At 45.0% G+C, this 72,089-nt stretch overlaps 2 protein-coding genes across 4 annotated transcripts in view; one reads left to right on the forward strand and one right to left on the reverse strand.

Moving 5' to 3' along the window:
* Window positions 1-7,491: 7,491 nt before the first annotated feature.
* On the reverse strand, window positions 7,492-55,856 carry LOC109886408 (dual specificity protein phosphatase 16). Of its 2 annotated transcripts, none has more exons than XM_031815281.1 (7): window positions 55,528-55,856; window positions 35,380-35,480; window positions 34,272-34,893; window positions 23,367-23,505; window positions 15,810-15,988; window positions 13,979-14,262; window positions 7,492-11,661 (listed from the first exon to the last, which is right to left on the reverse strand). In XM_031815281.1, the coding sequence occupies exons 3-7, from the start codon at window positions 34,737-34,739 to the stop codon at window positions 10,437-10,439; spliced, it is 2,295 nt and encodes a 764-aa protein (XP_031671141.1). In that variant the 5' UTR covers window positions 34,740-34,893; window positions 35,380-35,480; window positions 55,528-55,856; the 3' UTR covers window positions 7,492-10,436. The 2 variants fall into 2 exon arrangements, with proteins under 2 accessions (XP_031671141.1, XP_031671140.1); XM_031815280.1 differs by having other exon boundaries at window positions 34,272-34,902.
* Window positions 55,857-71,842: 15,986 nt separating this feature from the next.
* The window catches only part of LOC109866470 (cAMP-responsive element-binding protein-like 2), a 3,037-nt gene continuing 2,790 nt past the window's right edge, over window positions 71,843-72,089 (forward strand). Inside the window, exon 1 of one of the 2 annotated variants that reach the window (XM_031815473.1) lies at window positions 71,843-72,089. This exon is cut by the window's right edge and continues 8 nt beyond it. In XM_031815473.1, coding sequence (XP_031671333.1) covers window positions 72,083-72,089 — 7 coding nt within the window. In that variant the 5' untranslated portion in view covers window positions 71,843-72,082. The other variant, XR_004207027.1, reaches the window with a different exon arrangement.

The following is a 72,089-nucleotide window of genomic DNA, read 5'->3' on the forward strand; positions in this document are numbered from 1 at the left end:
TAGGTACATACAGCAGACAACCCTTTAGTAATGAGTTCCCCAGCCCTAGTTACATACTGCAGACAACCCTTTAGTAATGAGTTCCCCAGCCCTAGGTACATACAGCAGACCCCCCTTTAGTAATGAGTTCCCCAGCCCTAGTTACATACAGCAGACAACCCTTTAGTAATGAGTTCCCCAGCCCTAGTTACATACAGCAGACAACCCTTTAATGAGTTTCCCCAGCCCTTTTACATACAGCAGACAACCCTTTAGTAATGAGTTCCCCAGCCCTAGGTACATACAGCAGACAACCCTTTAGTAAGTTTTTCCCCCCTAGGTACATACAGCAGACAACCCTTTAGTAATGAGTTCCCCAGCCCTAGTTACATACAGCAGACAACCCTTTAGTAATGAGTTCCCCAGCCCTAGTTACATACAGCAGACAACCCTTTAGTAATGAGTTCCCCAGCCCTAGGTACATACAGCAGACAACCCTTTAGTAATGAGTTCCCAGCCCTAGTTACATACAGCAGACAACCCTTTAGTAATGAGTTCCTCATTGCTAAGAATAATGAATATGACTGCAGTTTCTACAGGTCATAGTTTTCAGACTGGTTGTATTGGTGCTAGCTAGGTACCAAGCTAAAGCTAGCTAGGCTAGCTTACAAGCTAAAGCTAGCTAGGTACCAAGCTAAAGCTAGCTAGGTACTAAGCTAAAGCTAGCTAGGTACTAAGCTAAAGCTAGCTAGGTACCAAGCTAAAGCTAGCTAGGTACCAAGCTAAAGCTAGCTAGGTACCAAGCTAAAGCTAGCTAGGTACTAAGCTAAAGCTAGCTAGGTACCAAGCTAAAGCTAGCTAGGTACCAAGCTAAGCTAGCTAGGTACCAAGCTAAAGCTAGCTAGGTACCAAGCTAAAGCTAGCTAGGTACTAAGCTAAAGCTAGCTAGGTACTAAGCTAAAGCTAGCGACCCCAGAAGTTGCGGTTGAACAGATGATGCTTTATTACCAACGTGGTATTGTAAACACATCGTTCGTGGCCGGTGTTTGCTTGTACCTGGTGCTACTGTATCTACTATACTGTGTTGTACAGCTTTGACAGAGCTACTGTATCTACTATACTGTGTTGCAGACTTCTTTGTACAGCTTTGACAGAGCTACTGTATCTCTTTGACACGCAAAGACCCAAACGGCGTTCCGTAGTATGTCGTGAAGCTAATAGCAGTGACCGCTATTACTGTGTAGCTCTGGTAGGGCAACATCTGAAAACAGCGCACTGGGTAGTGTGTAACGGTGCCTGTCCGCGAAAGGACAACACCCACGACAGAGGACGGTTGAGTCCATTGGGCAGTGAATTCCATTGTCTTGGCTTTAATGGTTTTCACCTTTGTGTCGTCTCGCTGAAATTCTTATTCTCTTTCAATGACTGCTGGACTTGTTGACTGGTTGATTCACACAGCAGACATTGTGGGCGAGGTTAGGAATGATGTGTTACACTTATAGCGCTACATTTTACGTGGCGTCATTACGTCATCTACCTTCGTTATACAGGTATGCACCTCATCTACATACTTTATACAGGTATGCACCTCATCTACCTTCGTTATACAGGTATGCACCTCATTTACCTTCGTTATACAGGTATGCACCTCATCTACATACTTTATACAGGTATGCACCTCATCTACATACTTTATACAGGTATGCACCTCATCTACCTTCGTTATACAGGTATGCACCTCATCTACCTTCGTTATACAGGTATGTACCTCATCTACCTACGTTATACAGATATGCACCTTATCGACCTACGTTATACAGGTATGCACCTCATCCATCTACCTACGTTATACAGGTATGTACCTCATCTACCTGCGTTATACAGGTATGTACCTCATCTACCTTCGTTATACAGGTATGTACCTCATCTACCTATGTTATACAGATATGCACCTCATCTACCTACGTTATATAGCTATGTACCTCATCTACCCATGTTATACAGGTATGTACCAAATCTACCTATGTTATACAGGTATGTACCTCATCTACCTACATTATACAGGTATGCACGGTAGCTTTTACATCAGTTTTTAACATCGGTCGTTAAACTAGACGTTGGCATTTTTTGCTAATATCGTCCGATTCCGATATGTTCACCGATATATCGTGCATCCCTAGTTATGACATATTATGACATGGTTATAACCGTGTTATAATGACGCGTGGTGTCAAGTAGTGGGACCACTTTTTCTGATGCTTACCCAATAATAACGCAACAAATCGTCACATGATGGCGCATGGTTTCGCTACACATCATGAAATATATTGACCAATTACATACAGCAGCCGACAAGTAGAAAAATAGAACTGAATTGAACATGACATTCATTTAAATATGATTTAAATATTCATTTAGGCCTATAGCCTACTGTTTTATTTTATACAGTCATCTCGGTTTGAATTTGAAGCATCTTTTTATACTTCGCTTGTTTGAATGAATGGCAAAAACCTTGTCAACTTTGTCCTGAAGTTATCTGCGGTTACAGAGAGACAGATAAACCGTGTGGTTCTATGTTCAGCAGGGATCTTCTGTGTTTAAAGTGATGCAGGAGAGGGAAAGCATCTAACGACGCTCTTACAGTAGCTTTTCAATAACGATGGTTTTGGGGAAACAGCTCAGAGATTTACCGATGCTCCTACGGAAGATTCTAACGATGAACTTTAGCCTTAAGATGCTTTTGGAAAAACCGGGCCCAGGTTGCTACGGTGCAACGGTCTAAGGCTACGGTCTATACGGTACGGTGATCGAGTTCAATACAGCGCTTTGAATAATAATAAGTCAACACGGTCAATGGAATATCTTGTCAGCGATGCATTATACAGGCTATGATAGGATTCATATTACCTGGTTTTGTAAATAATCAAAGGTGAATTCACCAATCGAGAGTCAATAGGTTACTGTTTTCATACACAGGTTGGACTATATATATATATATGGTGTTTATTTTGCGGGAAAAAGCGGGAAAAAGCGAGAGAAGTCTGCACTTACCTGCTGAAAATGTCTTCACAGACCCTCTGTATTAGCGCATGCCACAAGCAGACTCCTATTCTTTGTGGGAAGAATACAATAGCCCTGAAGTAGAGTATTAGTTGACTTCTATCACCTTGGACGTCCGAGCAGCGGGTCGCCGTATCCAGACCGCCTCGTCCTCTGCGACGCACCTGGCGTCAAAAGGTCACGCACAGGCTGGCAAAAGTAGAAAGTCGCAGGACCGTAGAAAACAGCGTTTGAACTAAACGGTTACGGTACTTCTATTACAAATGTGTGGTCTGTTTCGTCTAACTAAGATCCGCCTTACCTCCCTCCCTCTTCCCCTCTCTCTCTCCCCTCCCCTCTGGTCTGCAGGCACGGTCGCCGCTATGGCACCGACGCCCTCTACCGCAATCAGGCCGTTTACGCACGAGCCGTACCGTATTCGGATTAATTGTGTGCAGCCCATGGACCTTGCTACAGGTCCTGAACCGGGAATGCGGAACCGTGGACCCACCGGGTGTGCAGGTTTTCCAGTGGAGGACGCTTAGTGGAGGAGGGTTTATAATAATGTCTGGAACGGAGTCGATGGAATGGCATCAAACCACGTGTTTGATGTATTTGATACCATACCACCATCTCCGCTCCAGCCATTACCAGGAGCCCGTCCTTCCCAATTAAGGTGCCACCAACCTCCTGTGGTTCCAACCCAACAACAAACATGTTCCAGCCAATGAAGAACTGACTGGCTGAATCAGGTGTTCAGAAAAATTGAAGGTTTTAGTTGAATCAACGTTGTTTCCACATCATTTCAATTAAATTTCGTTGAACCAACGATGAATAGACGTTGTCTTGACGTCTGTGTCCAGTGGGCTAGATGAAACATGTCTCTATGTCTGCATTTACACAGGCAACTTCCCAATGAACGTTATGGGCCCAATTTCCCAGAAGCAATTTAAGGCTAAATGTACCTTTATAGGAGAATCATTTAATCTCTGCGCTGTTTCCTAAAACCATCTTTATTAATGTTGCACTTGAAAACGCGCATCTGCCTCCAGTTGTAGAACAGCTAAATGCGTCATTAGATAATTTATTGTGCCGTGCCGCGTCACTTTATACACAAAAGCCTCCGATAAACATAGACGTATATGGTTTATCCGTCTCTCTGTGACCCCCGATAACTTCAGAACACAGTTAACTCCAAATACAAGGTGCCATTGTCTTTGAAAGTCATACTACTAACACGTGACATAAACACAATGCTTCAAATTAAAACCGAGATGATTCAAATATAACTACATGTTCAAGCAATTGATTTACCTGGGTTACTCTGTAATTTGTTGCAATTTATTTCGTGTGTAGCAATGAAGTGTCAAATCTGGGATTTTGTGATTTTTTTATTGGGTAGCCTAAAGATTCAAATAAACCACCTCAGTATTTTCGAACGTAGGTGGTAATATCTCTCTAGGCGCAGATCCGTCTTGCAGTTTGTTTTACAATGACTACCTACCGGGGGGAACAGTGGGTTAACTGTCTTGTTCAGTAGCAGAAGGACAGATTTATACCTCGTCAGCTCAGTGATTCGATCCAGAAACCTTTCGGTTACTGACCCTCTAACCACTCGGCTACCTGCTGCCCCAAAATATTGTTAAATAAATATATATAATAATTATATTAAGGAAAGATTTGAATGGAGACGGCTGATCCGAGAGTAGCACTGGCTTTCTTTCGATCCTTTCAGTCTGGACACATGATCCAATGGCGCCCTTAGCAACGGGTAGTTACCCTTAGCGACGGGTAGTCGCCCTTAGCAAATCAAATCAAATCTTATTTTATTTGTCACATACACATGGTTAGCAGATGTTAATGCGAGTGTAGCGAAATGCTTGTGCTTCTAGTTCCGACAATGCAGTAATAACCAACAAGTAATCTAACTAACAATTCCAAAACTACTGTCTTATACACAGTGTAAGGGGATAAAGAATATGTACATAAGGATATATGAATGAGTGATGGTACAGAACGGCATAGGCAAGATGCAGTAGATGGTATCGAGTACAGTATATAAATATGAGATGAGTAATGTAGGGTATGTTAACATTATATTAGGTAGCATTGTTTAAAGTGGCTAGTGATATATTTTACATCATTTCCCATCAATTCCCATTATTAAAGTGGCTGGAGTTGAGTCAGTGTGTTGGCAGCAGCCACTCAATGTTAGTGGTGGCTGTTTAACAGTCTGATGGCCTTGAGATAGAAGCTGTTTTTCAGTCTCTCGGTCCCAGCTTTGATGCACCTGTACTGACCTCGCCTTCTGGATGATAGCGGGGTGAACAGGCAGTGGCTCGGGTGGTTGTTGTCCTTGATGATCTTTATGGCCTTCCTGTGACATCGGGTGGTGTAGGTGTCCTGGAGGGCAAGGTAGTTTGGCCCCGGTGATGCGTTGTGCAGACCTCACTACCTTCTGGAGAGCCTTACCCTTAGCGATGGGTAGTTACCCTTGGCAACAGGTAGTTACCCTTGGCAACAGGTAGTTAGCTCTGCGTGTATAAACCGGGCCCTGGACACACACGTTCCATCTTTTATAGTAACAATATAATACCACTAGAGGTCCTCATCACATCACAGTACGTAGAGGTCCTCATCACATCACAGTAAGTAGAGGTCCTCATCACATCACAGTACGTAGAGGTCCTCATCACATCACAGTACGTAGAGGTCCTCATCACATCACAGTAAGTAGAGGTCCTCATCACATCACAGTAAGTAGAGGTCCTCATCACATCACAGTAAGTAGAGGTCCTCATCACATCACAGTAAGTAGAGGTCCTCATCACATCACAGTAAGTAGAGGTCCTCATCACATCACAGTAAGTAGAGGTCCTCATCACAGTAAGTAGAGGTCCTCATCACAGTAAGTAGAGGTCCTCATCACATCACAGTAAGTAGAGGTCCTCATCACATCACAGTAAGTAGAGGTCCTCATCACAGTAAGTAGAGGTCCTCATCACATCACAGTAAGTAGAGGTCCTCATCACATCACAGTAATTAGAGGTCCTCATCACATCACAGTAAGTAGAGGTCCTCATCACATCACAGTAAGTAGAGGTCCTCATCACATCACAGTAAGTAGAGGTCCTCATCACATCACAGTAAGTAGAGGTCCTCATCACATCACAGTAAGTAGAGGTCCTCATCACATCACAGTAAGTAGAGGTCCTCATCACATCACAGTAAGTAGAGGTCCCCATCACATCACAGTAAGTAGAGGTCCTCATCACATCACAGTAGGTAGAGGTCCTCATCATATCACAGTAAGTAGAGGTCCTCATCACATCACAGTAAGTAGAGGTCCTCATCACATAACAGTACGTAGAGGTCCTCATCACATCACAGTAAGTAGAGGTCCTCATCACATCACAGTAAGTAGAGGTCCTCATCACATCACAGTAAGTAGAGGTCCCCATCACATCACAGTAAGTAGAGGTCCTCATCACATCACAGTAGGTAGAGGTCCTCATCATATCACAGTAAGTAGAGGTCCTCATCACATCACAGTAAGTAGAGGTCCTCATCACATAACAGTACGTAGAGGTCCTCATCACATCACAGTAAGTAGAGGTCCTCATCACATCACAGTAAGTAGAGGTCCTCATCACATCACAGTAAGTAGAGGTCCCCATCACATCACAGTAAGTAGAGGTCCTCATCACATCACAGTAAGTAGAGGTCCTCATCACATCACAGTAAGTAGAGGTCCTCATCACATCACAGTAAGTAGAGGTCCTCATCACATCACAGTAAGTAGAGGTCCTCATCACAGTAAGTAGAGGTCCTCATCACATCACAGTAAGTAGAGGTCCACATCACAGTAAGTAGAGGTCCTCATCACATCACAGTAGAGACCATAGACCTACATAACTGTAGAGGGCTAGAGGCAGGGTTCAACCATAGACCATGTCAACTGTAGAGGGCTAGAGGCAGGGTTCAACCATAGACCATGTCAACTGTAGAGGGCTAGAGGCAGGGTTCAACCATAGACCTATCATAACTGTAGAGGGCTAAGGGCAGGGTTCAACCATCGACCTATCATAACTGTAGAGGGCTAGAGGCAGGGTTCAACCATAGACCTATCATAACTGTAGAGGGCTAGAGGCAGGGTTCAACCATAGACCAGGTCAACTGTAGAGGGCTAGAGGCAGGGTTCAACCATAGACCAGGTCAACTGTAGAGGGCTAGAGGCAGGGTTCAACCATAGACCATGTCAACTGTAGAGGGCTAGAGGCAGGGTTCAACCATAGACCATGTTAACTGTAGAGCCTCAAGAGGTGCTGAATGATTCATACTGTAAAGTGTTGTTCTTTGTTCCAGGCCTGTAGGATGGGGAAGAAAACTCCTCTTCCTGGACATTGATCATGTAAAGGATTACAGAGGTTAAAGTTCAGCGTGACAATGTTAGTAAATGAACCACATGTTGTGTACCGTTTCAGATTTTATTTCAACAGTCAACATACATCTACTGCTTATCAGCTTCATCCAAATGTCCACATTGTCTGTTGTAAAACTAGCTATATTCTGACACAGCAACAACAACCCCATAACAGACCTACTATCTCTCACACACGTCCACACACTGTGGGAGCTGAACCTGTCTCAGGTCTGGGTCAGGACCACTGGTCTCAGGTCAGGGTTCAGGTCTGGGTGAGGACCACTGGTCTCAGGTCAGGGTTAGGACCACTGGTCTCAGGTCAGGGATGGGACCACTGACCTCAGGAGAAGGTTCAGGTCAGGGATGGGACCACTGGTCTCAGGTCAGGGTTCAGGTCTGGGTCAGGACCACTGGTCTCAGGACAAGGTTCAGGTCTGGGATGGGACCACTGTTCTCAGGACAAGGTTCAGGTCAGGGATGGGACCACTGGTCTCAGGTCAGGGTTCAGGTCTGGGTCAGGACCACTGGTCTCAGGTCAGGGATGGGACCACTGACCTCAGGAGAAGATTCAGGTCAGGGATGGGACCACTGGTCTCAGGTCAGGGTTCAGGTCTGGGCCACTGGTCTCAGGTCAGGGATGGGACCACTGGTCTCAGGTCAGGGTTCAGGTCAGGACCACTGTTCTCAGGTCAGGGATGGGACCACAGGGTTCAGGTCAGGGATGGGACCACTGACCTCAGGACAGGGTTCAGGTCAGGGATGGGACCACTGACCTCAGGACAAGGTTCAGGTCAGGGATGGGACCACTGGTCTCAGGACAGGGAAGGGACCACTGGTCTCCAGTCAGAACTTATTCAAAGCCTTTACCACAGGTATCAGTCATTACATCATTCCTTTACCACAGGTATCAGTCATTACATCATTACATCATTCCTTTACCACAGGTTTCAGTCATTACATCATTACATCATTCCTTTACCACAGGTTTCAATCATTCAGTTCAGTTATCCGTTCAGTTATCAACCACAGGTATCAATCATTACATCATTCCTTAACCACAGGTATCAGTCATTACATCATTCCTTAACCACAGGTATCAGTCATTACATCATTCCTTAACCACAGGTATCAGTCATTACATCATTCCTTTACCACAGGTATCAGTCATTACATCATTCCTTAACCACAGGTATCAGACATTACATCATTCCTTTACCACAGGTATCAATCATTACATCATTCCTTTACCACAGGTATCAGTCATTACATCATTCCTTAACCACAGGTATCAGACAAAACCCACAACCACACCGTTAATAATATATCATATTTAGCGCTTTAATCCAAAGTGACTTACAGTCATGCGTGCGTACATTTTACGTCTGGGCGGCCCCGGGAATCGAACCTACAACCCTGGGGTACAAGCGCCATGCTCTACCAACTGAGCTGTTCGGGAACTGTTCGGTAGCTGTTCGGTAGCTGTTCGGGAACTGTTCGGGAGCTGTTCGGTAGCTGTTCGGGAACTGTTCGGGAACTGTTCGGTAGCTGTTCGGGAACTGTTCAGTTGTTCCAGCATCTTTTCTTGCTGCTCAAATAAGACCTGAGATTTGAATTGTCAATCAGAAGAAGACGGAGGACCAGGAGAAGCCTCTAATTTGGATGTGTGAGGTATTGGATGATTTGACACAGGGCTATCAAGGATCTCTGATCGCGTTCTTCATAATGCTTCATAAAGACTTCTTAAGGTTTCATAAAGACTTCTTAAGGCTTCATAAAGACTTCTTAAGGCTTCATAAAGACTTCATAAGGCTTCATAAAGACTTCATAAGGCTTCATAAAGACTTCTTAAGGCTTCATAAAGACTTCTTAAGGCTTCATAAAGACTTCATAACGCTTCATAAAGACTTCATAAGGCTTCATAAAGACTTCTTAAGGCTTCATAAAGACTTCTTAAGGCTTCATAAAGACTTCTTAAGGCTTCATAAAGACTTCTTAAGGCTTCATAAAGACTTCATAAGGCTTCATAAAGACTTCATAAGGCTTCATAAAGACTTCATAAGGCTTCATAAAGACTTCATAAGGCTTCATAAAGACTTCTTAAGGCTTCATAAAGACTTCTTAAGGCTTCATAAAGACTTCATAAGGCTTCATAAAGACTTCATAAGGCTTCATAAAGACTTCATAAGGCTGCATAAAGACTTCATAAGGCTTCATAAAGACTTCATAAGGCTTCATAAAGACTTCTTAAGGCTTCATAAAGACTTCATAAGGCTTCATAAAGACTTCTTAAGGCTTCATAAAGACTTCATAAGGCTTCATAAAGACTTCTTAAGGCTTCATAAAGACTTCATAAGGCTTCATAAAGACTTCTTAGGCTTCATAAAGACTTCATAAGGCTTCATAAAGACTTCATAAGGCTTCATAAAGACTTCATAAGGCTTCATAAAGACTTCTTAAGGCTTCATAAAGACTTCATAAGGCTTCATAAAGACTTCATAAGGCTTCATAAAGACTTCATAAGGCTTCATAAAGACTTCTTAAGGCTTCATAAAGACTTCATAAGGCTTCATAAAGACTTCATAAGGCTTCATAAAAGCTCCATGAATCCAACGTCAGGCAGACATCTACTGCTCCTTGACGACGATCATCAACATTCAGAAATAAATGAAAATGATGAACACTCATCCAAACAAAAGACTCAGTTTGTCTCAGTCCTCTCAGAGTTCACCTCTTCATCACATTCATCATCGTCACACAGCTGATTTCTGCTTCCAGGTCAAAGTTCAACTACATTAATGCCAACTGTCGCGACACAAGTACACATAGAGCCACTTAGATCAACTCAAGGTTCAAGTCCCTAGTGGGATAATAAGATAACAAGTCTTTCCCTCAACATGGGTCTGATCTGAGGAGGTTATACTCCCTAGAACGGACGTTTCCATTCAAATCAATGATTCCGTAAGGGGTTAACTGGAGGCCATATTGAATGTCCCTCTCAGGACACCTCTATGACCTCCATGCTTCCTGAGAAGCTGCTGTGACTCCCCATCTCCTCCCTGGATCTAGTCTCGCCTCCTCCTCTCATCCTGTCTCCGAGTTCCATCTGACAGCTCCGTCTCTTCAGCTGCTTCTCCAAGGTGCTCTCCTCGTGCCAGCTCCTCCGTGAGTCCCCGTGGTCGCCGCTCCTCTGCCGCCTGCGCCGCCGCACCTCCTCCAACCCCTGACTCACGCTGTACGCCGCCACGCTGCCACCCCCCAGAATGTTAGCCCCGCCTCCTAAGATGGCGGAGGTGGAGTAGAAGTGGTGTGACTCGGAGAGGTACCATCCCCCCGACGACACGGTGACGGGACCCAATAGGATGTCAGAGTGCCAGCCCTTCAGGGCGGAGCCTAGGTTAGGGGCGGGCTTGGACAGGTGCTGCTGGGAACGCGATAGGCCGAACAGGAAGCCGGTGGTGTGAGGGGTGTGGTTAGAGTTCTCCTCCATACTGCCACTACGGTGGAGCTGCTGGGAACAGGAGAGGGGAGGTGGAGGAGGCTTAGCCTGGCTGGGCTGCTTCATGCTGGGCTGGTTGGAGGTGGTAGTGGTGCTGGTAGTGGTGGAGACTACAGGAGCAGCAGTGGGAGCTGCAGACGTAGCAGCAGGGTCTGCGGGACCGTCGTCCTGCTCCTTGTCAGGGCTCGGCTCAGGTGTAGACTGCTCTGACATCTCCTTCACAGGAGAGAACTGATACGGTTTCCCTGCAGGCTCCTTGAAGCTCACGGATGGGTTATAATACTCCTGGGCTCCGGGGTGGGATGTAGGGTGGGGATACGGCCTCATGGGGGCGCTGCTGCAGCCTCCTGGCTCCCTGTACGACTTGATGTCCAGAGAGAAGGACCTTTTCAGCCGTGCAGCGCTGTCCTCCGTCCCCTGGTCCAGCTGAAGGCCTTGGAGCCCCTGGAGAGCCTGGGCCAGGAGCCTCTCCTCTGGAGGCCAGGGGGCCAGGACACATGGCAGGGTCAGGGGCTCCAGCAGGGCCAGGGCAGGGTCTGGGAGGCTGGGGGTAGGGTTAGGGGGGTCGTGCTCTAGTGGGGGGTGGAGGAGAGGAGAGGATTTGACCCCGGTGGTTTCTCTGATCTCCGACCTTCCAGGAGTCTTGATCTTCTTTTCAAAGTCCAGCAGCTGACCCAGGAAGTTGAAGTTAGGAGAGATGGTGGGTCTCTTCTCCTTCACGAACCTGGAGAGGAAAGACAGAAACACACAGGACATCAGTACAGACGCTGTAACACACTGGGTTGTTATAGAGTTGGGAAAACCTAGAGGGTCAATACAGGGGACATTTATAACTGTAACACAGGACATCAGTAGAGACGCTGTAACACACTGGGTTGTTATAGAGTTGGGAAAACCTAGAGGGTCAATACAGGGGACATTTATAACTGTAACACAGGACATCAGTAGAGACGCTGTAACACACTGGGTTGTTATAGAGTTGGGAAAACCTAGAGGGTCAATACAGGGGACATTTATAACTGTAACACAGGACATCAGTAGAGACGCTGTAACACACTGGGTTGTTATAGAGTTGGGAAAACCTAGAGGGTCAATACAGGGGACATTTATAACTGTAACACAGGACATCAGTAGAGACGCTGTAACACACTGGGTTGTTATAGAGTTGGGAAAACCTAGAGGGTCAATACAGGGGACATTTATAACTGTAACACAGGACATCAGTACAGACGCTGTAACACACTGGGTTGTTATAGAGTTGGGAAAACCTAGAGGGTCAATACAGGGGACATTTATAACTGTAACACAGGACATCAGTAGAGACGCTGTAACACACTGGGTTGTTATAGAGTTGGGAAAACCTAGAGGGTCAATACAGGGGACATTTATAACTGTAACACAGGACATCAGTACAGACGCTGTAACACACTGGGTTGTTATAGAGTTGGGAAAACCTAGAGGGTCAAGACAGGGGACATTTATAACTGTAACACAGGACATCAGTACAGACGCTGTAACACACTGGGTTGTTATAGAGTTGGGAAAACCTAGAGGGTCAATACAGGGGACATTTATAACTGTAACACAGGACATCAGTAGAGACGCTGTAACACACTGGGTTGTTATAGAGTTGGGAAAACCTAGAGGGTCAAGACAGGGGACATTTATAACTGTAACACAGGACATCAGTAGAGACGCTGTAACACACTGGGTTGTTATAGAGTTGGGAAAACCTAGAGGGTCAATACAGGGGACATTTATAACTGTAACACAGGACATCAGTAGAGACGCTGTAACACACTGGGTTGTTATAGAGTTGGGAAAACCTAGAGGGTCAATACAGGGGACATTTATAACTGTAACACAGGACATCAGTAGAGACGCTGTAACACACTGGGTTGTTATAGAGTTGGGAAAACCTAGAGGGTCAAGACAGGGGACATTTATAACTGTAACACAGGACATCAGTAGAGACGCTGTAACACACTGGGTTGTTATAGAGTTGGGAAAACCTAGAGGGTCAAGACAGGGGACATTTATAACTGTAACACAGGACATCAGTAGAGACGCTGTAACACACTGGGTTGTTATAGAGTTGGGAAAACCTAGAGGGTCAATACAGGGGACATTTATAACTGTAACACAGGACATCAGTAGAGACGCTGTAACACACTGGGTTGTTATAGAGTTGGGAAAACCTAGAGGGTCAATACAGGGGACATTTATAACTGTAACACAGGACATCAGTAGAGATGCTGCTGAGGTTACCATCCCAGCCATCATTACAGCCCCCCACAGTGCAGTGTGTTCATTCAGGAGAACAAGCTGGGCCTTTCATGGAGTCATGTGACACACAGTGTTGTTTAATCAGGGGTCATGTGAGGATGGGTTCATTAAGACAGACAGGAAGAGGGGGTATCCTCTTAGTTACGGAGAACTTGGGAGGAGGGTGGTTGCTGAGTGGTCAAGTCCATAAGCAGGAAGGTGATGTGTACATGAGGCCTTGTGCCTTATTATGGTCCTACCGGGTTCAATCATCTCACCTGTAAATCCTTATTATGGTCCTACAGGGTTCAATCATCTCACCTGTAAATCCTTATTATGGGTTCAATCATCTCACCTGTAAATCCTTATTATGGTCCTACAGGGTTCAATCATCTCACCTGTAAATCCTTATTATGGTCCTACAGGGTTCAATCATCTCACCTGTAAATCCTTATTATGGTCCTACAGGGTTCAATCATCTCACCTGTAAATCCTTATTATGGGTTCAATCATCTCACCTGTAAATCCTTATTATGGTCCTACAGGGTTCAATCATCTCACCTGTAAATCCTTATTATGGTCCTACAGGGTTCAATCATCTCACCTGTAAATCCTTATTATGGTCCTACAGGGTTCAATCATCTCACCTGTAAATCCTTATTATGGTCCTACAGGGTTCAATCATCTCACCTGTAAATCCTTATTATGGTCCTACTGGGTTCAATCATCTCGCCTGTAAATCCTTATTATGGTCCTACAGGGTTCAATCATCTCACCTGTAAGCTTCGTCTAGTGACATGTCCATCCTCGTCATGATGTAAGCGATAGCGATGGTTGCCGAGCGGGAGATGCCAGCCAGACAGTGGACCAGCACACAGGCGTTGGAGGCTTTGGCCTTCTCTATGAACTCTACAGATCTGTCCAACCAGGGGAGGATCTTCTCGCAGAAGCTGTCGTTGACAGGAACTCGCAGGAAGTGAGACTCAGGGATGTAGTCTGGTTTGGGACATGTGTTACTGGCATTCAGGACGTACGCTATCTCATTCTGCTGCATCACTTCCTGCAGAGGAGGGAGGAACACAGCTGGTTAGAATGCTTTACACACATCACTTCCTGCAGAGGAGGGAGGAATACAGCTGGTTAGAATGCTTTACACACATCACTTCCTGCAGAGGAGGGAGGAATACAGCTGGTTAGAATGCTTTACACACATCACTTCCTGCAGAGGAGGGAGGAATAGAGCTGGTTAGAATGCTTTACACACATCACTTCCTGCAGAGGAGGGAGGAATACAGCTGGTTAGAATGCTTTACACACATCACTTCCTGCAGAGGAGGGAGGAATACAACTGGTTAGAATGCTTTACACACATCACTTCCTGCAGAGGAGGGAGGAATAGAGCTGGTTAGAATGCTTTACACACATCACTTCCTGCAGAGGAGGGAGGAATAGAGCTGGTTAGAATGCTTTACACACATCACTTCCTGCAGAGGAGGGAGGAACACAGCTGGTTAGAATGCTTTACACACATCACTTCCTGCAGAGGAGGGAGGAATAGAGCTGGTTAGAATGCTTTACACACATCACTTCCTGCAGAGGAGGGAGGAATACAGCTGGTTAGAATGCTTTACACACATCACTTCCTGCAGAGGAAGGAGGAATACAGCTGGTTAGAATGCTTTACACACATCACTTCCTGCAGAGGAAGGAGGAATACAGCTGGTTAGAATGCTTTACACACATCACTTCCTGCAGAGGAGGGAGGAATACAGCTGGTTAGAATGCTTTACACACATCACTTCCTGCAGAGGAGGGAGGAATAGAGCTGGTTAGAATGCTTTACACACATCACTTCCTGCAGAGGAGGGAGGAATACAGCTGGTTAGAATGCTTTACACACATCACTTCCTGCAGAGGAGGGAGGAATAGAGCTGGTTAGAATGCTTTACACACATCACTTCCTGCAGAGGAGGGAGGAATACAGCTGGTTAGAATGCTTTACACACATCACTTCCTGCAGAGGAGGGAGGAATAGAGCTGGTTAGAATGCTTTACACACATCACTTCCTGCAGAGGAGGGAGGAATACAGCTGGTTAGAATGCTTTACACACATCACTTCCTGCAGAGGAGGGAGGAATAGAGCTGGTTAGAATGCTTTACACACATCACTTCCTGCAGAGGAGGGAGGAATAGAGCTGGTTAGAATGCTTTACACACATCACTTCCTGCAGAGGAGGGAGGAATACAGCTGGTTAGAATGCTTTACACACATCACTTCCTGCAGAGGAGGGAGGAACACAGCTGATTAGAATGCTTTACACACATCACTTCCTGCAGAGGAGGGAGGAATAGAGCTGGTTAGAATGCTTTACACACATCACTTCCTGCAGAGGAGGGAGGAACACAGCTGGTTAGAATGCTTTACACACATCACTTCCTGCAGAGGAGGGAGGAACACAGCTGGTTAGAATGCTTTACACACATCACTTCCTGCAGAGGAGGGAGGAATACAGCTGGTTAGAATGCTTTACACACATCACTTCCTGCAGAGGAGGGAGGAATACAGCTGGTTAGAATGCTATAATATATAGTAATATATCTAATACCTTGGTGAGTACGTCTCTCTGACAGCCCAGGTAGAGGTGAGGCAGGATGCGTGTTGGCCCAGAGGTGTTGAGGGGCAGGCAGGGCTGAGAGAGGCAGGTGGGGACCAGGCAGGACGTGGCCAGAAGAGCCTTACCTTCACATAGACCTGGAAACAGCTGGGAAAACGCTGAGAAACCACCTGAAGACAGACACACAGAAACATCCCAATCAAATAAAGGATGACAGAGGTTACTGTATTAGAGATACTAGAGATGACTGTATTAGAGATACTAGAGATGACTGTATTAGAGATACTAGAGATGACTGTATTAGAGATACTAGAGGTTACTGTATTAGAGACACTAGAGGTTACTGTATTAGAGATACTAGAGATGACTGTATTAGAGATACTAGAGATGACTGTATTAGAGACACTAGAGGTTACTGTATTAGATACTAGAGGTTACTGTATTAGAGATACTAGAGGTCACTGTATTAGAGACACTAGAGGTTACTGTATTAGAGATACTAGAGGTTACTGTATTAGAGATACTAGAGATGACTGTATTAGAGATACTAGAGATGACTGTATTAGAGATACTAGAGGTCACTGTATTAGAGACACTAGAGGTTACTGTATTAGAGATACTAGAGGTCACTGTATTAGAGATACTAGAGGTTACTGTATTAGATACTAGAGGTTACTGTATTAGAGATCACACTATAGGTTACTGTATTAGATACTAGAGGTTACTGTATTGGATACTATAGGTTACTGTATTAGAGATACTAGAGGTTACTTATTAGATACTAGAGGTTACTGTATTAGAGACACTAGAGGTTACTGTATTAGAGATACTAGAGATGACTGTATTAGAGACACTAGAGGTTACTGTATTAGAGATACTAGAGATGACTGTATTAGAGATACTCGAGGTTACTGTATTGGAGATACTAGAGATGACTGTATTAGAGACACTATAGGTTACTGTATTAGAGATACTAGAGGTTACTGTATTAGAGATACTCGAGGTTACTGTATTAGAGACACTAGAGGTTACTGTATTAGAGACACTAGAGGTTACTTATTAGATACTCGAGGTTACTGTATTAGAGACACTATAGGTTACTGTATTGGATACTAGAGGTTACTGTATTAGAGATACTAGAGATGACTGTATTAGAGACACTATAGGTTACTGTATTGGATACTAGAGGTTACTGTATTAGAGATACTCGAGGTTACTGTATTAGAGATACTCGAGGTTACTGTATTAGAGACACTAGAGGTTACTGTATTAGAGACACTAGAGGTTACTTATTAGATACTAGAGGTTACTGTATTAGATACTAGAGGTTACTGTATTAGAGACACTAGAGGTTACTGTATTAGAGATACTAGAGGTTACTGTATTAGAGATACTATAGGTTACTGTATTAGAGATACTCGAGGTTACTGTATTAGATACTAGAGGTTACTGTATTAGAGACACTATAGGTTACTGTATTAGAGATACTAGAGGTTACTGTATTAGAGATACTCGAGGTTACTGTATTAGAGACACTAGAGGTTACTGTATTAGAGACACTAGAGGTTACTTATTAGATACTCGAGGTTACTGTATTAGAGACACTATAGGTTACTGTATTGGATACTAGAGGTTACTGTATTAGAGATACTAGAGATGACTGTATTAGAGACACTATAGGTTACTGTATTGGATACTAGAGGTTACTGTATTAGAGATACTCGAGGTTACTGTATTAGAGACACTAGAGGTTACTGTATTAGAGACACTAGAGGTTACTTATTAGATACTAGAGGTTACTGTATTAGATACTAGAGGTTACTGTATTAGAGACACTAGAGGTTACTGTATTAGAGATACTAGAGGTTACTGTATTAGAGATACTATAGGTTACTGTATTAGAGATACTCGAGGTTACTGTATTAGATACTAGAGGTTACTGTATTAGAGACACTAGAGGTTACTGTATTAGAGACACTAGAGGTTACTTATTAGATACTAGAGGTTACTGTATTAGAGATACTCGAGGTTACTGTATTAGAGACACTAGAGGTTACTTATTAGATACTAGAGGTTACTGTATTAGATACTAGAGGTTACTGTATTAGAGACACTAGAGGTTACTGTATTAGAGATACTATAGGTTACTGTATTAGAGATACTCGAGGTTATTGTATTAGAGACACTAGAGGTTACTTATTAGATACTAGAGGTTACTGTATTAGATACTAGAGGTTACTGTATTAGAGACACTATAGGTTACTTATTAGATACTAGAGGTTACTGTATTAGAGACACTAGAGGTTACTGTATTAGAGATACTATAGGTTACTGTATTAGAGATACTCGAGGTTACTGTATTAGAGACACTAGAGGTTACTGTATTAGAGATACTATAGGTTACTGTATTAGAGACACTAGAGGTTACTGTATTAGACACTAGAGGTTACTGTATTAGAGACACTAGAGGTTACTGTATTAGAGATACTATAGGTTACTGTATTAGAGACACTAGAGGTTACTGTATTAGATACTATAGGTTACTGTATTAGACACACTAGAGGTTACTGTATTAGATACTATAGGTTACTGTATTAGAGACACTAGAGGTTACTGTATTAGATATACTATAGGTTACTGTATTAGAGATACTAGAGGTCACTGTATTAGATACTCGGGGTTACTGTATTAGAGACACTAGAGGTTACTGTATTAGATACTAGAGGTTACTGTATTAGAGACACTAGAGGTCACTGTATTAGATACTCGAGGTCACTGTATTAGAGACACTATAGGTTACTGTATTAGATACTAGAGGTTACTGTATTAGAGACACTAGAGGTCACTGTATTAGATACTCGAGGTCACTGTATTAGAGACACTATAGGTTACTGTATTAGATACTAGAGGTTACTGTATTAGAGACACTAGAGGTCACTGTATTAGATACTCGAGGTCACTGTATTAGAGACACTATAGGTTACTGTATTAGATACTCGAGGTTACTGTATTAGAGACACTAGAGGTTACTGTATTAGAGATACTAGAGGTTACTGTATTAGAGATACTAGAGGTTACTGTATTAGAGATACTATAGGTTACTGTATTAGAGATACTAGAGGTTACTGTATTAGAGATACTAGAGATGACTGTATTAGAGATACTAGAGGTTACTTATTAGATACTAGAGGTAACTGTATTAGAGATACTATAGGTTACTGTATTAGAGATACTAGAGGTTACTGTATTAGAGACACTAGAGGTTACTGTATTAGAGATACTCGAGGTTACTGTATTAGAGATACTCGAGGTTACTGTATTAGAGATACTAGAGGTTACTTATTAGATACTAGAGGTTACTGTATTAGAGATACTATAGGTTACTGTATTAGAGATACTAGAGGTTACTGTATTAGAGACACTAGAGGTTACTGTATTAGAGATACTCGAGGTTACTTATTAGAGACACTAGAGGTTACTGTATTAGAGATACTCGAGGTTACTTATTAGAGACACTAGAGGTTACTGTATTAGAGATACTATAGGTTACTGTATTAGAGATACTAGAGGTTACTGTATTAGAGACACTAGAGGTTACTGTATTAGAGATACTCGAGGTTACACATCGAACTTCGGTGTGAATGATAGATGCGTCAAAATCAGAATATGTATTTTTTTTTACAGAATTCCGACGAAAACATTGCAACATAGTTGGTCAAAAAAGGCCTTTAGTAACAAACTCTAATCTCACAAAGACCTGCACCATCATAAGACAAGCAGGCTCTGATATTGTACACTAAACCTGCCTAGCAACAGCAGCCAAACTGAATGGTTGTGTTGTACATTATTATCTAGCAGTGTTTATAGAGGAACAACCTGACCTGCTGAGTCCATTACACAATACTGATACACTGCCTTCTGCACCCAGCGACACACACACACACACACACACCAGCCACCTGTACCAGCCGACCCTCAGACAAGCCCAGTCCTAGTTGCTTGGCAACCATGTACCCATGGCTCTCCAGCCTCTCCTTCAGATCTGTTCGTCCATGGATCCATCCTAAATCCATCCTAAATCTCCTCCTCTCTCATCGTCACTCTGCCTCTCTCCACCTCTCTCCTCCTCTCTCCTCGTCACTCTGCCTCTCTCCTCCTCTCTCCTCCTCTCTCCTCCTCTCCTCTCCTCTCTCCTCCTCTCCTCTCCTCCTCTCTCCACCTCTCCTCTCTCATCGTCACTCTGCCTCTCTCCTCCTCTCTCCACCTCTCTCCTCCTCTCTCCACCTCTCTCCACCTCTCTCCTCCTCTCTCCACCTCTCTCCTCCTCCTCTCTCACATGACAGAAATACTGATGAACCCATGTGATTTATAACATACAGGATGGATGTACAGCTGTGTATTGTATCCAGGGTTATTTTATTTATTTGACCTTTATTTAACCAGGCAAGTCAGTTAAAGAACAAATTCTTATTTTCAATGACGGCCTGGGAACAGTGGGTTAACTGCCTGTTCAGGGGCAGAACGACAGATTTGTACCTTGTCAGCTCGGGGGTTTGAACTCGCAACCTTCCGGTTACTAGTCCAATGCTCTAACCACTAGGCTACCCTGCCGCCCCAGGGTAGCCTAGTGGAACCTTCCTCTGTGGGAAAAGCTTAGTGGTTTGAGTGACACAGTTTGATCAGTCTCATTTCAACACAGTCACTTCCCCATAGCAACCGTGGAGCTGCCGGATCAATGTCCATACTGCAACGTACTGCACCTGTCGTTAGAGTCAGTGACATTTGACTGTATTGTTTGTCAGGGCAGAGGACCAACAGCAGAATAATTCACTTCTCTCCAGGGAGAGTTATAATGTCTGATGTCATGTGATAACCTGATGTCAGATAAAGTCTAATGTTACAGGTGTTCTTAGTTTGGAGGGAAGTTCCAACCTGATGACATCATCATAGAAACAGGAAGCATATCTGAAAGGAAACAACTTCCTAACTGAGATTTGAGACAGTGAGACAGGAACCACAGAAAGCGGATCTAAAGGTACTTTTAAATGTCATCTGGGACTCTCTTTAAGTCTGACAGCGGTCCAGAATAAAACTGAGAGCCTTGGACAACTTATCTGGTGTAAACACACTCATTAAACCCATTCACGTCCTCATTTAACCCATTCACATCCTCATTTAACCCATTCACGTCCTCATTTAACCCATTCACATCCTCATCTAACCCATTCACGTCCTCATTTAACCCATTCACATCCTCATTTAACCCATTCACATCCTCATTTAACCCATTCACGTCCTCATTTAACCCATTCACGTCCTCATTTAACCCATTCACATCCTCATTTAACCCATTCACGTCCTCATTTAACCCATTCACGTCCTCAATTAACCCATTCACGTCCTCAATTAACCCATTCACGTCCTCATCGTCCTCATTTAACCCATTCACATCCTCATTTACCCATTCACGTCCTCATTTAACCTATTCACGTCCTCATCGTCCTCATTTAACCCATCCACGTCCTCAATTAACCCATTCACATCCTCATTTAACCCATTCACGTCCTCATTTAACCCATTCACATCCTCATTTAACCCATTCACATCCTCATTTAACCCATTCACGTCCTCACGTCCTCATTTAACTCATTCACATCCTCACGTCCTCATTTAACCCATTCACGTCCTCATTTAACCCATTCACGTCCTCATTTAACCCATTCACGTCCTCATTTAACCCATTCACGTCCTCATTTAACCTATTCACGTCCTCATCGTCCTCATTTAACCCATTCACGTCCACATTTTCAGTTAGCTGTCCTATCACCAGCAGCCATTTTCAGTTAGCTGTCCTATCACCAGCAGCCATTTTCAGTTAGCTGTCCTATCACCAGCAGCCATTTTCAGTGAGCTGTCCTATCACCAGCAGCCATTTTCAGTTAGCTGTCCTATCACCAGCAGCCATTTTCAGTGAGCTGTCCTATCACCAGCAGCCATTTTCAGTTAGCTGTCCTATCACCAGCAGCCATTTTCAGTGAGCTGTCCTATCACCAGCAGCCATTTTCAGTGAGCTGTCCTATCACCAGCAGCCATTTTCAGTGAGCTGTCCTATCACCACCTCACTGGCCAGTGATGAATGAGTGAATGAGTACGTGTGAATGATGTTGTGAAAGGATGAAGGAAGGTAGCAGGATGTCCAGCATGTCAGCAGCCTAGTTCTAGCAGCTGATAGGAGAAGGGAGGGAGGAGGGGAACAGAGGAAGGAGAGAGAGAGAGAGGCAGTGAGGAGGATGAAGGGATGGAGGGGGAGGGAGGAGGGAAAGAGAGGAAGGAGAGAGAGAGAGAGGCAGTGAGGAAGATGAAGGGATGGAGGGGAGGGAAAGAGAGGAAGGGGAGAGAGAGAGAGGCAGTGAGGAAGATGAAGGGATGGAGGGGAGGGAAAGAGAGGAAGGGGAGAGAGAGAGAGGCAGTGAGGAAGATGAAGGGATGGAGGGGGAGGGAGGAGGGAAAGAGAGGAAGGGGAGAGAGAGAGAGGCAGTGAGGAAGATGAAGGGATGGAGGGGGAGGGAGGAGGGAAAGAGAGGAAGGAGAGAGAGAGAGAGGCAGTGAGGAAGATGAAGGGATGGAGGGGAGGGAAAGAGAGGAAGGGGAGAGAGAGAGAGGCAGTGAGGAAGATGAAGGGATGGAGGGGGAGGGAGGAGGGAAAGAGAGGAAGGGGAGAGAGAGAGAGGCAGTGAGGAAGATGACGGGCTGGAGGGCGAGGGAAAGAGAGGAAGGGGAGAGAGGGGGGCAGTGAGGAGGATGAAGGGATGGAGGGGGAGGGAGGAGGGAAAGAGAGGAAGGGGAGAGAGAGAGAGGCAGTGAGGAAGATGACGGGCTGGAGGGCGAGGGAAAGAGAGGAAGGGGAGAGAGAGAGAGGCAGTGAGGAAGATGAAGGGATGGAGGGGGAGGGAGGAGGGAAAGAGAGGAAGGGGAGAGAGAGAGAGGCAGTGAGGAAGATGACGGGCTGGAGGGCGAGGGAAAGAGAGGAAGGGGAGAGAGAGAGAGGCAGTGAGGAAGATGAAGGGATGGAGGGGGAGGGAGGAGGGAAAGAGAGGAAGGGGAGAGAGAGAGAGGCAGTGAGGAAGATGACGGAATGGAGGGGGAGGGAGGAGGGAAAGAGAGGAAGGGGAGAGAGAGAGAGGCAGTGAGGAAGATGACGGGCTGGAGGGGGAGGGAGGAGGGAAAGAGAGGAAGGGGAGAGAGAGAGAGGCAGTGAGGAAGATGACGGGATGGAGGGCGAGGGAAAGAGAGGAAGGGGAGAGAGAGAGAGGCAGTGAGGAAGATGACGGGCTGGAGGGGGAGGGAGGAGGGAAAGAGAGGAAGGGGAGAGAGAGAGAGGCAGTGAGGAAGATGACGGGCTGGAGGGCGAGGGAAAGAGAGGAAGGGGAGAGAGAGAGAGGCAGTGAGGAAGATGAAGGGATGGAGGGGGAGGGAGGAGTGAAAGAGAGGAAGGGGAGAGAGAGAGAGGCAGTGAGGAAGATGACGGGCTAAGTGAGTGTGTCTAACCTGAGAGCAGGTGTACGGAAGGGAAGCTCCTCTCCAGCTTGTCCAATAGGACGGTAAGGAAGGCCTCCGAGGGAAGAGTCAAGGGGTCAGATGAACTCTGGTCATAAACCACCACCTCCTGACCGCCCACTCGCTCCAACTAGGAGAAAAAGAGAGAGAGGGGAAGAGGAAGGGTCAACAGAAACATTCAGAGAGAGAGAGGAAGAGGAAGAGTTCAGAGAAACATTCAGAGAGAGAGAGGAAGAGGAAGAGTTCAGAGAAACATTCAGAGAGAGAGAGGAAGAGGAAGAGTTCAGAAAAACATTCAGAGAGAGAGGAGGAAGATGAAGAGTTAACAGAAACATTCAGGGAGAGAGAGGAGGAAGAGTTAACAGAAACATTAAGAGAGAGAGAGGAGGAAGAGTTAACAGAAACATTCAGGGAGAGAGGAGGAAGAGTTACTCAAACAGTCTTGTAATCTAAAACAAACAAACACATATTCACAATCAGCAATCATTGATTATGTATTGTTGGTCTAAATATTTTAGTGATCAGACAATCACAAAGTCAACATTCAGATCACTGGCTGCCCCGGCAACACAATCCCAAAGCAGAACCTGTCATTCTCCCTCTGAAACACAACATCATGAATAAACAGAACCTGTCATGTCTCTCTGAACCAGGAGGATCTGTCATTCTCCCTCTGAAACACAACATCATGAATAAACAGAACCTGTCATGTCTCTCTGAACCAGGAGGATCTGTCATTCTCCCTCTGAAACACAACATCATGAATAAACAGAACCTGTCATGTCTCTCTGAACCAGAAGGAGCTGTCATTTTGGTATAACTAGTTGGAGACGTTTTACCAGTCAGGTTGATATGCCAGGTTTATATGTCATGTACCAGTCAGGTTGATATGTCATGTACCAGTCTGGTTGATATGTCATGTACCAGTCAAGTTGACATGTCCTGTACCAGCCAGGTTGATATGTCCTGTACCAGTCAGGTTGATATGTCATGTACCAGTCAGGTCGATATGTCATGTACCAGCGAGGTCGATATGTCATGTACCAGTCAGGTCGATATGTCATGTACCAGCCGTGTTGATATGTCATGTACCAGTCGGGTTGATGTGGCATGTGACAGTCAGGTTGATATGACATGTACCAGCCAGGTTGATATGTCATGTGCCAGTCAGGTTGATATGTCATGTACCAGTCAGGTTGATATGTCCTGTACCAGTCAGGTTGATATGTCCTGTACCAGTCAGGTTGATATGTCATTTACCAGTCAGGTTGATATGTCCTGTACCAGTCAGGTTGACATGTCATTTACCAGTCAGGTCGATATGTCAGGTTGATATGTCATGTACCAGTCAGGTTGATATGTCATGTACCAGGCAGGTTGATATGTCATGTACCAGTCAGGTTGATATGTCAGGTTGACATGTCATGTACCAGCCAGGTTGATATGTCATGCACCAGTCGGGTTGATATGTCAGGTTGATATGGCATGTACCAGTCGGGTTGATATGTCAGGTTGATATGGCATGTACCAGTCAGGTTGATATGTCATGTACCAGTCAGGTTGATATGTCATGTACCAGTCAGGTTGACATGTCAGGTTGATATGTCATGTACCTGTCAGGTTGATATTCCATGTACCAGTCAGGTTGATATGTCATTTATCAGTCAGGTCGATGTCAGGTTGATATGTCATGTACCAGGCAGGTTGATATGTCATGTACCAGTCAGGTTGATATGTCAGGTTGACATGTCATGTACCAGTCAGGTTGATATGTCATGCACCAGTCGGGTTGATATGTCAGGTTGATATGGCATGTACCAGTCGGGTTGATATGTCAGGTTGATATGGCATGTACCAGTCAGGTTGATATGTCGTGTACCACTCATGTTGATATGTCATGTACCTGTCAGGTTGATATGTCAGGTTGATATGTCATGTACCAGTCAGGTTGATATGTCATTTACCAGTCAGGTCGATATGTCAGGTTGATATGTCATGTACCAGTCAGGTTGATATTCCATGTACCAGTCAGGTTGATATGGCATGTACCAGTCAGGTTGATATGTCATGCACCAGTCAGGTTGATATGTCATGTACCAGTCAGGTTGATATGTCCTGTACCAGTTAGGTAGATATGTCAGGTTGATATGTCAGGTACCAGCCAGGTTGATATGTCATGTACCAGTCAGGTTGATATGTCCTGTACCAGTCAGGTTGATATGTCAGGTTGATATGTAATGTACCAGTCAGGTTGATATGTCATGTACCAGTCAGGTTGATATGTCCTGTACCAGTTAGGTAGATATGTCAGGTTGATATGTCAGGTACCAGTCAGGTTGATATGTCATGTACCAGTCAGGTTGATATGTCCTGTACCAGTCAGGTTGATATGTCAGGTTGATATGTCAGGTTGATATGTAATGTACCAGTCAGGTTGATATGTCATGTACCAGCCAGGTTGATATGTCATGTATAACCGGTTGGAAACAGAGTGATTGTGTGGTTTACAGTTCTATGGTCCTATTCTAGGGTGGAAAGTTCCGCTGCGGTGCCCTTGAACGCACACACACACACACACACACACACACACACACACACACACACACACACACACACACACACACACACACACACACACACACACACACACACACACACACACACACCTGACCTAAATAGCTTGTTGATATCCAGTTTCCACTGCTATGAATAGATATGATTTGAGTCCTCCTGTAGATAGGACTAAAGCCAGATGTACATTACATGTTGTTATTCCCCAACTGCAGGCTACGATCAGCTCATGGAGATTTTTTCTAAATCGGAAGAAATCAGAGCAAACCTAACCTGGAAGCACATAGCCCATTTCAGGTTGATGGGCTCCCGAGAACTCTACGGGCACTTAAGGCACCCCAAGATGACGGGCTGGAGGGGGAGGGAGGAAACACTCTACGGGCACTTAAGGCACCCCAAGATGACGGGCTGGAGGGGGAGGGAGGAAACACTCTACGGGCACTTAAGGCACCCCAAGATGACGGGCTGGAGGGGGAGGGAGGAAACACTCTACGGGCACTTAAGGCACCCCAAGATGACGGGCTGGAGGGGGAGGGAGGAAACACTCTACGGGCACTTAAGGCACCCCAAGATGACGGGCTGGAGGGGGAGGGAGGAAACACTCTACGGGCACTTAAGGCACCCCAAGATGACGGGCTGGAGGGGGAGGGAGGAAACACTCTACGGGCACTTAAGGCACCCCAAGATGACGGGCTGGAGGGGGAGGGAGGAAACACTCTACGGGCACTTAAGGCACCCCAAGATGACGGGCTGGAGGGGGAGGGAGGAAACACTCTACGGGCACTTAAGGCACCCCAAGATGACGGGCTGGAGGGGGAGGGAGGAAACACTCTACGGGCACTTAAGGCACCCCAAGATGACGGGCTGGAGGGGGAGGGAGGAAACACTCTACGGGCACTTAAGGCACCCCAAGATGACGGGCTGGAGGGGGAGGGAGGAAACACTCTACGGGCACTTAAGGCACCCCAAGATGACGGGCTGGAGGGGGAGGGAGGAAACACTCTACGGGCACTTAAGGCACCCCAAGATGACGGGCTGGAGGGGGAGGGAGGAAACACTCTACGGGCACTTAAGGCACCCCAAGATGACGGGCTGGAGGGGGAGGGAGGAAACACTCTACGGGCACTTAAGGCACCCCAAGATGACGGGCTGGAGGGGGAGGGAGGAAACACTCTACGGGCACTTAAGGCACCCCAAGATGACGGGCTGGAGGGGGAGGGAGGAAACACTCTACGGGCACTTAAGGCACCCCAAGATGACGGGCTGGAGGGGGAGGGAGGAAACACTCTACGGGCACTTAAGGCACCCCAAGATGACGGGCTGGAGGGGGAGGGAGGAAACACTCTACGGGCACTTAAGGCACCCCAAGATGACGGGCTGGAGGGGGAGGGAGGAAACACTCTACGGGCACTTAAGGCACCCCAATAACTTTTATACATGTTGAATACTTTATTTAACTAGTCAGTTAAGAACAAATACTTATTTACTATGACGACCTAGGAACAGTGGGTTAACTGGTCTAGGAACAGTGGGTTAACTGGTCTAGGAACAGTGGGTTAACTGGTCTAGGAACAGTGGGTTAACTGGTCTAGGAACAGTGGGTTAACTGGTCTAGGAACAGTGGTTAACTGGTCTAGGAACAGTGGGTTAACTGGTCTAGGAACAGTGGGTTAACTGGTCTAGGAACAGTGGGTTAACTGGTCTAGGAACAGTGGGTTAACTGGTCTAGGAACAGTGGGTTAACTGGTCTAGGAACAGTGGGTTAACTGGTCTAGGAACAGTGGGTTAACTGGTCTAGGAACAGTGGGTTAACTGGTCTAGGAACAGTGGGTTAACTGGTCTAGGAACAGTGGGTTAACTGGTCTAGGAACAGTGGGTTAACTGGTCTAGGAACAGTGGGTTAACTGGTCTAGGAACAGTGGGGTTAACTGGTCTAGGAACAGTGGGTTAACTGGTCTAGGAACAGTGGGTTAACTGGTCTAGGAACAGTGGGTAACTGGTCTAGGAACAGTGGGTTAACTGGTCTAGGAACAGTGGGTTAACTGGTCTAGGAACAGTGGGTTAACTAACTGGTCTAGGAACAGTGGGTTAACTGGTCTAGTCCAACACTCTAACCACTAGGCTACCTGCTGGTTACTAGTCCAACACTCTAACCACTAGGCTACCTGCTGGTTACTAGTCCAACGCTCTAACCACTAGGCTACCTGTTGGTGACTAGTCCAACGCTCTATCCACTAGACTACCTGCTGGTTACTAGTCCAACGCTCTAACCACTAGGCTACCTGCTGGTTACTAGTCCAAAGCTCTAACCACTAGGCTACCTGCTGGTTACTAGTCCAACACTCTAACCACTAGGCTACCTGCTGGTTACTAGTCCAACACTCTAACCACTAGGCTACCTGCTGGTTACTAGTCCAACGCTCTAACCACTAGGCTACCTGCTGGTTACTAGTCCAACGCTCTAACCACTAGGCTACCTGCTGGTTACTAGTCCAACGCTCTAACCACTAGGCTACCTGCTCTAACCACTAGGCTACCTGCTGTTTACTAGTCCAACGCTCTAACCACTAGGCTACCTGCTGGTTACTAGTCCAACGCACTAACCACTAGGCTACCTGCTCTAACCACTAGGCTACCTGCTGGTTACTAGTCCAACGCTCTAACCACTAGGCTACCTGCTGGCTTTACTTCCGGCGCCGACAGAGATGGCCGCCTCGCTTCGCGTTCCTAGGAACTATGCAGTTTTTTGTTATTTCTTACATTGGTACCCCAGGTCATCTTAGGTTTCATTACATACAGTCGAGAGGAACTACTGAATATAAGAGCAGCGTCAACTCACCATCAGTACGACCAAGAATATGACTTTCGCGAAGCGGATCCTGCGTTCTACCTTCCACCCAGGACAACGGAATGGATCCCAGCCGGCGACCCCAAAACAATGACGTTGTAAGAGAGGCAAACGAAGCGGTCTTCTGGTCAGGCTCTGGAGACGGGCACATCGCACGCCACTCCCTAGCATTCTACTCGCCAATGTCCAGTCTCTTGACAAGGTTGATGAAATCCGAGCAAGGGTAGCATTCCAGAGGGACATCAGAGACTGTAACGTTCTTTGCTTCACGGAAACATGGCTCACTTGAGAGACTCTATCGGAGTCGGTGCAGCCAGCTGGTTTCTCCACGCATCGCGCCGACAGAAACAAACATCTTTCTGGTAAGAAGAGGGGCGGGGGCATATGCTTTATGGTTAACGAGACGTGGTGTGGTCACAACAACATACAGGAACTCAAGTCCTTCTGTTCACCTGATTTAGAATTCCTCACAATCAAATGTCGACCACATTATCTACCAAGAGAATTCTCTTCGATTATAATCACAGCCGTATATATTCCCCCCCAAGCAGACACATCGATGGCTCTGAACTAACTTTATTTGACTCTTTGCAAACTGGAATCCACACATCCTGAGGCTGCATTCATTGTAGCTGGGGATTTTAACAATGCCAATCTGAAAACAAGACTCCCTAAATTTGATCAGCATATCGATTGCGCAACCAGGGCTGGTAAAACCTTAGATCATTGCTATTCTAACTTCCGCGATGCATATAAGGCCCTCCCCTGCCCTCCTTTCGGAAAAGCTGACCACGACTCCATTTTGTTGCTCCCTGCCTACAGACAGAAGCTAAAACAAGAAGCTCCCGCGCTGAGGTCTGTTCAACGCTGGTCCGACCAATCTGATTCCACGCTCCAAGACTGCTTCCATCACGTGGACTGGGATATGTTTCATATTGCGTCAAACAACAACATTGACGAATATGCTGATTCGGTGAGCGAGTTCATTAGAACGGGCATTGAAGATGTCGTTCCCATAGCAACGATTAAAACATTCCCTAACCAGAAACCGTGGATTGCTGGCAGCATTCGCATGAAACTGAAAGCGCGAACCACTGCTTTTAATCAGGGCAAGGTGACCGGAAACATGACCGAATACTGATTAATGTCTTTCCAACTCTCGCTTTCCCCTCCTTGCTACATTTGACCTCACTCTTTCCCAGTCCCCTCCAACTCACAAGGCAGGCAATACGCTTGTCCTCATCTTTACTAGAGGCTGCTCACCTACTAACCTCACAGCAACACCTCTCCAGGTCTCTGATCACTACTTTGTTCTCCTTTCTGTCTCCCTTTCCAGCCCTAACCACTCACCCTACACAGTCACGCACCGTCACAATCTTTGCTCTCTCTCTCCTCTCCTATCCTATTATCTCTAACCACTCATCCCCTACCCAGATGGTCTCTCTCTCTCTCCCACTACTCTCTCATCTATCCTATCATCTCTAACCACTCAGCCCCTACCCAGATGGTCTCTCTCTCTCCCACTACTCTCTCCTCTCCTATCCTATCATCTCTAACCACTCAGCCCCTACCCAGATGGTCGGTCTCTCTCTCTCTCTCTCTCTCTCTCTCTCTCTCTCTCTCTCTCTCTTTCTCTCTCTCTCTCTCTACTCTCTCCTCTTCTATCCTATCATCTCTCCCTTCTGCTAAATCCTTCTCCTTCCTGTCTCCTAATTCTGCCTCTTCGACCTCACTCTCCTACCTTTTCACATCCTATGTCTCACACTGTCCCAGTCCAAGCTCTTCTCTGTCCTGGTACCCCAATGGTGGAACCAGCTTCTCTGTGAAGCTAGGACATCTTCTGAAAACATCTGAAACCTCTTCAAAGAGTATATTAAATAATCCCCTCCCACCCTTACTAGCTCTAACTTAGCTGACAGATACTTTACTGACTATGACTGGTCCACCTAGCTATCTGGAGATGAATGTACTGACTATGAATGGTCCACCTAGCTATCTGAAGATGAATGTACTGACTATGACTGGTCCATCTAGCTATCTGGAGATGAATGTCCTGACTATGACTGGTCCACCTAGCTATCTGAAGATGAATGTACTGACTATGACTGGTCCACCTAGCTATCTGAAGATGAATGTACTGACTGTAAGTCTCTCTAGCTATCTGATGATGAATGTACTGACTGTAAGTCTCTCTAGCTATCTGATGATGAATGTACTGACTGTAAGTCTCTCTAGCTATCTGATGATGAATGTACTGACTGTAAGTCTCTCTAGCTATCTGATGATGAATGTACTGACTGTAAGTCTCTCTAGCTATCTGATGATGAATGTACTGACTGTAAGTCTCTCTAGCTATCTGAAGATGAATGTACTGACTGTAAGTCTCTCTAGCTATCTGATGATGAATGTACTGACTGTAAGTCTCTCTGGCTATCTGATGATGAATGTACTGACTGTAAGTCTCTCTAGCTATCTGATGATGAATGTACTGACTGTAAGTCTCTCTAGCTATCTGATGATGAATGTACTGACTGTAAGTCTCTCTAGCTATCTGATGATGAATGTACTGACTGTAAGTCTCTCTAGCTATCTGATGATGAATGTACTGACTGTAAGTCTCTCTAGCTATCTGATGATGAATGTACTGACTGTAAGTCTCTCTAGCTATCTGATGATGAATGTACTGACTGTAAGTCTCTCTAGCTATCTGATGATGAATGTACTGACTGTAAGTCTCTCTAGCTATCTGATGATGAATGTACTGACTGTAAGTCTCTCTAGCTATCTGATGATGAATGTACTGACTGTAAGTCTCTCTAGCTATCTGATGATGAATGTACTGACTGTAAGTCTCTCTAGCTATCTGATGATGAATGTACTGACTGTAAGTCTCTCTAGCTATCTGATGATGAATGTACTGACTGTAAGTCTCTCTAGCTATCTGATGATGAATGTACTGACTGTAAGTCTCTCTAGCTATCTGATGATGAATGTACTGACTGTAAGTCTCTCTAGCTATCTGATGATGAATGTACTGACTGTAAGTCTCTCTAGCTATCTGATGATGAATGTACTGACTGTAAGTCTCTCTAGCTATCTGATGATGAATGTACTGACTATAAGTCTCTCTAGCTATCTGATGATGAATGTACTGACTGTAAGTCTCTCTAGCTATCTGATGATGAATGTACTGACTGTAAGTCTCTCTAGCTATCTGATGATGAATGTACTGACTGTAAGTCTCTCTAGCTATCTGATGATGAATGTACTGACTGTAAGTCTCTCTAGCTATCTGATGATGAATGTACTGACTGTAAGTCTCTCTAGCTATCTGATGATGAATGTACTGACTGTAAGTCTCTCTGGGCGTCTGCTAAATGACTAACATGTCAAAGTAAACGTATTTTTCGGAGCATAACAGGCGGTACCTTCCTCGGTTGCCATGAGGATTTCCTTACTGAACATGAGCAAACCTGCACAGCAAATATAGCCCGATTCTCACCCAATTGTCCAATCATACCGCCCGGAGGTGCCACCAGGTGTGTGTACTATACCGATTACTAGTTCACTAGGATTTGGCTGGACTGAATCGCTCAATGGGATAGTATCTCCAATGGGTCAAATCCTGTAGTGTGTTTCAGCCTCAAAATGTGTCTTTACAATGATAAAGGAGAGATGATGATGAGGAGGAGGAGGAAGAGGAGGAGGAGGAGGAGGAGCAGGTGGAGGAGGAGCAGGTGGAGGAGGAGGAAGAGAAGGAAGAGGAGGAGGAGGAAGATGAGGAGGAGGAGGGGCAGGTGGAGGAGGTGGAGGAGGAGCAGGTGGAGGAGGAGGAAGAGGAGGAGGGGAGGAGGAGCAGGTAGAGGAAGAAGATGAGGAAGAGGAGGAAGAGGAAGAGAAAGAGGAGGAGGAGGAGGAAGAGGGAGAGGAAGAAGAGGAAGATGAAGAGGAGGAAGAGGAGGAGGAGCAGGTGGAGGAAGAGGAGGAAGAAGAGGAAGAGGAGGAGGAGGAAGAGGATGAGGAGGAGGAAGAGGAGGAGGAGGAAGATGAGCCATCCAGATACTGAAACAGTTTCATCTGTATCTGGTGAGAGACAAGGCTCTTTGACTTTGGTCTGAAGTCTGAGAGCTGCACCGAACAGTGAAGCCCCCCTCACAACTTCAGCCTTAATGACATGATTGTTGAGTATATTGTCTGTCTGTCATGTTGCTAACTGGAGGCAGAACACAGACCTAAAGAGCCCTGTTTGAGCATATGGAAATGGAAGTGTGTAAGTACCTGTCTCTCTCAGTCCCTGAGCCTCAGATGACCCTCAGACTATTTCCACTAAGGAAGGACCTCTGTGGCTTGGCAGCAGCTCAGAATTCAACACACTCAAGGAAGCTCTACTTTCCCTACCGCGTTAAGATGCTCTACTTTCCCTACCGCGTTAAGAAGCTCTACTTTCCCTACCGCGTTAAGAAGCTCTACTTTCCCTACCGCGTTAAGAAACTCTACTTTCTCTACCGCGTTAAGAAACTCTACCTTCTCTACCGCGTTAAGAAGCTCTACCTTCACTACCGCGTTAAGAAACTCTACCTTCTCTACCGCGTTAAGAAGCTCTACTTTCCCTACCGCGTTAAGAAGCTCTACCTTCACTACCGCGTTAAGAAGCTCTACTTTCCCTACCGCGTTAAGAAGCTCTACTTTCCCTACCGCGTTAAGAAGCTCTACTTTCCCTACCTCTTTCTAGAAGTTGTTATTTCTCTACCTCATTGCACAGAGTTAACTACTGCTTACAATCATAGGAAAATGTTGCCTCAGTCGTAAAACAAGCAGACAGTCGTCCTTAAAACTTGTTATTCCAAACTGTCGCCAAACCACGAGAGGGGAGTGACTGGATTCTACAACATCACTCAGTAAATATCTTTGTCAAATATAATAATGCCCTCTGATTCAGACAACTGATTCCTGGATTCTGTCAGTCTGAAGTCAGTGAGAGTGTGTCAGATCTCCTCCTGGCTCTGCATGTGAAACTGCCCGTCTCTCCTAGACTCCTGGCTGATCAGTGATCTGGGTTAGAGTTAGTTAAAGAGAAACTCCCTGTCTCTCCTAGACTCCTGGCTGATCAGTGATCTGGGTTAGAGTTAGTTAAAGAGAAACTCCCTGTCTCTCCTAGACTCCTGGCAGATCAGTGATCTGGGTTAGAGTTAGTTAAAGAGAAACTCCCTGTCTCTCCTAGACTCCTGGCAGATCAGTGATCTGGGTTAGAGTTAGTTAAAGAGAAACTCCCTGTCTCTCCTAGACTCCTGGCAGATCAGTGATCTGGGTTAGAGTTAGTTAAAGAGAAACTCCCTGTCTCTCCTAGACTCCTAGCAGATCAGTGATCTGGGTTAGAGTTAGTTAAAGAGAAACTCCCTGTCTCTCCTAGACTCCTGGCAGATCAGTGATCTGGGTTAGAGTTAGTTAAAGAGAAACTCCCTGATACAGGAACTCACCTTCTTCTTAGCAGAGTGTTGCAGCAGTTCGTTGATCTGAACCTTGTCCTGTTGCAGCCGTCTCTTCATCAGTTTTGAACAGTTCACATTGACCGCCTCCAGGATGTGGGAGGAGTTATATTCTACGAAGGGCCGGCTGTCAATCAACAACACGCTGTCCAGACCCCCCTCCAGCAGGGCGACCAGCCCCTCGGCCCAGATGGGACGCACCGAGCCCTGCCTGGTCCCGGATGCCGGGCCTGATACAGGCCCTGAACCTTTGACTCCAGTCCCAGCTCGGGGTCCATTCCCCGCCCCAGGTCCAATCCCAGTCCCTCCAGTCCCAGCTCGGGGTCCATTCCCCACCCCAGGTCCAATCCCAGTCCCTCCAGTCCCAGCTCGGGGTCCATTCCCCACCCCAGGTCCAATCCCAGTCCCTCCAGTCTCAGCTCCAGTGCAGGCTCCCACTCCCACGGGACGTTCCGACATGACGACCCCTTCTTTATCCCTTTCTCACAGCCCCTCCTCCTCTTCCTCCCTCCTCCTCTTCCCCTTAGGCGGGTGGGTGGCTAGCGGTCCAGTTGCGCGACGCAGCCCTCAGGAGATGAACAGACCCATTGTGTAGGCTGAGTATGATGTCATCCTGATGGAGCTTAGCAGCACAGCCCAGGCGAGAGAGAGAGAGAGAGAGACAGAGACAGAGACAGAGAGACAGAGCGAGAGAGAGTGAGAGAGAGACAGAGAGACAGAGTGAGAGAGAGAGAGAGTGAGAGAGTGAGCGAGCGAGAGAAGCCTCTCTCTGGCCCTGAAGGACTAAAAACCTAAACCCCCACTATCTTTCTTGTGCCTCTGTTTGTGTGTACGTGTGTTCATGTGTGTGTGTGTGTGTGTGTGTGTGTGTGTGTGTGTGTGTGTGTGTGTGTGTGTGTGTGTGTGTGTGTGTGTGTGTGTGTGTGTGTGTGTGTGTATGTGTGTTCATGTGTTTGTGTGTGTGTGTGTGTGTACGTGTGTTCATGTGTGTGTGTGTGTGTGTGTGTGTGTGTGTGTGTGTGTGTGTGTGTGTGTGTGTGTGTGTGTGTGTGTGTGTGTGTGTGTGTATGGGGAGGGGGAAGGGCGGTCTCTTTCACACCATTGCAGGAGCGGAACAAAAGAGAGCTTTTCTCGTGGTCTGGCTGACGATTACATCATCATGAACCTCACTCCTCCATTTATATTGAAGACTTGATCAGCCTGGGGAGGAGAGGAGAGGAGGGGAGGGAGAGGAGAGGAGAGGAGAGGAGAGGAGAGGAGAGGAGAGGAGAGGAGAGGAGAGGAGAGGAGAGGAGAGGAGAGGAGAGGAGAGGAGAGGAGAGGAGAGGAGAGGAGAGGAGAGGAGAGGAGAGGAGAGGAGAGGAGAGGAGAGGAGAGGAGAGGAGAGGAGAGGAGGGAGAGGAGAGGAGAGGAGAGGAGAGGAGAGATTAGACCAACTACAGGATTGGAACAGAAACAATCGTGGAACATATTCTGGTCTGGTTTCATAATAATGGACAGTTAGTCAGACAACTTGTCCTTATGCTGAAACAACCACATGAGGGGGTCCATGGAGAGTCAAGATCAGCGGTTGCCTTCTCCGTCCCGGGGTCACCAAACCACCGTCACAAACACGTTAGGACCACCAAACCTAGATTTTGTTGTACATAAAATATCTTGGTGGTACTGTTCCCACTATGTTACTGTTCCCACCAGGTTACTGTTCCCACCAGGTTACTGTTCCCACTAGGTTACTGTTCCCACTATGTTACTGTTCCCACCAGTTTACTGGTCCCACTATGTTACTGTTCCCACCAGGTTACTGTTCCCACTATGTTACTGTTCCCACTATGTTACTGTTCCCACCAGGTTACTGTTCCCACTATGTTACTGTTCCCACCAGGTTACTGTTCCCACTATGTTACTGTTCCCACTATGTTACTGTTCCCACCAGGTTATTGTTCCCACTATGTTACTGTTCCCACCAGGGTACTGTTCCCACCAGGGTACTGTTCCCATCAGGTTACTGTTCCCACCAGGGTGCTGTTCCCACTATGTTACTGTTCCCACCAGGATACTGTTCCCACCAGGTTACTGTTCCCACCAGGTTACTGTTCCCACTATGTTACTGTTCCCACTATGTTACTGTTCCCACCAGTTTACTGTTCCCACTATGTTACTGTTCCCACCAGGTTACTGTTCCCACCAGGTTACTGTTCCCACTATGTTACTGTTCCCACCAGGTTACTGTTCCCACTATGTTACTGTTCCCACTATGTTACTGTTCCCACTATGTTACTGTTCCCACCAGTTTACTGTTCCCACTATGTTACTGTTCCCACCAGGATACTGTTCCCACCAGGTTACTGTTCCCACCAGGTTACTGTTCCCACTATGTTACTGTTCCCACCAGGATACTGTTCCCACCAGGTTACTGTTCCCACCAGGTTACTGTTCCCACTATGTTACTGTTCCCACTATGTTACTGTTCCCACTATGTTACTGTTCCCACCAGGTTACTGTTCCCACTATGTTACTGTTCCCACTATGTTACTGTTCCCACCAGTTTACTGTTCCCACCAGGTTACTGTTCCCACCAGGGTACTGTTCCCACTATGTTACTGTTCCCACCAGGATACTGTTCCCACCAGGTTACTGTTCCCACCAGGTTACTGTTCCCACTATGTTACTGTTCCCACTATGTTACTGTTCCCACCAGGTTACTGTTCCCACTATGTTTATGTGTCGGGGGGCTGGGGTCAGTTTGTTATATCTGGAGTACTTCTCCTGTCCTATTCGGTGTCCTGTGTGAATCTAAGTGTGCGTTCTCTAATTCTCTCCTTCTCTCTTTCTTTCTCTCTCTCGGAGGACCTGAGCCCTAGGACCATGCCCCAGGACTACCTGACATGATGACTCCTTGCTGTCCCCAGTCCACCTGGCCATGCTGCTGTTCCAGTTTCAACTGACCTGAGCCCTAGGACCATGCCCCAGGACTACCTGACATGATGACTCCTTGCTGTCCCCAGTCCACCTGGCCATGCTGCTGTTCCAGTTTCAACTGACCTGAGCCCTAGGACCATGCCCCAGGACTACCTGACATGATGACTCCTTGCTGTCCCCAGTCCACCTGGCCATGCTGCTGCTCCAGTTTCAACTTCCACCTGACTGTGCTGCTGCTCCAGTTTCAACTGTTCTGCCTTATTATTATTCGACCATGCTGGTCATTTATGAACATTTGAACATCTTGGCCATGTTCTGTTATAATCTCCACCCGGCACAGCCAGAAGAGGACTGGCCACCCCACATAGCCTGGTTCCTCTCTAGGTTTCTTCCTAGGTTTTGGCCTTTCTAGGGAGTTTTTCCTAGCCACCGTGCTTCTACACCTGCATTGCTTGCTGTTTGGGGTTTTAGGCTGGGTTTCTGTACAGCACTTTGAGATATCAGCTGATGTACGAAGGGCTATATAAATACATTTGATTTGATTTGATTTGTTACTGTTCCCACCAGGTTACTGTTCCCACCAGGTTACTGTTCCCACCAGGTTACTGTTCCCACTATGTTACTGTTCCCACTATGTTACTGTTCCCACCAGGTTACTGTTCCCACCAGGTTACTGCTCCCACTATGTTACTGTTCCCACCCGGTTACTGTTCCCACCAGGTTACTGTTCCCACTATGTTACTGTTCCCACAAGGTTACTGTTCCCACTATGTTACTGTTCCCACTATGTTACTGTTCCCACCAGGTTACTGTTCCCACTATGTTACTGTTCCCACTATGTTACTGTTCCCACCAGGTTACTGTTCCCACTATGTTACTGTTCCCACTATGTTACTGTTGCCACTATGTTACTGTTCCCACTATGTTACTGTTCCCACTATGTTACTGTTCCCACTATGTTACTGTTCCCACTATGTTACTGTTCCCACTATGTTACTGTTCCCACCAGGTTACTGTTCCCACTATGTTACTGTTCCCACGAGGTTACTGTTCCCACTAGGTTACTGTTCCCACCAGGTTACTGTTCCCACTATGTTACTGTTCCCACTATGTTACTGTTCCCACTATGTTACTGTTCCCACTATGTTACTGTTCCCACCAGGTTACTGTTCCCACTATGTTACTGTTCCCACAAGGTTACTGTTCCCACTATGTTACTGTTCCCACTATGTTACTGTTCCCACTGTGTTACTGTTCCCACCAGGTTACTGTTCCCACTATGTTACTGTTCCCACTATGTTACTGTTCCCACTATGTTACTGTTCCCACCAGGTTACTGTTCCCACTATGTTACTGTTCCCACTATGTTACTGTTCCCACCAGGTTACTGTTCCCACCTTGTTACTGTTCCCACTATGTTACTGTTCCCACTATGTTACTGTTCCCACCAGGTTACTGTTCCCACTATGTTACTGTTCCCACTATGTTACTGTTCCCACTATGTTACTGTTCCCACCAGGGTACTGTTCCCACTATGTTACTGTTCCCACTATGTTACTGTTCCCACTATGTTACTGTTCCCACTATGTTACTGTTCCCACCTGTTTACTGTTCCCACTATGTTACTGTTCCCACCAGGTTACTGTTCCCACTATGTTACTGTTCCCACTATGTTACTGTTCCCACCAGGTTACTGTTCCCACCAGGTTACTGTTCCCACCAGGTTACTGTTCCCACCAGGGTACTTTTCCGAGGTATCAAGAACATGAGAATGGTTTTACTGGGAACAGGTCATGTAGACTGTTCTCGTTAATCATCTTGATCAGTGAACAACATAATTTTCTATGGCTGGTCATGCTTTCCACCTGGCTACCCCTTCCCTTATCAACAGCCCTCCACTCCCCACAGCAATTCGCCCAAGCCTCCCCCATTTCTCCTCCACCCAAATCCAGATAGCTGATGTTCTGAAATAGCTGCAAAATATGGACCACTACAAATCAGCTGGGCTAGACAATATGGACCACTACAAATCAGCTGGGCTAGACAATCTGGACCACTACAAATCAGCTGGGCTAGACAATCTGGACCACTACAAATCAGCTGGGCTAGACAATCTGGACCCCTACAAATCAGCTGGGCTAGACAATCTGGACCCCTACAAATCAGCTGGGCTAGACAATCTGGACCCCTACAAATCAGCTGGGCTAGACAATCTGGACCACTACAAATCAGCTGGGCTAGACAATCTGGACCACTACAAATCAGCTGGGCTGGACAATCTGGACCCTACAAATCAGCTGGGCTGGACAATCTGGGCCCTACAAATCAGCTGGGCTGGACAATCTGGGCCCTACAAATCAGCTGGGCTAGACAATCTGGGCCCTCTCTTTCCAAAATGATTTGCTGAAATTGTTGCAACCCCTATTACTAGCCTGTTCAACCTCTCATATTCTCTGAGATTCCCAACGATTGGAAAGCTGCCGCGGTCATCCCCCTCTTCAAAGGGGGAGACACTCTAGACCCAAACTGCTACAGACCTATATCCATCCTGCCCTGCCTTTCTAAGGTCTTTGAAAGCCAAGTTAACAAACAGATCACCGACCATTTCGAATCCCACCTTACCTTCTCCGCTATGCAATCTGGTTTCAGAGCTGGTCACAGGTGTACCTCAGCGACGCTCAAGGTCCTAAACGATATCATAACCGCCATCGATAAGAGACAATACTGTGCAGCCGTATTCATTGATCTGACCAAGGCTTTCGATTCTGTCAATCACCACATTCTTATCGGCAGACTCAATAGCCTTGGTTTCTCAAATGACTGCCTCGCCTGGTTCACCAACTACTTCTCTGATAGAGTTCAGTGTCAAATCAGAGGGCCTGTTGTCCGGACCTAAGGCAGTCTCTATGGGGGTGCCACAGGGTTCAATTCTCGGGGCGACTCTTTTTGTCTGTATGTATCAATGATGTCGCTCTTGCTGCTGGTGATTCTCTGATCCATCTTCTACGCAGACGACACCATTTTGTATACTTATGGCTCTTCTTTGGACACTGTGTTAACTAACCTCCAGACGAGCTTCAATGCCAGACAACTCTCCTTCCGTGGCCTCCAACTGCTCTTAAATGCAAGTAAAACTAAATGCATGCTCTTCAACCGATCGCTGCCCACACCTGCCCGCCTGTCCAGCATCACTACTCTGGACGGTTCTGACTTAGAATACGTGGACAACTACAAATACTTAGGTGTCTGGTTAGACTGTAAACTCTCCTTCCAGACTCACATTAAGCGTCTCCAATCCAAAATTAAATATAGAATCGGCTTCGTATTTCGCAACAAAGCATCCTTCACTCATGCTGCCAAACATACCCTCGTAAAACTGACCATCCTACCGATCCTTGACTTCGGCGATGTCATTTACAAAATAGCCTCCAATACCCTACTCAGCAAATTGGATGCAGTCTATCACAGTGCCATCCGTTTTGTCACCAAAGCCCCATATACTACCCACCACGGTGACCTGTAAGCTCTCGTTGGCTGGCCCTCGCTTCATACTCGTCGCCTAACCCACTGGCTCCAGGTCATCTACAAGTCTCTGCTAGGTAAAGCCCCGCCTTATCTCAGCTCACTGGTCACCATAGCAGCACCCACTCGTAGCACGCACTCCAGTAGGTATATCTCACTGGTCACCATAGCAGCACCCACTCGTAGCACGCGCTCCAGCAGGTATATCTCACTGGTCACCATAGCAGCACCCACTCGTAGCACGCGCTCCAGCAGGTATATCTCACTGGTCACCATAGCAGCACCCACCTGTAGCACGCGCTCCAGCAGGTATATCTCACTGGTCACCATAGCAGCACTCGTATCTCCCTCACTAGCTTTAAGCACCAGCTGTCAGAGCAGCTCACAGATCACTGCACCTGTACATAGCCCATCTGTAAACAGCCCATCCAACTACCTCATCCCCATACTGTATTTATTTATTTATCTTGATCCTTTGCACCCCAGTATCTCTACTTGCACATTCATCTTCTGCACATCTACCATTCCAGTGTTTAATTGCTATATTGTAATTACTTCACCACTATGGCCTATTTATTGTCTTACCTCCCTTATCTTACCTCATTTACACACACTGTAACTAGACTTGTTCTCCTGTATTATTGACTGTATGTTTGTTTATTCCATGTGTAACTCTGTGTTGTTGTTTGTGTCGCACTGCTTTGCTTTATCTTGGCCAGGTTACAGTTGTAAATGAGAACTTGTTCTCAACTAGCCTACCTGGTTAAATAAAGGTGTTCTCAACTGGCCTACCTGGTTAAATAAAGGTGTTCTCAACTAGCCTACCTGGTTAAATAAAGGTGTTCTCAACTAGCCTACCTGGTTAAATAAAGGTGAAATAAAATAAAAAATAAAAATGATCTCTGATCAATCTCAACTAAGGTTCCACCATGGCCTCCACTAATATTGACTTCCACTAACAGAAGCTATCATATATGTGTGTGTGTGTGTGTGTGTGTGTGTGTGTGTGTGTGTGTGTGTGTGTGTGTGTGTGTGTGTGTGTGTGTGTGTGTGTGTGTGTGTGTGTGTGTGTGTGTGTGTGTGTGTGTGTGTGTGTGTGTGTGTGTGTGTGTGCCTGAGAGAGAGAGGGAGAGAGAGAGAGACTGTGGAACACCAACTTCCCAGTCTGAGCCTGACTCACAGACCAATAGCATTAGGAGAGGAAATTCCCCCGTGCCGTCGAACCAACCACACACCCATGTCAAACCAGCAGTTAGGCTAACAGACAGTAACACCAAGCAGAAATTCCCCAAGACATTTTCCTCCTAGACGCGACCACCCAGAACGAACAATAAAATAGATTGTTTGGCAGACATGTCGATGACTCGTGCCAAAACAAATAAAAGTGTTTCAGCCTATAAACACCTGTGAACCACACCAGGGTCTCCAGACACCTCACCTCAGACACCTCAATCTCACAGGCTCACAGCTCCCAGACATCCCTGAGTCCGCCTCATAGCTCTACACAGTCACTGTCCTTAGAGACTTGGCCACACAGGTGGTCTCACTGATAAATACAGCTACGAAGTATCCCAGAAATGCCAATAATCAATGGACAGGGCTCCACACTGGTCCTGGAACAGTTTAGATGGACAGGGCTCCACACTGGTCCTGGAAAAGTTTAGATGGACAGGGCTCCACACTGGTCCTGGAACAGTTTAGATGGACAGGGCTCCACACTGGTCCTGGAACAGTTTAGATGGACAGGGCTCCACACTGGTCCAGCCTAGTGGTTAGAGTGTAGAGGGGGCAGGTAGCCTAGTGGTTAGAGTGTAGAGGTGGCAGCGTAGCCTAGTGGTTAGAGTGTAGAGGTGGCAGCGTAGCCTAGTGGTTAGAGTGTAGAGGGGGCAGGTAGCCTAGTGGTTAGAGTGTAGAGGGGGCAGGTAGCCTAGTGGTTAGAGTGTAGAGGGGGCAGGTAGCCTAGTGGTTAGAGTGTAGGGACGGCAGGGTAGCCTAGTGGTTAGAGTGTAGAGGCGGCAGGTAGCCTAGTGGTTAGAGTGTAGAGGGGGCAGGTAGCCTAGTGGTTAGAGTGTAGAGGGGGCAGGGTAGCCTAGTGGTTAGAGTGTAGAGGGGGCAGGTAGCCTAGTGGTTAGAGTGTAGAGGGGGCAGGTAGCCTAGTGGTTAGAGTGTAGAGGGGGCAGGTAGCCTAGTGGTTAGAGTGTAGAGGGGGCAGGTAGCCTAGTGGTTAGAGTGTAGAGGTGGCAGCGTAGCCTAGTGGTTAGAGTGTAGGGGCGGCAGCGTAGCCTAGTGGTTAGAGTGTAGAGGGGGCAGGTAGCCTAGTGGTTAGAGTGTAGAGGGGGCAGGTAGCCTAGTGGTTAGAGTGTAGAGGGGGCAGGTAGCCTAGTGGTTAGAGTGTAGGGGCGGCAGCGTAGCCTAGTGGTTAGAGTGTAGAGGGGGCAGCGTAGCCTAGTGGTTAGAGTGTAGAGGGGGCAGGTAGCCTAGTGGTTAGAGTGTAGGGGCGGCAGGGTAGCCTAGTGGTTAGAGTGTAGAGGGGGCAGGTAGCCTAGTGGTTAGAGTGTAGAGGGGGCAGGGTAGCCTAGTGGTTAGAGTGTAGAGGGGGCAGGTAGCCTAGTGGTTAGAGTGTAGGGGCGGCAGCGTAGCCTAGTGGTTAGAGTGTAGAGGTGGCAGGGTAGCCTAGGCAGCGTAGCCTAGTGGTTAGAGTGTAGAGGGGGCAGGTAGCCTAGTGGTTAGAGTGTAGAGGGGGCAGGTAGCCTAGTGGTTAGAGTGTAGAGGGGGCAGGTAGCCTAGTGGTTAGAGTGTAGAGGGGGCAGGTAGCCTAGTGGTTAGAGTGTAGAGGGGGCAGCGTAGCCTAGTGGTTAGAGTGTAGAGGTGGCAGGGTAGCCTAGGCAGCGTAGCCTAGTGGTTAGAGTGTAGAGGGGGCAGGTAGCCTAGTGGTTAGAGTGTAGAGGGGGCAGGTAGCCTAGTGGTTAGAGTGTAGAGGGGGCAGGTAGCCTAGTGGTTAGAGTGTAGAGGGGGCAGGTAGCCTAGTGGTTAGAGTGTAGGGGCGGCAGCGTAGCCTAGTGGTTAGAGTGTAGAGGCGGCAGGGTAGCCTAGTGGTTAGAGTGTAGGGGCGGCAGCGTAGCCTAGTGGTTAGAGCGTTGGACTAGTAACTGGAAGGTTGCGAGTTCAAACCCCCGAGCTGACAGGGTATTACGGTACAGAGTCAATGTGGAGGCTATATACAGGGTGTTACGGTACAGAGTCAATGTGGAGGCTATATACAGGGTATTACGGTACAGAGTCAATGTGGAGGCTATATACAGGGTATTACGGTACAGAGTCAATGTGGAGGCTATATACAGGGTATTACGGTACAGAGTCAATGTGGAGGCTATATACAGGGTATTACGGTACAGAGTCAATGTGGAGGCTATATACAGGGTATTACGGTACAGAGTCAATGTGGAGGCTATATACAGGGTATTACGGTACAGAGTCAATGTGGAGGCTATATACAGGGTATTACGGTACAGAGTCAATGTGGAAGTTATATACAAGGTGTTACGGTAGAGAGTCAACGTGGAGGCTATATACAGGGTGTTACGGTACAGAGTCAATGTGGAGGCTATATACAGGGTGTTACGGTACAGAGTCAATGTGGAGGTTATATACAGGGTGTTACGGTACAGAGTCAACGTGGAGGCTATAATGTGGAGGCATATAAGTAATTTAGCTCATCTGGTAGGCTCGTGTCACCAGGCAGCTTATGGTTGTGCTTCCCTTTGTAGTCTGTAATAGATTGCCCTGCCACATCCAACGAGCATCGGTGCCGGCGTAGTACGATTCAATCTTAGTCCTGTATTAATGCTTTGCCTGTTTGGTGGGAATAGCAGATTTCTTATAGGCTTCCGTGTTAGAGTCCCGCTCCTTGAAAGCGGCAGCTCTTCCCTTTAGCTCAGTGTGGATGTTGCCTGTAATCTATGGCTTCTGGTTGGGGTATGTACGTACGGTCACTGTGGGAACCCTGGCACTCCTTTGCTATGTTGTATACCCTGGCATTCCTCTGCTATGTTGTGTTTCATGATGTTGCCTGTAATCCATGGCTTCTGGTTGGGGTATGTACGTACGGTCACTGTGGGAACCCTGGCACTCCTCTGCTATGTTGTGTTTCATGATGTTGCCTGTAATCCATGGCTTCTGGTTGGGGTATGTACGTACGGTCACTGTGGGAACCCTGGCACTCTGCTATGTTGTGTTTCATGATGTTGCCTGTAATCCATGGCTTCTGGTTGGGGTATGTACGTACGGTCACTGTGGGAACCCTGGCACTCCTCTGCTATGTTGTGTTTCATGATGTTGCCTGTAATCCATGGCTTCTGGTTGGGGTATGTACGTACGGTCACTGTGGGAACCCTGGCACTCCTCGGCTATGTTGTGTTTCATGATGTTGCCTGTAATCCATGGCTTCTGGTTGGGGTATGTACGTACGGTCACTGTGGGAACTCTGGCATTCCTCGGCTATGTTGTATTTCATGATGTTGCCTGTAATCCATGGCTTCTGGTTGGGGTATGTACGTACGGTCACTGTGGGAACTCTGGCATTCCTCGGCTATGTTGTGTTTCATGATGTTGCCTGTCCTACAGTAGAACGTGTTCTAAAGCGATAGAGGACTGGAAAATAGGTCGACAGCATTCGCCACTTGTCATGGGATTTCTTCAGATGGTCATTATAGAACTTTATGAGACAGTCGAGGGGAATTCTACTGGATGTTTATGAGAGAGGGCAAACAGGTGTGCATAACATGCTCTGAGGTAGGAGGAGGGAGAGAGACCGAGAGAGATGAGCTCTACTCCTGTTCTGCTACTCAGACCCAGACTCCCATCCACCTATAGCAGGATACCATGTCATTGAGGTAGGAGGAGGGAGAGAGAGAGAGACCGAGAGAGATGAGCTCTACTCCTGTTCTGCTACTCAGACCCAGACTCCCATCCACCTATAGCAGGATACCATGTCATTGAGGTAGGAGGAGGGAGAGAGAGAGAGACCAAGAGAGATGAGCTCTACTCCTGTTCTGCTACTCAGACCCAGACTCCCATCCACCTATAGCAGGATACCATGTCATTGAGGCAGCTGGAGAGACAGAGAGAGATGAAATGCCTGGGGTCTGTCTCACTCATCTCTCTGTCTCTCCAGCTGCCTCAATGACATGGTATCCTGCTATAGGTGGATGGGAGTCTGGGTCTGAGTAGCAGTACAGGAGTAGAGCTCATCTCTCTCTGTCTGATGAGTGTAGCTGGAGAGACAGACCCCAGGCATTTCATTTAAATGATTTTCTATTGTAACCTTTAATTTAACTAGGCTAAGTCAGTTAAGAACAAATACTTATTCACAATGACAGCCTATGAACAACAACTGCCCTGTTCAGGGGCAGAAACGACAGATGTTTTACCTTGTCAGCTCAGGGATTCGATCTAGCAACCTTTCAGTTACTGGCCGAACGCTCTAACCACTAGGCTACCTGCCGCCCTATACTAACCACTAGGCTCTAACCACTAGGCTCTAACCACTAGGCTACCTGCCGCCCTATGCTAACCACTAGGCTCTAACCACTAGCCTACCTGCCGTACCATACTAACCACTAGGCTCTAACCACTAGGCTACCTGCCGCCCCATACTAACCACTAGGCTCTAACCACTAGGCTCTAACCACTAGGCTCTAACCACTAGGCTACCTGCCGCCCCATACTAACCACTAGGCTCTAACCACTAGGCTCTAACCACTAGGCTCTAACCACTAGGCTACCTGCCACATAAGGAATCGAGGGACAGAGGTCTGGATGTGTTTCCTTCCTCACCAGAGAATATCGGTGTTGTGACCCAGTTCATAAACTACACTGTTTTACTTCTTCTATTGAAACCATGTTGGACTCAGAAGTACAGAAAGTCACGTCTGATTGTTAGTGTGGTTTTACAGTGAGAAATGGGACGACACTAGAAGAGCCTTGAAATGGAGCTCCTGAGCAGACTGACAACATAAAGAGACTGAAAACATACTGGCATCAATGATTGAATGATCCATTACTATGGACCAGGAAGTTACTTAACCTTCCTCAGAATGTTGTACGCCAGCAGGATAAATATCCTGGTCACCGGACGCCAGGGTTCAGAAGTGCTAAAGTTCAGATCAGTAGGTGTGGCAGGCGGCTCACGCTATTGGCTGTTGGGAGACAGAAGGTTACAATGTCCCCCTGCTGGGCTGAGACAGACACTATTGGACCAGACACTACCATGTCTCCCTGCTGAGCTGAGACAGACACTATTGGACCAGACACTACCATGTCCCCCTGCTGGGCTGAGACAGACACTATTGGACCAGACACTACCATGTCTCCCTGCTGAGCTGAGACAGACACTATTGGACCAGACACTACCATGTCTCCCTGCTGAGCTGAGACAGACACTATTGGACCAGACACTACCATGTCTCCCTGCTGAGCTGAGACAGACACTATTGGACCAGACACTACCATGTCTCCCTGCTGGGCTGAGACAGACACTATTGGACCAGACACTACCATGTCTCCCTGCTGGGCTGAGACAGACACTATTGGACCAGACACTACCATGTCTCCCTGCTGAGCTGAGACAGACACTATTGGACCAGACACTACCATGTCTCCCTGCTGGGCTGAGACAGACACTATTGGACCAGACACTACCATGTCTCCCTGCTGAGCTGAGACAGACACTATTGGACCAGACACTACCATGTCTCCCTGCTGGGCTGAGACAGACACTATTGGACCAGACACTACCATGTCTCCCTGCTGGGCTGAGACAGACACTATTGGACCAGACACTACCATGTCTCCCTGCTGGGCTGAGACAGACACTATTGGACCAGACACTACCATGTCTCCCTGCTGAGCTGAGACAGACACTATTGGACCAGACACTACCATGTCTCCCTGCTGGGCTGAGACAGACACTATTGGACCAGACACTACCATGTCTCCCTGCTGAGCTGAGACAGACACTATTGGACCAGACACTACCATGTCTCCCTGCTGGGCTGAGACAGACACTATTGGACCAGACACTACCATGTCTCCCTGCTGGGCTGAGACAGACACTATTGGACCAGACACTACCATGTCTCCCTGCTACAATCGACAAGAGCCTCATACTTTAGGGGTCCACAAAAGTCAGTAAAACATTATGACAATTCTCCCTCACGGGGACATTTCTGACATCCCACAAGGACAAAGGCTATTTTAAGTTTAGGGGTTAGGGTTAGGGTTTGGGGTTAGGGTTTGGGGTTAGGGGTTGGGGTTAGGGTTAGGGGTTAGGGTTTGGGGTTAGGGGTTAGGGGTTAGGGGTTGAGGTTGGGGGTTGGGGTTGGGGTTAGGGGTTAGGGTTAGGGGTTGGGGTTTGGGGTTAGGGGTTGGGGTTAGGGGTTAAGGGTTAGGGTTAGGGTTCGGTTTAAGAGGGTTTATGTTTATGTTGGTATCAAACCTTGGGTTGCACTGGCCTATTGTAACTTTCTACCCTGTTTCTGTGTTGTACATCTGACCGGTCTGGAGAGGAGAACATGAGAGACAGAGCTCTGAGGGGTCACCCACAACAGTTCATCAACAGGTCTGGAGAGGAGAACATGAGAGACCGAGAGCTCTGAGGGGTCACCCATAACAGATCATCAACAGGTCTGGAGAGGAGAACATGAGAGACAGAGAGCTCTGAGGGGTCACCCACAACAGATCATCAACAGGTCTGGAGAGGAGAACATGAGAGACAGAGAGCTCTGAGAGGTCACCCATAACAGATCATCAACAGGTCTGGAGAGGAGAACATGAGAGACAGAGAGCTCTGAGGGGTCACCCACAACAGTTCATCAACAGGTCTGGAGAGGAGAACATGAGAGACAGAGAGCTCTGAGAGGTCACCCATAACAGTTCACCAACAGGTCTGGAGAGGGTGGGTAGTTTTACATTCAAGAAGCTGACGTTTTGGGAAACATGAGGCGTCTGAAATGTGGAAGTCGTAAAGTTGTGTTTGTAGGATGTTGCTGGGTTCCTTATTCTGGACAGGAATGATGTTCAGTTACCAGACACAGCTGGTTGTTGTCAACGACCTCTGACCTCCGTATACTTCCACTTCTCTATTCAATGGAAACGGTCCATCCAAACGTCCTGATGGCATTTGGTGGAACAATGAACACACTCAGTATAATACATCTTCTGGAACCTCCCAAAGACACCTCTCTGTCCTCCTGTCCAATACGACACGTACAGGTGACAGACAGACAGACCTCTCTGTCCTCCTGTCCTCACCTCTCAGACCCAGCTGTGTTTATGAGCTCCTACCAGCATCACCTCTCAGACCCAGCTGTGTTTATGAGCTCCTACCAGCATCACCTCTCAGACCCAGCTGTGTTTATGAGATCCTACCAGCATCACCTCTCAAACCCAGCTGTGTTTATGAGATCCTACCAGCATCACCTCTCAGACCCAGCTGTGTTTATGAGATCCTACCAGCATCACCTCTCAGACCCAGCTGTGTTTATGAGCTCCTACCAGCATCACCTCTCAGACCCAGCTGTGCTCCTAGCTTAATTTTAATGTTTGTACTCATCATCGAGTCTGAGAACTATGGCTAGTATATACACTGCTCACTAAAATAACACATCCTAGATCTGAATGAATGAAATATTCTTATTAAATACTTTTTTCTTTACATAGTTGAATGTGCTGACAACAAAATCACACAAAAATTATCAATGGAAATCAAATGTATCAACCCATGGAGGTCTGGATTTGGAGTCACACTCAAAATTAAAGTGGAAAACCACACTACAGGCTGATCCAACTTGATGTAATGTCCTTAAAACAAGTCAAAATGAGGCTCAGTAGTGTGTGTGGCCTCCATGTGCCTGTATGACCTCCCTACAACGCCTGGGCATGCTCCTGATGAGGTGGCGGATGGTCTCCTGAGGGATCTCCTCCCAGACCTGGACTAAAGCATCCGCCAACTCCTGGACAGTCTGTGGTGCACCGTGGCGTTGGTGGATGGAGCGAGACATGATGTCCCAGATGTGCTCAATTGGATTCAGGTCTGGGGAACGGGCGGGCCAGTCCATAGCATTGATGCCTTCCTCTTGCAGGAACTGTTGACACACTCCAGCCACATGAGGTCTAGCATTGTCTTGCATTAGGAGGAACCCAGGGCCAACCGCACCAGCATATGGTCTCACAAGGGGTCTGAGGATCTCATCTCGGTACCTAATGGCAGTCAGGCTACCTCTGGCGAGCACATGGAGGGCTGTGCGGCCCACCAAAGAAGTGCCACCCCACACCATGACTGACCCACCGCCAAACCGGTCATGCTGGAGGATGTTGCAGGCAGCAGAACGTTCTCCACGGCGTCTCCAGACTCTGTCACGTGCTCAGTGTGAACCTGCTTTCATCTGTGAAGAGCACAGGGCGCCAGTGGTGAATTTGCCAATCTTGGTGTTCTCTGTCAAATGCCAAACGTCCTGCACGGTGTTGGGCTGTAAGCACAACCCCCACCTGTGGACGTCGGGCCCTCATACCACCCTCATGGAGTCTGTTTCTGACCGTTTGAGCACACACATGCACATTTGTGGCCCGTTGGAGGTCATTTTGCAGGGCTCTGGCAGTGCTCCTCCTGCTCCTCCTTGCACAAAGGCGGAGGTAGCGGTCCTGCTGCTGGGTTGTTGCCCTCCTACGGCCTCCTCCACGTCTCTTGATGTACTGGCCTGTCTCCTGGTAGCGCCTCCATGCTCTGGACACTACGCTGACAGACACCGCAAACCTTCTTGCCACAGCTCGCATTGATGTTCCATCCTGGATGAGCTGCACTACCTGAGCCACTTGTGTGGGTTGTAGACTCCGTCTCATGCTACCACTAGAGTGAAAGCACCGCCAGCATTCAAAAGTGACCAAAACATCAGCCAGGAAGCATAGGAACTGAGAAGTGGTCTGTGGTTACCACCTGCAGAACCACTCCTTTATTGGGGGTGTCTTGCTAATTGCCTATAATTTCCACCTGTTGTCTATTCCATTTGCACAACAGCATGTGAAATTTAGTGTCAATCAGTGTTGCTTCCTAAGTGGACAGTTTGATTTCACAGAAGTGTGATTGACTTGGAGTTACATTGTGTTGTTTAAGTGTTCCCTTTATTTTTTTGAGCAGTGTAGTGATGCAGAACAGAGATAACTATGACTAGTATATAATAATGTAGTCCAGAGATGACTAGTATATAATAATGTAGTCCAGAGATGACTAGTATATAGTAATGTAGAACAGAGATGGCTAGTATATAGTAATGTAGAACAGAGATGACTAGTATATAGTAATGTAGAACAGAGATGACTAGTATATAGTAATGTAGAACAGAGATGACTAGTATATAGTAATGTAGAACAGAGATGACTAGTATATAGTAATGTAGAACAGAGATGACTAGTATATAGTAATGTAGAACAGAGATGACTAGTATATAGTAATGTAGAACAGAGATGACTAGTATATAGTAATGTAGAACAGAGATGGCTAGTATATAGTAATGTAGAACAGAGATGGCTAGTATATAGTAATGTAGAACAGAGATGACTAGTATATAGTAATGTAGAACAGAGATGACTAGTATATAATAATGTAGAACAGAGATGACTATGACTAGTATATAGTAATGTAGAACAGAGATGACTAGTATATAGTAATGTAGAACAGAGATGACTAGTGTATAATAATGTAGAACAGAGATGACTAGTATATAGTAATGTAGAACAGAGATGACTAGTATATAGTAATGTAGAACAGAGATGACTAGTATATAGTAATGTAGAACAGAGATGACTAGTATATAGTAATGTAGAACAGAGATGACTATGACTAGTATATAGTAATGTAGAACAGAGATGACTAGTATATAGTAATGTAGAACAGAGATGACTAGTGTATAATAATGTAGAACAGAGATGACTAGTATATAGTAATGTAGAACAGAGATGACTATGACTAGTATATAGTAATGTAGAACAGAGATGACTAGTATATAGTAATGTAGAACAGAGATGACTAGTATATAGTAATGTAGAACAGAGATGACTAGTATATAATAATGTAGAACAGAGATGACTATGACTAGTATATAGTAATGTAGAACAGAGATGACTAGTATATAGTAATGTAGAACAGAGATGACTAGTGTATAATAATGTAGAACAGAGATGACTAGTATATAGTAATGTAGAACAGAGATGACTATGACTAGTATATAGTAATGTAGAACAGAGATGACTATGACTAGTATATAGTAATGTAGAACAGAGATGACTAGTATATAGTAATGTAGAACAGAGATGACTAGTATATAGTAATGTAGAACAGAGATGACTAGTATATAATAATGTAGAACAGAGATGACTATGACTAGTATATAGTAATGTAGAACAGAGATGACTAGTATATAGTAATGTAGAACAGAGATGACTATGACTAGTATATAGTAATGTAGAACAGAGATGACTAGTATATAGTAATGTAGAACAGAGATGACTATGACTAGTATATAGTAATGTCGAACAGAGATGACTAGTATATAGTAATGTAGAACAGAGATGACTATGACTAGTATATAGTAATGTAGAACAGAGATGACTAGTATATAGTAATGTAGAACAGAGATGACTAGTATATAGTAATGTAGAACAGAGATGACTAGTATATAATAATGTAGAACAGAGATGACTATGACTAGTATATAGTAATGTAGAACAGAGATGACTAGTATATAGTAATGTAGAACAGAGATGACTATGACTAGTATATAGTAATGTAGAACAGAGATGACTAGTATATAGTAATGTAGAACAGAGATGACTATGACTAGTATATAGTAATGTCGAACAGAGATGACTAGTATATAGTAATGTAGAACAGAGATGACTATGACTAGTATATAGTAATGTAGAACAGAGATGACTAGTATATAGTAATGTAGAACAGAGATGACTAGTATATAATAATGTAGAACCTAGATGACTAGTATATAGTAATGTAGAACAGAGATGACTATGACTAGTATATAGTAATGTAGAACAGAGATGACTAGTATATAGTAATGTAGAACAGAGATGACTAGTATATAGTAATGTAGAACAGAGATGACTAGTATATAGTAATGTAGAACAGAGATGACTATGACTAGTATATAGTAATGTAGAACAGAGATGACTAGTATATAGTAATGTAGAACAGAGATGACTAGTATATAGTAATGTAGAACAGAGATGACTAGTATATAATAATGTAGAACAGAGATGACTATGACTAGTATATAGTAATGTAGAACAGAGATGACTAGTATATAGTAATGTAGAACAGAGATGACTATGACTAGTATATAGTAATGTAGAACAGAGATGACTAGTATATAGTAATGTAGAACAGAGATGACTATGACTAGTATATAGTAATGTCGAACAGAGATGACTAGTATATAGTAATGTAGAACAGAGATGACTATGACTAGTATATAGTAATGTAGAACAGAGATGACTAGTATATAGTAATGTAGAACAGAGATGACTAGTATATAATAATGTAGAACCTAGATGACTAGTATATAGTAATGTAGAACAGAGATGACTATGACTAGTATATAGTAATGTAGAACAGAGATGACTAGTATATAGTAATGTAGAACAGAGATGACTAGTATATAGTAATGTAGAACAGAGATGACTAGTATATAGTAATGTAGAACAGAGATGACTAGTATATAGTAATGTAGTACAGAGATGACTAGTATATAGTAATGTAGAACAGAGATAACTATGACTAGTATATAGTAATGTAGAACAGAGATGACTAGTATAGTAATGTAGAACAGAGATGACTAGTATATAGTAATGTAGAACAGAGATGACTAGTATATAGTAATGTAGAACAGAGATGACTAGTATATAGTAATGTAGAACAGAGATGACTAGTATATAGTAATGTAGAACAGAGATGACTATGACTAGTATATAGTAATGTAGAACAGAGATGACTAGTATATAGTAATGTAGAACAGAGATGACTAGTATATAGTAATGTAGAACAGAGATGACTAGTATATAATAATGTAGAACAGAGATGACTATGACTAGTATATAGTAATGTAGAACAGAGATGACTAGTATATAGTAATGTAGAACAGAGATGACTATGACTAGTATATAGTAATGTAGAACAGAGATGACTGTATTATTGACTGTATGCTTGTTTTACTCCATGTGTAACTCTATGTTGTTGTCTGTGTCGAACTGCTTTGCTTTATCTTGGCCAGGTTGCAGTTGTAAATGACAACTTGTTCTCAACTGACCTACCTGGTTAGATAAAGGTGAAATAAAAAGAATATTTAAAAATAAAAAAGTCACCCTTGTGTTATGGCCTAAATAAGTTCAGGAGTAAAAACGTGCTTGAAAAGTCACACAATAAGTTGCATAAGTGCAATAATAATGTTTAACGTGATTTTTGTATGACGACCTTATCTCTGTACCCCACATGTAAAATGACCTGTCGAGCAGTGAATTTCAAACACAGATTCAACAACAAAGACCAGGAAGGTTTTCCAATGCCTCGCAAAGAAGGGCACCTATTGGATGATGGGTAAAAATGTTTTTTTTTTAAAGCAGCCTTTGAGCATGGTGAAGTGATATAGAATGTTGTTATCAATTAAGTTATTCATTACACTTTGGATGGTGTATCAATACACCCAGTCACTACAAAGATACAGGCTTCCTTCCTAACTCAGTTGCCGGAGAGGAAGGAAACTGCTCATGGATTTTTTATATTTTCACATTATGGGGTATTGTGTGTCGATGGGTGAGACAACAAATCATTTTAATAAATGTTGAATTAAGTCTGTAACACAGCTAAATGTGGAATAAGTCAAGGGGTATGAATACTTTCTGAAGGCACTGTATATTTTGACAAAACTAAACTGTCTCTTGATAACATTCACCTGCTATACTTCCCAGGATACTAACCCCCTACCAGCCCAGCCTTGGGCCATGTGTGGATGTACGTGCCAGGTGTTTGCATGTATGTAAATAGCTTTCTCTTGTTCATTCTTCTTTTCCAAGGACAATGCTAATGACAAGTGAGAAAAGTAGACTGCCCCATAATAACCCCTGCATGTCATTATTACATGGTAATAACGTCTCCTCGTCCACAGTGTTATCAAACAGTGTGTGAGTTTGTGACAGTGTTTTACTGTGACTAAATTACGATGTCTCTTTATTCATATCTCTCGACAACCCCCCGACTAGGACTAGACTATATAACACAGTTTCCTTCTGGTCCAATATAAATTATAGGTCTACTAGGATTACGTTGTAAGATCACTCACATTACATGTCTAGGCCTAATGGTTTTTACAAGACCAATCGATTGCTATAATTATTTAAATTGATTACTTAGCACTTTTGAGATAAACCGGTAGCTCGATTTTGAACATTTCCCCTCTAACTTCTAGACTGTCACTTTGTTTAGGATGGGTAACTAGTCTACTAACCTTCCTAATCACCAACAATGTTCTACCTAGGTGACATCAAACGCGGAGTCGGGCCGATTCGGTCGAACATTAGGACTGATCTCCAATTGTTATTTCTAGTAAAAGTCGCCTGGTACAGTGTCGTACATTATGTTACTTTCTGCTCTCCCGGTTCAACTCACATGGGAAACTCCGTAATTTACAAGGCCCGGTTGCGATATACTCGCTTCGTCATTTATAGAAATTTCGGGGAAACTTACCGTTAGAGAAGTCGCTGTCAGAAAGCGCCGTTTAACATCATCGACATCTATTATCAAGTTAAAGTTGTTGTAAACTCGGTTTAATGAAGAGTAAAAGAGAAGAAAACTAAAAAAATCAATGAGATGAAAAAGATTCGCTGGTTAGTAAACTTCAACCATAGAGGATGAGGTCATTGAGATAAAAATAAAAGGTTGGCGTCATTTGAAACCAACTCCTAATGAACAGGCGGCCTTAAAGGCACAAAACCATCTATAAAACCACCATCTCGCTGCTGACGTTATAGAGTTAATAACTTATTATCGAGTTAGGTAGCCAGTGTCATATCTACTCACATAGAAAACCCATAAGTTATTACGCACTTTATAACTTTGAGGACGTTTGAATGAGGGGGCGGGGCGCCGAAGCACCAGTAGTCTAATGAGCTGCAAACAAACTGTGACTGTGATTGGACTGCAGCCAAGTTCCTCCTGCTGGCTAGATGCCCTTTAACCCTTCATATGACTAGAGCCAAGTTAGTCCTGCTGGCTAGATGCTCTTCATATGACTAGAGCCAAGTTAGTCCTGCTGGCTAGATGCTCTTCATATGACTAGAGCCAAGTTAGTCCTGCTGGCTAGATGCCCTTTAACCCTTCATATGACTAGAGCCAAGTTAGTCCTGCTGGCTAGATGCCCTTCATATGACTAGAGCCAAGTTAGTCCTGCTGGCTAGATGCTCTTCATATGACTAGAGCCAAGTTAGTCCTGCTAGCTAGATGCCCTTCATATGACTAGAGCCAAGTTAGTCCTGCTGGCTAGATGCCCTTCATATGACTAGAGCCAAGTTAGTCCTGCTGGCTAGATGCTCTTTAACCCTTCATATGACTAGAGCCAAGTTAGTCCTGCTAGCTAGATGCTCTTCATATGACTAGAGCCAAGTTAGTCCTGCTGGCTAGATGCTCTTCATATGACTAGAGCCAAGTTAGTCCTGCTAGCTAGATGCCCTTCATATGACTAGAGCCAAGTTAGTCCTGCTGGCTAGATGCCCTTCATATGACTAGAGCCAAGTTAGTCCTGCTGGCTAGATGCCCTTTAACCCTTCATATGACTAGAGCCAAGTTAGTCCTGCTGGCTAGATGCCCTTCATATGACTAGAGCCAAGTTAGTCCTGCTGGCTAGATGCCCTTCATATGACTAGAGCCAAGTTAGTCCTGCTGGCTAGACGCCCTTTAACCCTTCATATGACTAGAGCCAAGTTAGTCCTATTGGCTAGACGCCCTTTAACCCTTCATATGACTAGAGCCAAGTTAGTCGTGCTGGCTAGATGCCCTTTAACCCTTCATATGACTAGAGCCAAGTTAGTCCTGCTGGCTAGATGCTCTTCATATGACTAGAGCCAAGTTAGTCCTGCTAGCTAGATGCCCTTCATATGACAAGAGCCAAGTTAGTCCTGCTAGCTAGATGCCCTTCATATGACTAGAGCCAAGTTAGTCCTGCTGGCTAGATGCTCTTCATATGACTAGAGCCAAGTTAGTCCTGCTGGCTAGATGCCCTTTAACCCTTCATATGACTAGAGCCAAGTTAGTCCTATTGGCTAGATGCTCTTCATATGACTAGAGCCAAGTTAGTCCTGCTGGCTAGATGCTCTTCATATGACTAGAGCCAAGTTAGTCCTGCTGGCTAGACGCCCTTTAACCCTTCATATGACTAGAGCCAAGTTAGTCCTGCTGGCTAGATGCCCTTTAACCCTTCATATGACTAGAGCCAAGTTAGTCCTATTGGCTGGATGCCCTTCATATGACTAGAGCCAAGTTAGTCCTGCTAGCTAGATGCCCTTTAACCCTTCATATGACTAGAGCCAAGTTAGTCCTATTGGCTGGATGCCCTTCATATGACTAGAGCCAAGTTAGTCCTGCTAGCTAGATGCCCTTTAACCCTTCATATGACTGGTTCCTTAATTCTAGTAGTTATTCTATGTCTCTGTCTCCCCAAGAACAGGCACATGGGCTGAGCAGCTATCTAACATATCAAGTGAATCACTGCAGTTTGACATAAAAAAACATACAATCACGTTCCACAGCAAACATCAATCGGCTGGGTCAGGATCGTAATCGGTTGGATATCTGTGTTTATTGGGCCACGGGCTAATTATTGATTTCCACAACAAACATCAATCGGCTGGGTCAGGATCGTAATCGGTTGGATACCTGTGTTTATTGGGCCACGGGCTAATTATTGATTTCCACAACAAACATCAATCGGCTGGGTCAGGATCGTAATCGGTTGGATATCTGTGTTTATTGGGCCACGGGCTAATTATTGATTTCCACAACAAACATCAATCGGCTGGGTCAGGATCGTAATCGGTTGGATATCTGTGTTTATTGGGCCACGGGCTAATTATTGATTTCCACAACAAACATCAATCGGCTGGGTCAGGATCGTAATCGGTTGGATATCTGTGTTTATTGGGCCACGGGCTAATTATTGATTTCCACAACAAACATCAATCGGCTGGGTCAGGATCGTAATCGGTTGGATATCTGTGTTTATTGGGCCACGGGCTAATTATTGATTTCCACAACAAACATCAATCGGCTGGGTCAGGATCGTAATCGGTTGGATATCTGTGTTTATTGGGCCACGGGCTAATTATTGATTTCCACAACAAACATCAATCGGCTGGGTCAGGATCGTAATCGGTTGGATATCTGTGTTTATTGGGCCACGGGCTAATTATTGATTTCCACAACAAACATCAATCGGCTGGGTCAGGATCGTAATCGGTTGGATACCTGTGTTTATTGGGCCACGGGCTAATTATTGATTTCCACAACAAACATCAATCGGCTGGGTCAGGATCGTAATCGGTTGGATATCTGTGTTTATTGGGCCACGGGCTAATTATTGATTTCCACAACAAACATCAATCGGCTGGGTCAGGATCGTAATCGGTTGGATATCTGTGTTTATTGGGCCACGGGCTAATTATTGATTGCCTTCCATGTCTGTATATTGTTTTGATATCATGCTGTGTGGTGTGGTAACCCCAAACACCTAGACACAGAGTGGTGTGGTAACCCCAAACACCTAGACACAGAATGGTGTGGTAACCCCAAACACCTAGACACAGAATGGTGTGGTAACCCCAAACACCTAGACACAGTGTGGTGTGGTAACCCCAAACACCTAGACACAGTGTGGTGTGGTAACCCCAAACACCTAGACACAGTGTGGTGTGGTAACCCCAAACACCTAGACACAGTGTGGTGTGGTAACCCCAAACACCTAGACACAGAATGGTGTGGTAACCCCAAACACCTAGACACAGTGTGGTGTGGTAACCCCAAACACCTAGACACAGTGTGGTGTGGTAACCCCAAACACCTAGACACAGAATGGTGTGGTAACCCCAAACACCTAGACACAGTGTGGTGTGGTAACCCCAAACACCTAGACACAGTGTGGTGTGGTAACCCCAAACACCTTGACACAGAATGGTGTGGTAACCCCAAACACCTAAACACATTGTGGTGTGGTAACCCCAAACACCTAGACACAGAATGGTGTGGTAACCCCAAACACCTAGACACAGAATGGTGTGGTAACCCCAAACACCTAGACACAGAATGGTGTGGTAACCCCAAACACCTAGACACAGAATGGTGTGGTAACCCCAAACACCTAGACACAGAATGGTGTGGTAACCCCAAACACCTAGACGCAGTGTGGTGTGGTAACCCCAAACACCTAGACACAGAATGGTGTGGTAATCCCAAACACCTAGACACAGAATGGTGTGGTAACCCCAAACACCTAGACACAGTATGGTGTGGTAACCCCAAACACCTGGACACAGTGTGGTGTGGTAACCCCAAACAGCTCCATGGTAGGGTTACTAAACCTACATGTGGTGTGGTAACCCCAAACAGCTCCATGGTAGGGTTACTAAACCTACATGTGGTTTGGTAACCTTTCATCACCAAACAGCTCCATGGTAGGGTTACTAAACCTACATGTGGTGTGGTAACCCCAAACAGCTCCATGGTAGGGTTACTAAACCTACATGTGGTGTGGTAACCCCAAACAGCTCCATGGTAGGGTTACTAAACCTACATGTGGTGTGGTAACCTTTCATCACCAAACAGCTCCATGGTAGGGTTACTAAACCTACATGTGGTGTGGTAACCCCAAACAGCTCCATGGTAGGGTTACTAAACCTACATGTGGTGTGGTAATCCCAAACAGCTCCATGGTAGGGTTACTAAACCTACATGTGGTTTGGTAACCTTTCATCACCAAACAGCTCCATGGTAGGGTTACTAAACCTACATGTGGTGTGGTAACCCCAAACAGCTCCATGGTAGGGTTACTAAACCTACATGTGGTGTGGTAACCCCAAACAGCTCCATGGTAGGGTTACTAAACCTACATGTGGTGTGGTAACCCCAAACAGCTCCATGGTAGGGTTACTAAACCTACATGTGGTGTGGTAACCCCAAACAGCTCCATGGTAGGGTTACTAAACCTACATGTGGTGTGGTAACCCCAAACAGCTCCATGGTAGGGTTACTAAACCTACATGTGGTGTGGTAACCCCAAACAGCTCCATGGTAGGGTTACTAAACCTACATGTGGTGTGGTAACCCCAAACAGCTCCATGGTAGGGTTACTAAATCTACATGTGGTGTGGTAACCCCAAATAGCTCCATGGTAGGGTTACTAAACCTACATGTGGTGTGGTAACCCCAAACAGCTCCATGGTAGGGTTACTAAACCTACATGTGGTGTGGTAACCCCAAACAGCTCCATGGTAGGGTTACTAAACCTACATGTGGTGTGGTAACCCCAAACAGTTCCATGGTAGGGTTACTAAATCTACATGTGGTGTGGTAACCCCAAACAGCTCCATGGTAGGGTTACTAAACCTACATGTGGTGTGGTAACCCCAAACAGCTCCATGGTAGGGTTACTAAACCTACATGTGGTGTGGTAACCCCAAACAGCTCCATGGTAGGGTTACTAAATCTACATGTGGTGTGGTAACCCCAAACAGCTCCATGGTAGGGTTACTAAACCTACATGTGGTGTGGTAACCCCAAACAGCTCCATGGTAGGGTTACTAAACTTACATGTGGTGTGGTAACCCCAAACAGCTCCAGGGTAGGGTTACTAAACCTACATATGGTAGGTAACCATGTGGTAGGTAACCTTTGGTAGATTAGGTATGAGGAAGGGATTATGTTTTAAGGTTGATGGTAGATTAGATATGAGGAAGGGATTATGTTTTAAGGTTGATGGTAGATTAGATATGATGAAGGGATTATGTTTTAAGGTTGATGGTAGATTATATATGAGGAAGGGATCATGTTTTAAGGTTGATGGTAGATTAGATATGAGGAAGGGATCATGTTTTCAATTCTGGCCTCATGAGTCTAGTGGAAATTAGATGTTTTGTTTCTGGTCTCATGAGTCTAGTGGAGGTGAGATGTTTTGTTTCTGGTCTCATGAGTCTAGTGGAGGTGAGATGTTTTGTTTCTGGTCTCATGAGTCTAGTGGAGGTGAGATGTTTTGTTTCTGGTCTCATGAGTCTAGTGGAGGTGAGATGTTTTGTTTCCAGAGGCCTTTCTGACTTTATCAGAAAACACTACAGTAGGCTCAGATATACAGTAAGCTGCTCTGTAGCTCAGATATACAGTAATCTGCTCTGTAGCTCAGATATACAGTAAGCTACTTTGTGGCTCAGATATACAGTAAGCTACTTTGTGGCTCAGATATACAGTAAGCTACTCTGTAGCTCAGATATACAGTAAGCTACTTTGTGGCTCAGATATACAGTAAGCTGCTCTGTTCCTCAGATATACAGTAAACTGTTCTGTGGCTCAGATATACAGTAAGCTGCTCTGTTCCTCAGATATACAGTAAGCTGCTCTGTTCCTCAGATATACAGTAAACTGCTCTGTGGCTCAGATATACAGTAAGCTGCTCTGTGGCTCAGATATACAGTAAGCTGCTCTGTTCCTCAGATATACAGTAAACTGCTCTGTGGCTCAGATATACAGTAAGCTGCTCTGTGGCTCAGATATAGGTTGTATCCCACATGGCACCCTATGTCCTATGGGTCCTGGTGGAAAGTGTGAACTATATAGGGAATAGGGTGCCATCTGGCACTCACCCATACAGTAGGCTGCTCTGGCTTCGATGGGTGAACAAAGCTCATTGATGGGTGACACTGCCTCCAACACCAAGGGGAGATTAGGGGTCTGTCCTTACATCCTGGTATTCAACACCCGGGTCGGCCCGCTGCAAAACAACATCAAACGCCATCCTATTCCTTATATAGTGTTCTACTGTTGAAGAGGGCCGATGGGGCACTTCCGTAGGGACTGGGGTTCCATTTGGGATGCAGGACACATGTCCAGGTGCCCCAGGCCCCAGGCTCCTCAGTCTTCAGCTCCCCAGGCTCCTCAGTCTTCAGCTCCCCAGGCCCCAGGCACTCCTCAGTCTTCAGCTCCCCAGGCCCCAGGCCCCTCAGTCTTCAGCTCCCCAGGCCCCAGGCACTCCACAGTCTTCAGCTCCCCAGGCCCCAGGCTCCTCAGTCTTCAGCTCCCCAGGCCCCAGGCTCCTCAGTCTTCAGCTCCCCAGGCCCCAGGCTCCTCAGTCTTCAGCTCCCCAGGCCCCAGGCTCCTCAGTCTTCAGCTCCCCAGGTTCCTCAGTCTTCAGCTCCCCAGGCTCCTCAGTCTTCAGCTCCCCAGGCCCCAGGCTCCTCAGTCTTCAGCTCCCCAGGCCCCAGGCTCCTCAGTCTTCAGCTCCCTCAGTCTTCAGCTCCCCAGGCCCCAGGCTCCTCAGTCTTCAGCTCCCCAGGCCCCAGGCACTCCTCAGTCTTCATCTCCCCAGGCCCCAGGCCCCTCAGTCTTCAGCTCCCCAGGCCCCAGGCTCCTCAGTCTTCAGCTCCCCAGGCCCCAGGCACTCCACAGTCTTCAGCTCCCCAGGCCCCAGGCTCCTCAGTCTTCAGCTCCCCAGGCCCCAGGCTCCTCAGTCTTCAGCTCCCCAGGCCCCAGGCTCCTCAGTCTTCAGCTCCCCAGGCCCCAGGCTCCTCAGTCTTCAGCTCCCCAGGCCCCAGGCTCCTCAGTCTTCAGCTCCCCAGGTTCCTCAGTCTTCAGCTCCCCAGGCTCCTCAGTCTTCAGCTCCCCAGGCCCCAGGCTCCTCAGTCTTCAGCTCCCCAGGCCCCAGGCTCCTCAGTCTTCAGCTCCCTCAGTCTTCAGCTCCCCAGGCTCCTCAGTCTTCAGCTCCCCAGGCCCCAGGCTCCTCAGTCTTCAGCTCCCCAGGCCCCAGGCACTCCTCAGTCTTCAGCTCCCCAGGCTCCTCAGTCTTCAGCTCCCCAGGCCCCAGCCACTCCTCAGTCTTCAGCTCCCCAGGCTCCTCAGTCTTCAGCTCCCCAGGCCCCAGGCACTCCTCAGTCTTCAGCTCCCCAGGCCCCAGGCTCCTCAGTCTTCAGCTCCCCAGGCCCCAGGCTCCTCAGTCTTCAGCTCCCCAGGCTCCTCAGTCTTCAGCTCCCCAGGCTCCTCAGTCTTCAGCTCCCCAGGCCCCAGGCTCCTCAGTCTTCAGCTCCCCAGGCTCCTCAGTCTTCAGCTCCCCAGGCCCCAGGCACTCCTCAGTCTTCAGCTCCCCAGGCCCCAGGCTCCTCAGTCTTCAGCTCCCCAGGCCCCAGGCTCCTCAGTCTTCAGCTCCCCAGGCTCCTCAGTCTTCAGCTCCCCAGGCCCCAGGCACTCCTCAGTCTTCAGCTCCCCAGGCTCCTCAGTCTTCAGCTCCCCAGGCCCCAGGCTCCTCAGTCTTCAGCTCCCCAGGCCCTTCAACATGAACACATTGTCCGTACACTACCATCAAGCTGAAAAAGGGACACAGACACAAATGGATTGCAAGGTGAAAGAGAGACTGAGAGAGTTTCCATATTGAGGGAGTTTCACCGTCAGCGACTAGATAATACCAACTGGCAGGTGCCAACTGGAAGAAAGCCTGTCGTATTACGACATCTACACGTCTGATTTAGAAAACACCTCAAAGTGCTCCGTATAATTACTCTGACGACGTCACCATGGTCCTCCTCTCCGCAGTTCTAATCATCAGTCTCAGCGGTGTAAACAACCGTGGATCGGTCCAACACCGACAGGGCCACTAAATTATATTTCTTCGTTATAATCACGGAATGAGGACATGTGATTTGCAATTACTGTTATGTTTCACCCTGGTTAACCCAGAACCCTAGCCCTGCTGCCCTGCCCCAGACTCACTATTAACCCAGAACCCTAGCCCTGCTGCCCTGTCCCAGACTCACTATTAACCCAGAACCCTAGCCCTGCTGCCCTGCCCCAGACTCACTATTAACCCAGAACCCTAGCCCTGCTGCCCTGCCCCAGACACACTATTAACCCAGAACCCTAGCCCTGCTGCCCTGTCCCAGACTCACTATTAACCCAGAACCCTAGCCCTGCTGCCCTGTCCTAGACTCACTATTAACCCAGAACCCTAGCCCTGCAGCCCTGCCCCAGGCTCATTATTAACCCAAAACCCTAGCTCTGCCCCAGGCTCATTATTAACCCAGAACCCTAGCCCTACCCCAGACTCACTATTGACCCAGAACCCTAGCCCTGCTGCCCTGCCCCAGACTCAATATTAACCCAGAACCCTAGCCCTGCCCCAGGCTCATTATTAACCCAGAATCCTAGCCCTGCCCCAGACTCATTATTCACCCAGAACCCTAGCCCTGCCCCAGGCTCACTATTAACCCAGAACCCTAGCCCTAGCCCAGACTCATTATTAACCCAGAACCCTAGCCCTGCTGCCCTGCCCCAGGCTCATTATTAACCCAGAACCCTAGCCCTGCTGCCCTGCCCCAGGCTCATTATTAACCCAGAACCCTAGCCCTGCCCCAGGATCATTATTAACCCAGAACCCTAGCCCTGCCCCAGGCTTATTATTAACCCAGAACCCTACCTCTCTAAAACTCAAACCCTGGTTATGGCCCTAAGCCTAACTGCAGTCAATGTAAACTATTGTTGAGCTTAGAGATGTCTTTCAAGCAATCTAAATGTGCGATTCATAACAATATAATAATAATGATGATTATTCAAAGTTGTAAACACCTACTCATTCAAGGGTTTTTCTTTATTTTTTATTATTTTCTACATTGTAGAATAATAGTGAAGACATCACAACTATGAAATAACACATATGGAGTCATGTAGTAACCAAAACAATGAAATAACACATATGGAGTCATGTAGTAACCAACACAATGAAATAACACATATGGAGTCATGTAGTAACCAACACAATGAAATAACACATATGGAATCACGTAGTAACCAACACAATGAAATAACACATATGGAATCACGTAGTAACCAACACAATGAAATAACACATATGGAATCACGTAGTAACCAACACAATGAAATAACACATATGGAATCATGTAGTAACCAACACAATGAAATAACACATATGGAATCACGTAGTAACCAACACAATGAAATAACACATATGGAATCACGTAGTAACCAACACAATGAAATAACACATATGGAATCACGTAGTAACCAACACAATGAAATAACACATATGGAATCACGTAGTAACCAACACAATGAAATAACACATATGGAATCATGTAGTAACCAACACAATGAAATAACACATATGGAATCATGTAGTAACCAACACAATGAAATAACACATATGGAATCATGTAGTAACCAACACAATGAAATAACACATATGGAATCATGTAGTAACCAACACAATGAAATAACACATATGGAATCATGTAGTAACCAACACAATGAAATAACACATATGGAGTCATGTAGTAACCAACACAATGAAATAACACATATGGAGTCATGTAGTAACCAACACAATGAAATAACACATATGGAATCATGTAGTAACCAACACAATGAAATAACACATATGGAATCATGTAGTAACCAACACAATGAAATAACACATATGGAATCATGTAGTAACCAACACAATGAAATAACACATATGGAATCATGTAGTAACCAACACAATGAAATAACACATATGGAATCATGTAGTAACCAACACAATGAAATAACACATATGGAATCATGTAGTAACCAACACAATGAAATAACACATATGGAATCATGTAGTAACCAACACAATGAAATAACACATATGGAATCATGTAGTAACCAACACAATGAAATAACACATATGGAGTCATGTAGTAACCAACACAATGAAATAACACATATGGAATCATGTAGTAACCAACACAATGAAATAACACATATGGAATCATGTAGTAACCAACACAATGAAATAACACATATGGAGTCATGTAGTAACCAACACAATGAAATAACACATATGGAATCATGTAGTAACCAACACAATGAAATAACACATATGGAATCATGTAGTAACCAACACAATGAAATAACACATATGGAATCATGTAGTAACCAACACAATGAAATAACACATATGGAATCATGTAGTAACCAACACAATGAAATAACACATATGGAATCATGTAGTAACCAACACAATGAAATAACACATATGGAATCATGTAGTAACCAACACAATGAAATAACACATATGGAGTCATGTAGTAACCAACACAATGAAATAACACATATGGAATCATGTAGTAACCAACACAATGAAATAACACATATGGAATCATGTAGTAACCAACACAATGAAATAACACATATGGAATCATGTAGTAACCAACACAATGAAATAACACATATGGAATCATGTATTAACCAACACAATGAAATAACACATATGGAATCATGTAGTAACCAACACAATGAAATAACACATATGGAATCACGTAGTAACCAACACAATGAAATAACACATATGGAATCATGTAGTAACCAACACAATGAAATAACACATATGGAATCATGTAGTAACCAACACAATGAAATAACACATATGGAATCATGTAGTAACCAACACAATGAAATAACACATATGGAATCATGTAGTAACCAACACAATGAAATAACACATATGGAATCATGTAGTAACCAACACAATGAAATAACACATATGGAATCATGTAGTAACCAACACAATGAAATAACACATATGGAATCATGTAGTAACCAACACAATGAAATAACACATATGGAATCATGTAGTAACCAACACAATGAAATAACACATATGGAGTCATGTAGTAACCAACACAATGAAATAACACATATGGAATCATGTAGTAACCAACACAATGAAATAACACATATGGAATCATGTAGTAACCAACACAATGAAATAACACATATGGAGTCATGTAGTAACCAACACAATGAAATAACACATATGGAATCATGTAGTAACCAACACAATGAAATAACACATATGGAATCATGTAGTAACCAACACAATGAAATAACACATATGGAATCATGTAGTAACCAACACAATGAAATAACACATATGGAATCATGTAGTAACCAACACAATGAAATAACACATATGGAATCATGTAGTAACCAACACAATGAAATAACACATATGGAATCATGTAGTAACCAACACAATGAAATAACACATATGGAGTCATGTAGTAACCAACACAATGAAATAACACATATGGAATCATGTAGTAACCAACACAATGAAATAACACATATGGAATCATGTAGTAACCAACACAATGAAATAACACATATGGAGTCATGTAGTAACCAACACAATGAAATAACACATATGGAATCATGTAGTAACCAACACAATGAAATAACACATATGGAATCATGTAGTAACCAACACAATGAAATAACACATATGGAATCATGTAGTAACCAACACAATGAAATAACACATATGGAATCATGTAGTAACCAACACAATGAAATAACACATATGGAATCATGTAGTAACCAACACAATGAAATAACACATATGGAATCATGTAGTAACCAACACAATGAAATAACACATATGGAGTCATGTAGTAACCAACACAATGAAATAACACATATGGAATCATGTAGTAACCAACACAATGAAATAACACATATGGAATCATGTAGTAACCAACACAATGAAATAACACATATGGAATCATGTAGTAACCAACACAATGAAATAACACATATGGAATCATGTATTAACCAACACAATGAAATAACACATATGGAATCATGTAGTAACCAACACAATGAAATAACACATATGGAATCACGTAGTAACCAACACAATGAAATAACACATATGGAATCATGTAGTAACCAACACAATGAAATAACACATATGGAATCATGTAGTAACCAACACAATGAAATAACACATATGGAATCATGTAGTAACCAACACAATGAAATAACACATATGGAATCATGTAGTAACCAACACAATGAAATAACACATATGGAGTCATGTAGTAACCAACACAATGAAATAACACATATGGAATCATGTAGTAACCAACACAATGAAATAACACATATGGAATCATGTAGTAACCAACACAATGAAATAACACATATGGAATCATGTAGTAACCAACACAATGAAATAACACATATGGAGTCATGTAGTAACCAACACAATGAAATAACACATATGGAATCATGTAGTAACCAACACAATGAAATAACACATATGGAATCATGTAGTAACCAACACAATGAAATAACACATATGGAATCATGTAGTAACCAACACAATGAAATAACACATATGGAATCATGTAGTAACCAACACAATGAAATAACACATATGGAATCATGTAGTAACCAACACAATGAAATAACACATATGGAATCATGTAGTAACCAACACAATGAAATAACACATATGGAATCATGTAGTAACCAACACAATGAAATAACACATATGGAGTCATGTAGTAACCAACACAATGAAATAACACATATGGAATCATGTAGTAACCAACACAATGAAATAACACATATGGAATCATGTAGTAACCAACACAATGAAATAACACATATGGAGTCATGTAGTAACCAACACAATGAAATAACACATATGGAATCATGTAGTAACCAACACAATGAAATAACACATATGGAATCATGTAGTAACCAACACAATGAAATAACACATATGGAATGGAATCATGTAGTAACCAACACAATGAAATAACACATATGGAATCATGTAGTAACCAACACAATGAAATAACACATATGGAATCATGTAGTAACCAACACAATGAAATAACACATATGGAATCATGTAGTAACCAACACAATGAAATAACACATATGGAGTCATGTAGTAACCAACACAATGAAATAACACATATGGAATCATGTAGTAACCAACACAATGAAATAACACATATGGAATCATGTAGTAACCAACACAATGAAATAACACATATGGAATCATGTAGTAACCAACACAATGAAATAACACATATGGAATCATGTATTAACCAACACAATGAAATAACACATATGGAATCATGTAGTAACCAACACAATGAAATAACACATATGGAATCACGTAGTAACCAACACAATGAAATAACACATATGGAATCATGTAGTAACCAACACAATGAAATAACACATATGGAATCATGTAGTAACCAACACAATGAAATAACACATATGGAATCATGTAGTAACCAACACAATGAAATAACACATATGGAATCATGTAGTAACCAACACAATGAAATAACACATATGGAGTCATGTAGTAACCAACACAATGAAATAACACATATGGAATCATGTAGTAACCAACACAATGAAATAACACATATGGAATCATGTAGTAACCAACACAATGAAATAACACATATGGAATCATGTAGTAACCAACACAATGAAATAACACATATGGAGTCATGTAGTAACCAACACAATGAAATAACACATATGGAATCATGTAGTAACCAACACAATGAAATAACACATATGGAATCATGTAGTAACCAACACAATGAAATAACACATATGGAATCATGTAGTAACCAACACAATGAAATAACACATATGGAATCATGTAGTAACCAAAAAAAGTGTTAAACAAATATACAAAATATATTTCATATTTGAGATTCTTCAAATAGCCACCCTTTGCCTTGATGACAGCTTTACTCTTGGAATTCTCTCAATTAGCTTTATCTGGAATGCTTCTCCAACAGCCTTGAAGGAGTTCCCACATATGCTGAGCACTTGCTGGATGCTTTTAATTAAACTTTTTTTTTTTTTTTTACCTTTATTTAACTTGGCAAGTCAATGGCGGCCTTCGTGCAGAAATGTTTACCTTGTCAGCTCAGGGATTCGATCTTGCAACCTTCCGGTTACTAGTTGAACACTTTAACCACTAGGCTCTAACCACTAGGCTACCTGCTTATCCTTCATTCTGCGGTCCAACTCATCCCAAACCATCTCAATTTGGTTGAGGTCGGGGGATTGTGAAGACCAGGTCAACTAATGCAGCACTCCATCACTCTGCTTCTTGGTAAAATAGCCCTTATACAGCTTGAAGGTGTGTTGGGTCATTGTCCTGTTGAAAAACAAGTGATAGTCCCACTAAACGCAAACCAGATGGTATGGCGTATCGCTGCAGAATGCTGTGGTAGCCATGCTGTTTAAGTATGCCTTGAATTCTAAGTAAATCACAGTGTCACCAGCAAAGCACCCCCACACCATAACACCTCCTCCTCAATGCTTCACGGTGGGAACCACACATGCAGAGATCATCCGTTTATCCACACCGTCTCACAAAGACACGGAGATTGGAACCAAAAATCTCCAATCTGGACTCCAGACTAAAGGACAAATTTCTACCGGTCTAATGTCCATTGCTCAAGTTTCTTGGCCCAAGCAAGTCTCTTCTTCTTATTGGTGTCCTTTAGTAATGGTTTCTTTGCAGCAATTCGACCATGAAGGCCTGATTCCCGCAGTCTACTCTGAACAGTTGATGTTGAGATGTGTCTGTTACTTGAACTCTGTGAAGCATTTATTTGGGCTGCATTGTATGAGGCTGGTAACTCCAACCAATTTATACTCTGCAGCAGAGGTAACTCTAGGTATTCCATTCCTGTGGCGGTCCTCCTGAGAGCCAGTTTCATCACAGCACTTGATGCTTTTTGCGACTGCACTTGAAGAAACTTTCAAAGTTCTTGACATTTTCCATATTGACTGACCTTCATGTCTTATGTCTTAAGTAATGATAGAATGCCGTCTCTCTTTGCTTATTAGAGCTGTTCTTGCCATAATATGGACTTGGTCTTTTACCAAATAGGGCTATCTTCTGCTTACAGCTAATTAGCTCAAACGCATTAAGGAAATAAATTCCACAAATTAACTTTTAACAAGGCACACCTGTTAATTGAAATGCATTTCAGGTGACTACCTCATGAAGCTGGTTGAGGGAATGCCAAGAGTGTGCAAAGCTACCTTCAAGGCAAAGTGTGGCTATTTGAAGAATCTCAAATATTCTTGCGTTGTACCCAATGATTTATGAAAACTTGCTTGGTAGGTCAATGTCCTCATTGTGGTTAATTTAATACGTTTTATGTACACACTTTATTTGAATATTTATGAAATTAATATTGTTATATTTGGTAACACTTATTTGTTTTCCCTCGACTCCAACCCAATTCTATGGAACGGACGTGGGTGTGGCTAGGTCTACATAAGGGTGCTAATTTAAACAACTCACAAGAGGTCTGAGGAAGGCCGTGAGGCCGATACGTAAAGCTCATTAAAGATCAGTGACACCATCACGTGATCGGGTTTCTGCTTTTTTCTCATCTTATTCAACTGTTACCTTGCACCTGCAAAAAAAAGATAGCTCAGATGTGCAAGTGCCTTTTGAAATATTTTTTGATTTGTTTAACACTATTTTGGTTACTATATGACTCCATATGTGTTATTTCATAGTTTTGATGTCTTCACAATTATTCTACAATGCAGAAAATAGTAAAAAATAAAGACAAACCCTTGAATGAGTAGGTGGTTCTAAAACTTTTGACCGGTTGTGTATGTAATTGAGAATATCTTACCATAAATATACACACTATAATGACTTGCTCCAGACTGATACTGCCCTTATACTGCAAAGTGAAAACGTTAGAAAACGTTAGCGTTTAAAACTGTATAGCTTTATTATGAAAAGAACAAGGATCCTCTCACGGCCCCCATTTGATAGAATATTATTTGGTTCCGCCCATATTTTCGTAATGGTTGATGTTAGTTGTAGTTTTCATGCCCCTGGTATGCAGTGAACTTCATTTTGATTGAGTCACGCAAAAAAACACAAAGTCCCAGAATCCCTAGCGAAGAGGGTTCGGTCTGAAGTTACCACAACAGGAAGCGTCACTGTGCTAAAAACATTGGAGTAGGAAAAGTGCAACAAAACGCTGTCGAACACGAAGCTGCAGGAATGTTTCCTTTTAAGAAAATGTGTTGATTTGTGAAATAATATTTTTATAATCCACAACTTCTCTTCATTTGATCGGCATCCATCTTGAGAACTGTCGAATTTGCGTCACTAGCAGCCCTCGATAGATAGCTTGTGTTGACCAAAATGGATG

This window comes from Oncorhynchus kisutch, unplaced genomic scaffold (assembly GCF_002021735.2).
Source record: "Oncorhynchus kisutch isolate 150728-3 unplaced genomic scaffold, Okis_V2 Okis09a-Okis19a_hom, whole genome shotgun sequence".
In the NCBI taxonomy this organism is placed as follows: domain Eukaryota; kingdom Metazoa; phylum Chordata; class Actinopteri; order Salmoniformes; family Salmonidae; genus Oncorhynchus; species Oncorhynchus kisutch.

Excerpts from the sequence above, each read along its gene's own strand:
- LOC109886408 (XM_031815281.1), bottom strand. The coding sequence starts at position 34,739 with ATGTCGGAACGTCCCGTGGGAGTGGGAGCCTGCACTGGAGCTGAGACT. Across the intron at positions 15,989-23,366 it reads TTCCGTACACCTGCTCTCAG|GTGGTTTCTCAGCGTTTTCC; the intron begins GTTAGACACACT and ends GTCTGTCTTCAG. Across the intron at positions 11,662-13,978 it reads TCACTAGACGAAGCTTACAG|GTTCGTGAAGGAGAAGAGAC; the intron begins GTGAGATGATTG and ends TTTCCTCTCCAG.